This window comes from Zea mays, chromosome 7 (assembly GCF_902167145.1).
Source record: "Zea mays cultivar B73 chromosome 7, Zm-B73-REFERENCE-NAM-5.0, whole genome shotgun sequence".
In the NCBI taxonomy this organism is placed as follows: Eukaryota; Viridiplantae; Streptophyta; class Magnoliopsida; order Poales; family Poaceae; genus Zea; species Zea mays.
This window is the reverse complement of record NC_050102.1, coordinates 145,886,759-145,956,486: the sequence shown is the minus strand read 5'-3', so window position 1 is coordinate 145,956,486 and position 69,728 is coordinate 145,886,759. Positions and strand designations below refer to the sequence as shown.

The following is a 69,728-nucleotide window of genomic DNA, read 5'->3' as shown; positions in this document are numbered from 1 at the left end:
GAAAAGGCACGAAAGTCGTTATGGCAAAAAAGTTTTCGAGCGTTAGGACTTGTTCGGTAGCAAAATCGCTTATCCGAGCGCGAGTTACTTTTCGCGGAAGGTGATGAGTGAGGTATCCGTATCCCGGAGGCGTAGAAGTCCCTCGGCTCGGTCGGCCTTACCGTTCAAGGTCTCTCTCGCTCGTCTTTATGATTTTGTTATCGACGCAGTCGAAAAGCGCGAAAGACGTTCTGGCAAAAGACCTTTCCAAGGAAAATTTTGACGCAGAGGGGGTTCCCCCCTTCTAGCCCCCCGAGGGAGGGTCGGGCTTTGCCGAGGCAAGGCTGATCCTTCCTTGATGGTTAGACTTTATTTATGCATGTAAAGAAAGCGAGATACATGAACGACTTGAAACATTTTAAGGGTAAAAGCGACGTAGCTGTTGGATGTTCCAAGCGTTGTTGTAGACCTCACCTTGATCGTTGGCCAGCTTGTATGTCCCGGGCTTCAAAATCTTGGCGATGATGAAGGGCCCTTCCCAGGGAGGAGTAAGCTTGTGGCGCCCTCGGGCGTCTTGTCGCAGCCGAAGTACCAAGTCTCCCACTTGGAAGCCTTGGGGCCGAACCCTTCGGGCGTGGTAGCGTCGCAGAGACTGCTGATATCGCGCCGAGTGTAGTAAGGCCACATCCCGAGCCTCTTCCAGCTGGTCCAACGAATCTTCTCGGTTGGTCTGGTTGCTTTGGTCGTCGTAAGCCTTTGTCCTCGGGGAACCGTATTCTAAGTCCGTGGGTAGGATGGCCTCGGCCCCATAGACTAGAAAGAACGGCGAGAAACCCGTGGCCCGGCTCGGCGTCGTCCTCAGACTCCAAACCACCGAGGGTAGCTCTTTTATCCACCGCTTGCCGAACTTATTGAGGTCGTTGTAGATCCTCGGCTTTAGTCCCTGCAAAATCATACCGTTGGCGCGCTCCACCTGTCCATTTGTCATTGGGTGAGCTACGGCGGCCCAGTCCACACGGATGTGGTGGCCTTTGCAGAAGTCTAGGAACTTTTTCCCAGTGAACTGTGTGCCATTGTCGGTGATGATGGAGTTTGGGACCCCAAAGCGATGGATGATATTTGTGAAGAACGCCACCGCCTGCTCGGACCCGATGCTGGTTAAGGGTCGGACCTCGATCCACTTGGAGAATTTGTCGATGGCGACCAGCAGGTGCTTGAAGCCCCCGGGTGCCTTCTGCAGGGGACCGACGAGGTCCAGACCCTATACGGCAAACGACCAAGTGATGGGTATTGTTTGCAGGGTCTGAGCGGGCAGGTGTGTCTGTCTCGCATAGAATTGACACCCTCGGCAGGATCGTACAATCCTAGTGGCGTCGGCCAGTAGAAACCTTGTCGGAAAGCGTTTCCCACAAGGGTCCGAGGTGCTGCATGGTGACCGCAAACCCCCGAGTGTATTTCTTGTAACAGCTCTTGTCCTTGGGCGACGGATATGCATCGTTGGAGAATGCTTGAGGGGCTGCGGTGGTACAACTCTTTTTCATCACCCAGTAAAACGAACGACTTGGCGCACCGAGCCAGTCGCCGAGCTTCGGCCTTGTCGAGGGGTAGCTCTCCTCGGAGGAGATATTGCAGGTACGGGGTCTGCCAGTTTTGGTTTGGCGCAACCCCATTCTGCTCTCCCTCGATGCGCAAAGCCTCACCCTCAGCGGCCGAGGTCTCGTCGGGTTCGGGCGCGTCGTCGAGTTTCACGGATGGTTGATATATGTCCCTGGAGAAGACGTTCGGGGAAACCGTCGTTCGCCCCGAGGCTATTTTAGCCAGCTCATTTGTGGTCTCGTTGTACCATCGAGCAACATGGTTGAGTTCCAGCCTGTGGAACTTATCCTCTAGGCGCCGAACTTCATCGCAATAGGCCTCCATTTTTTTATCGCGGCAGTGGGAGTTCTTCATGACTTGGTCAATGACAAGCTGCGAGTCGCCCCGAGTGTCGAGGCGCCGAACCCCTAGCCCGACGACGATGCGCAACCCATTAACCAAAGCCTCGTACTCGACCACGTTGTTTGACGCCGGAAAATGGAGGCGCAGCACGTAGCGTACATGTTTCCCGAGGGGTGAGATGAAGAGCAAGCCAGCACCTGCTCCTATTTTCATCAGCGACCCATCGAAGTACATGGTCCAAAGTTCGGCCTCGATTGGAGCTGTCGGCAATTGGGTGTCGACCCATTCAGCCAGGAAGTCCACCAAGACTTGGGATTTTATGGCCTTCCGAGGGGCAAATGAAATTGTTTCGCCCATGAGTTCCACTGCCCATTTTGCTATCCTACCCGAGGCCTCTCGGCACTGGATGATCTCTCCCAAGGGGAAGGATGACACCACAGTCACCGGATGAGACTCGAAGTAGTGTCGCAACTTTCGCCGCGTCAGAATTACTGCGTACAGTAGCTTCTAGATTTGTGGGTAGCGGATCTTGGTCTCAGATAGCACCTCACTGATGAAGTAGACCGGCCTCTGGACGAGCAGTGCATGCCCCTCTTCTCGTATCTCGACTACGATAGCGGCGCTGACCACCTGAGTGGTTGCGGCTACGTAGATCAAGAGGGCTTCTCCCGCAGCGGGGGCACCAAGATGGGCGCATTAGTAAGGAGTGCTTTAAGTTTCTGAGGGCTTCCTCGGCCTCGGGAGTCCAAGTGAAGCGCTCGGCCTTCCTTAAGAGGCGGTACAAGGGTAACCCTTTCTCACCAAGGCGCGAGATGAAGCGGCTCAGAGCCGCAAGGCATCCCATGACCCTTTATACTCCTTTCAAATCTTTGATGGGTCCCATGTTGGTGATGGCTGCGATTTTCTCCGGGTTGGCCTCGATGCCTCTTTCGGAGACGATGAACCCAGGAGCATGCCTCGGGGGACTCCGAAGACACACTTCTCGGGATTGAGTTTTATGCCTTTTGCACGCAGGCACCCGAAAGTCACTTCGAGGTCGGAGAGGAGGTCGGAGGCTTTTCTTGTCTTGACAACGATGTCATCGACGTAAGCCTCGACTGTTCTACCGATGTGCTCCCCGAACACATGGTTCATGCACCTTTGGTAGGTTGCACCTGCATTCCTCAAGCTAATGGCATAGTAATATAACAATACATGCCAAAGGGTGTGATGAAAGAAGTCGCGAGCTGGTCGGATTCTTTCATCTTGATTTGGTGATAACCTGAATAGGCGTCAAGGAATGATAGGGTTTCGCACCCAGCAGTGGAGTCCACAATTTGATCGATGCGAGGCAGAGGGTAGGGAACCTTTGGACATGCTTTGTTTAAACCAGTGTAGTCTACGCACATCCTCCATTTCCCACTTTTTTTCTTTACAAGCACAGGGTTAGCTAACCATTCGGGATGGAATACCTCTTTGATGAACCCTGCAGCCATCAGCTTGTGGACCTCCTCGCCTATGGCCCTGTGCTTCTCTTCATCAAAACGGCGTAGGTGCTGCTTCACGGGTCGGGCACCAGTTCGGATATCCAGCGAGTGCTCGGCGACATCCCTTGGTATGCCTGGCATGTCCGAGGGACTCCACACAAAAATTTCGGCATTTGCGTGGAGAAAGTCGACGAGCACTGCTTCCTATTTGGGGTCGAGCTCGGAGCCGATCCTGACTTTCTTGCCGGTGTCGTTGCTGGGGTCGAGGGCAACGGCCTTAACCGCCTCGGCTGGTTCGAAGTTGCCGGCGTGGTGCTTCTGAGAGCACCTAGAGGGGGGGTGAATAGGTGATCTCGTGAAACTTAAACTTATAGCCACAAAAACTTGTTAAGTGTTAGCACAATAATCGCCAAGTGGCTAGAGAGAAGGTCTTGCACAATACGATAATCACAAAGAATTCAACGCAGAGAAGACACAGTGATTTATCCCGTGGTTCGGCCAAGTACAAAACTTGCCTACTCCACGTTGTGGCGTCCCAACGGACGAGAGTTGCACTCAACTCCTCTCAAGTGATCCAATGATCAACTTGAATACCACAGTGTTATGCTTTTCTTTTCTTATCCCGTTCGCGAGGAATCTCCACAACTTGGAGCCTCTCGCCCTTACACTTTTGATGTTCACAAAGAATCACGGAGTAAGGAAGGGAAGCAACACACACAAATCCACAGCAAAATGCGCACACACACAGCCAAGAATCGAGCTCAAAGACTATCTCAAAGTTCTCACTAGAACGGAGCTCGAATCACTTAGAATGACAAACGAATGCGCAAAGAATGAGTGTGGATGATCAACAATGCTCTAAGGTTGCTTGGTGTACTCCTCCATGCGCCTAGGGGTCCCTTTTATAGCCCCAAGGCAGCTAGGAGCCGTTGAGAACAAATCTGGAAGGCCATCCTTGCCTTCTGTCGTCGGGCGCACCGGACAGTCCGGTGCACACCGGACACTGTCCGGTGCCCGATTTCCTTCCTTAAACAGCGCAGTCGACCGTTGCAGATGCGGGAGCCGTTGGCGCACTGGACATGTCCGGTGCACACCGGACAGTCCGGTGCCCCCTTTCGACCGTTGGCTTGGCCACGTGTCCCGCGCAGATCGCGCGGCCGACCGTTGGCCCGGCCGACCGTTGGCTCACCGGACAGTCCGGTGCACACCGGACAGTCCGGTGAATTTTAGCCGTACGCCGTCGGCAAATTCTCGAGAGCGACCACTTCGCTCGAGGCAGCCTGGCGCACCGGACACTGTCCGGTGCACCACCGGACAGTCCGGTGCCCCAGACCGAAACAGCCTCTTGGCTGTACACAGCCAACTCTTCTCTTTTCTTCTTCTTTCTGTTTCTGATACTTAGACAAGTATATTAGTACACAAAACCAATGTACTAAGACTTAGAAACATACCTTTGCTCTTGATTTGCACTTTGTTCACCCATAGGCATAAATTCACATTTAAGCACTTGTGTTGGCACTCAATCACCAAAATACTTAGAAATGGCCCAAGGGCACATTTCCCTTTCAATCTCCCCCTTTTTGGTGATTTATGCCAACACAACATAAAGCAACTAGAACAAGTGCAATATCACTTCAAATAAAACTCAAATTTATTTTGATTCAATTTTGGCATATATGGATCATCCTTTGCCACCACTTGGTTTGTTTTTGCAAATCAAACTCAAATCTCTATCTCTAAGTCAAACACACATGTTGAAGCATAAAGAGAGTCATTCCAAAAGAGATTGATCAAAGATTTCAAAAACTCCCCCTATTTCCCATAATCAGCTCTTCTCCCCACAAGAAGCCAACTTTTGACAAGAGAGACAATAAAAGAGTTTGACAAAACAAAAACTCTATTCTACTATTTTCAAAATCTCTCAAGTGGTAGCTGATCCATTTATCGCTTTGGCCTTTATTTTCTCCCCCTTTGGCATCAAGCACCAAAACGGGATCAATCTTGGCCCTTTAACCCCATTGCCTCACCAAAATCTTCAATTAAGAGCAAATGGCAATAAGAGTTCATGAGATGAACTTGGAATAAGTTACCCTCTCATCGGAGTGCAGTGGAAGTCTTTCATGGTCCAAGTCCACCTTTTCCCTTTCAATCCTCCTTCGAGACTAAATCATCAAACTCAAGCGCATGGTTAGTCTCAAAGGGTCAAGTTGTAACACATCTCCCCCTAAACATGTGCATCACTTTGCAACGGACTTGTGAGGTCCAGAGAGTGTTTGTACAACTTGAGCACCATAATAAGCAACAAAATGCAAAAAGGAACATGATCAAAAGCATAAATACATGTATGCTACAATTCAATCCAGGTTCCGCGAATCTAAGACATTTAGCTCACTACGCAACCTGCAAAAGGTCTTCTCATCTAGAGGCTTAGTGAAGATATCGGCTAGCTGGTTCTCGGTGCTAACATGAAAAACTTCGATATCTCCCTTTTGCTGGTGGTCTCTCAAAAAGTGATGCCGGATGTCTATGTGCTTTGTGCGGCTGTGCTCAACAGGATTCTCCGCCATGCGGATAGCACTCTCATTATCACATAGGAGTGGGACTTTGCTCAGATTGTAGCCAAAGTCCCGGAGGGTTTGCCTCATCCAAAGTAGTTGCGCGCAACACTGTCCTGCGGCAACGTACTCGGCCTCAGCGGTGGATAGGGCAACGGAAGTTTGTTTCTTAGAGTTCCATGACACCAGGGACCTTCCTAAGAATTGGCACGTCCCCGATGTACTCTTCCTATCGACCTTACATCCAGCATAGTCGGAGTCTGAGTATCCAACCAAGTCAAAGGTAGACCCCTTTGGATACCAGAGCCCGAAGCAAGGCGTAGCAACCAAATATCTAAGAATTCGCTTCACCGCCACTAAGTGACACTCCTTAGGATCGGATTGAAATCTAGCACACATGCATACGCTAAGCATAATATCCGGTCTACTAGCACATAAGTAAAGCAAAGAACCTATCATTGACCGGTATGCTTTTTGATCAACGGACTTACCTCCTTTGTTGAGGTCGGTGTGTCCGTCGGTCCCCATCGGAGTCTTTGCGGGCTTGGCGTCCTTCATCCCAAATCGCTTCAGCAAGTCTTGCGTGTACTTTGTTTGGGAGATGAAGGTACCGTCCTTGAGTTGCTTCACTTGAAACCCAAGGAAGTAGTTCAACTCGCCCATCATCGACATCTCGAATTTCTGCGTCATCACCCTGCTAAACTCTTCACAAGACTTTTGGTTAGTAGAACCAAATATTATGTCATCGACATAAATTTGGCACACAAACAAATTACCATCACATGTCTTTGTAAAAAGAGTTGGATCGGCTTTCCCAACCTTGAAAGCATTAACAATTAGAAAGTCTCTAAGGCATTCATACCATGCTCTTGGGGCTTGCTTAAGTCCATAGAGCGCCTTAGAGAGCTTACACACGTGGTCGGGGTGCCGTTCATCCTCGAAGCCACGGGGTTGCTCCACGTACACCTCCTCCTTGATCGGCCCATTGAGGAAAGCGCTCTTCACATCCATTTGGTACAACCTGAAAGAATGGTGAGCGGCATATGCTAGCAAGATACGAATTGATTCTAGCCTAGCCACAGGAGCAAACGTCTCCTCAAAGTCCAAACCTGCGACTTGGGCATAACCTTTTGCCACAAGTCGAGCCTTGTTCCTCGTCACCACCCCGTGCTCGTCTTGTTTGTTGCGGAACACCCACTTGGTTCCCACAACATTTTGCTTGGGACGAGGCACCAGTGTCCAAACTTCATTGCGCTTGAAGTTGTTGAGTTCCTCCTGCATGGCCAATACCCAATCCGGATCTAGCAAGGCCTCCTCTACCCTGAAAGGCTCAATAGAAGAGACAAAGGAGTAATACTCACAAAAATTAACTAATCGAGATCGAGTAGTTACTCCCTTGCTAATGTCACCCAGAATTTGGTCGACGGGATGATCCCTTTGAATCATCGCTCGAACTTGGGTTGGAGGTGCCGGTTGCGCTTCTTCCTCCATCACGTGAACATCTTGTGCTCCCCCTTGATCACACGCCTCCTCTTGATGAACCTGTTCATCATCTTGAGGTGGGGGATGCACCATTGTTGAGGAAGAAGGTTGATCTCGTTCATCTTGTTCCTGTGGCCGCACTTCTCCAATCGCCATGGTTCGTATAGCGGCTGTCGGAACATCTTCTTCATCTACATCATCACAATCAACAACTTGCTCTCTTGGAGAGCCATTAGTCTCATCAAATACAACGTCGCTAGAGACTTCAACCAAACCCGATGATTTGTTGAAGACTCTGTACGCCTTTGTATTTGAGTCATAACCTAACAAAAACCCTTCTACAGCTTTGGGAGCAAATTTAGAATTTCTACCCTTCTTCACTAGAATGTAGCACTTGCTCCCAAATACACGAAAGTAAGATACATTGGGTTTGTTACCGGTTAGTAGCTCATACGAAGTCTTCTTGAGGAGGCGATGAAGGTAGACCCTGTTGATGGCGTGGCAAGCCGTGTTCACGGCTTCCGACCAAAAACGCTCGGGGGTCTTGAATTCTCCAAGCATCGTCCTCGCCATGTCGATTAGCGTCCTGTTCTTCCTCTCTACCACACCATTTTGCTGTGGTGTGTAGGGAGCGGAGAACTCATGCTTGATCCCTTCCTCCTCAAGGAACTCCTCCACTTGAAGGTTCTTGAACTCGGACCCGTTGTCGCTCCTTATCTTTTTCACCTTGAGCTCAAACTCATTTTGAGCTCTCCTGAGGAAACGCTTCAGGGTCCCTTGGGTTTCAGACTTATCCTGCAAGAAGAACACCCAAGTGAAGCGGGAAAAGTCATCAACAATAACTAAACCATACTTACTTCCTCCTATGCTTAGATAGGCGACGGGTCCGAAGAGGTCCATATGTAGCAGCTCCAGGGGTCTTGATGTTGTCATCACATTTTTGGTGTGATGAGAGCCTCCCACCTGTTTCCCTGCTTGACAAGCTGCACACGGTCTATCTTTTTCGAAATGAACATTGGTTAGACCTATCACGTGTTCTCCCTTTAGAAGCTTGTGGAGGTTCTTCATCCCCACATGTGCTAAGCGGCGATGCCACAGCCAGCCCATGCAAGTCTTAGCCATTAAGCATGCATCTAGATCGGCCTCTTCTTTTGCAAAATCAACTAAGTAAAGCTTGTCGTCTAGAACACCCTTGAAAGCTAGTGAACCATCACATCTTCTAAAGACAGACACATCTATATTTGTAAACAAACAGTTATATCCCATATTGCATAATTGACTAACAGATAGCAAATTATATCCAAGAGACTCTACTAAAAACACATTAGATATAGAGTGCTCATTTGAGATTGCAATTTTACCTAACCCTTTTACCTTGCCTTGATTCCCATCACCGAATATTATTGAATCTTGGGAATCCTTATTCTTGACGTAGGAGGTGAACATCTTCTTCTCTCCCGTCATATGGTTTGTGCATCCGCTGTCGATAATCCAGCTTGAACCCCCGGATGCATAAACCTGCAAGGCAAATTTAGGCTTGGGTCTTAGGTACCCAACTCATGTTGGGTCCTACAAGGTTAGTGCAAATATCCTTAGGGACCCAAATGCAAGTTTTGTCTCCCTTGCATTTTGCCCCTAACTTCCTAGCAACTATTTTCCTATCCTTTCTACAAATAGCAAAGGAAGCATTTAACGTACAATAAATTGTAGAAGGATCATTCACTACTTTCCTAGGAGTATGAATAATATTCTTTCTAGGCACATGATGAATAGCATTTCTCCTAGACATATTTCTACCATGCATATAGGAAGAACTAGAAGCAAACATGGCATGAGAGTTAAAATCATCATAAGCATTATAATTCCTATAAGCATTTCTAGTTTGTCTCTTATCATGGTACATAAACGCATGGTTCTTTTGCACACTACTAGCCATAGGGGCCTTCCCTTTCTCTTTGGCGGAGATGGGAGCCTTATGGCTTGTTAAGTTCTTGGCTTCCCTCTTGAAGCCAAGTCCATCCTTAATTGAGGGGTGTCTACCAATCGTGTAGGCATCCCTTGCAAATTTTAGCTTATCGAAATCATTCTTGCTAGTCTTAAGTTGAGCATTAAGACTGGCCAACTCATCATTAAGCTTGGAAATTGAAACTAGGTGTTCACTACAAGCATCAATGTCAAAATCTTTACACCTAGTACAAATTACAACATGTTCTACACAAGAATTAGATTTATTTGCTACTTCTAATTTAGCATTTAAATCATTGTTGACACCTTTTAAAGTAGAAATGGTTTCATGACTAGTAGATAGTTCAAAAGAAAGCATTTCATTTCTCTTAATCTCTAATGCCAGTGATTTTTGTGCTTCTACAAATTTGTCATGTTCTTCATACAACAAATCCTCTTGCTTTTCTAAAAGCCTATTCTTATCATTCAAGGCATCAATCAATTCATTAATTTTATCTATCTTAGATCTATCTAAACCCTTGAATAAGCATGAATAATCTATGTCATCATCATCACTAGACTCATTATCACTAGAAGAAGCATAAGTGGAGTCTCGAGTACTCACCTTCTTCTCCCTTGCCATAAGGCATGTGTGACGCTCGTTGGGGAAGAGGGATGACTTGTTGAAGGCGGTGGCGGCGAGTCCTTCATCGTCGGAGTCGGAAGAGGAGCAGTCCGAGTCCCACTCCTTGCCTAGATGCGCCTCGCCCTTTGCCTTCTTATAGTTCTTCTTCTTCTCCCTCTTGTTCCCTTGATCCTGATCACTATCATTGTCGGGACAGTTAGCAATAAAATGACCAAGCTTACCACATTTGAAGCATGATCGTTTCCCCTTTGTCTTGGTCTTGCTTGGTTGCCCCTTGCGGCCTTTTAGTGCTGTCTTGAATCTTTTGATGATGAGAGCCATCTCTTCATCATTAAGTCCGGCCGCCTCAATTTGTGCCACCTTGCTAGGTAGCATTTCCTTGCTTCTTGTTGCTTTGAGAGCAAGAGGTTGAGGCTCATTGATTGGACCGTTTAGAGCGTCGTCGACGTATCTCGCCTCCTTGATCATCATACGCCCGCTTACGAATTTTCCGAGTACCTCCTCGGGCGTCATCATCGTGTACCTGGGATTCTCACGAATATTGTTTACAAGATGAGGATCAAGAACGGTAAAGGACCTTAGCATTAGGCGAACGACGTCGTGGTCCGTCCATCGAGTGCTTCCGTAGCTCCTTATTTTGTTGATAAGGGTCTTGAGCCGGTTGTAAGTTTGGGTTGGCTCCTCTCCCCTTATCATTGCGAATCGTCCAAGCTCGCCCTCCACCAACTCCATTTTAGTGAGCATGGTGATGTCGTTTCCCTCGTGAGAGATTTTGAGGGTGTCCCATATCTGCTTGGCGTTGTCCAAGCCGCTCACCTTATTGTACTCTTCCATGCACAAAGATGCTAATAGAACAGTAGTAGCTTGTGCATTTCTATGGATTTGTTCATTTATAAGCATAGGGCTATCCGAGCTATCAAATTTCATTCCATTCTCTACAATCTCCCATATGCTTGGATGGAGAGAGAATAAGTGACTACGCATTTTGTGACTCCAAAATCCGTAGTCTTCCCCATCGAAGTGTGGAGGTTTGCCGAGAGGAATGGAAAGCAAATGCGAATTCGAACTATGTGGAATACGAGAATAATCAAATGAAAAGTTCGAATTGACCGTCTTCCTGTAGTTGTTGTCGTCGTCCTTTTGGGAAGAAGTAGACTCATCGCTATCGTCGTAGTAGACGATCTCCTTGATGCGCCTTGTCTTCTTCTTCTTCCCATCTTTGCGCTTGTGGCCCGAGCCCGAGTCAGTAGGCTTGTCATCCTTCGGCTCGTTGACGAAGGACTCCTTCTCCTTGTCGTTGATCACGATTCCCTTCCCCTTAGGATCCATCTCTTCGGGCGATTAGTCCCTTTTTGAAGAGAACGGCTTTGATACCAATTGAGAGCACCTAGAGGGGGGTAAATAGGTGATCTCGTGAAACTTAAACTTATAGCCACAAAAACTTGTTAAGTGTTAGCACAATAATGACCAAGTGGCTAGAGAGAAGGTCTTGCACAATACGATAATCACAAAGAATTCAACGCAGAGAAGACACAGTGATTTATCCCGTGGTTCGGCCAAGTACAAAACTTGCCTACTCCACGTTGTGGCGTCCCAACGGACGAGAGTTGCACTCAACTCCTCTCAAGTGATCCAATGATCAACTTGACTACCACAGTGTTATGCTTTTCTTTTCTTATCCCGTTCGCGAGGAATCTCCACAACTTGGAGCCTCTCGCCCTTACACTTTTGATGTTCACAAAGAATCACGGAGTAAGGAAGGGAAGCAACACACACAAATCCACAGCAAAATGCGCACACACACACAGCCAAGAATCGAGCTCAAATACTATCTCAAAGTTCTCACTAGAACGGAGCTCGAATCACTTAGAATGACAAACGAATGCGCAAAGAATGAGTGTGGATGATCAACAATGCTCTAAGGTTGCTTGGTGTACTCCTCCATGCGCCTAGGGGTCCCTTTTATAGCCCCAAGGCAGCTAGGAGCCGTTGAGAACAAATCTGGAAGGCCATCCTTGCCTTCTGTCGTCGGGCGCACCGGACAGTCTGGTGCACACCGGACACTGTCCGGTGCCCGATTTCCTTCCTTAAACAGCGCAGTCGACCGTTGCAGATGCGGGAGCCGTTGGCGCACCGGACATGTCCGGTGCACACCGGACAGTCCGGTGCCCCCTTTCGACCGTTGGCTTGGCCACGTGTCCCGCGCAGATCGCGCGGCCGACCGTTGGCTCGGCCGACTGTTGGCTCACCGGACAGTCCAGTGCACACCGGACAGTCCGGTGAATTTTAGTCGTACGCCGTCGGCAAATTCCCGAGAGCGGCCACTTCGCTCGAGGCAGCCTGGCGCACCGGACACTGTCCGGTGCATCACCGGACAGTCCGGTGCCCCAGACCGAAACAGCCTCTTGGCTGTACACAGCCAACTCTTCTCTTTTCTTCTTCTTTCTGTTTCTGATACTTAGACAAGTATATTAGTACACAAAACCAATGTACTAAGACTTAGAAACATACCTTTGCTCTTGATTTGCACTTTGTTCACCCATAGGCATAAATTCACATTTAAGCACTTGTGTTGGCACTCAATCACCAAAATACTTAGAAATGGCCCAAGGGCACATTTCCCTTTCAGCTTCGCATCAGGCGCCTCTTTGGAGAGGCAATCCAGGTCGGCGATGAGGGCCTCGGACTCGGCGATGGCCTCAGCGTACTCCACGCATTCCACGTCGCACTCATAAGCATGGCGGTACGTGGATCCGACGGTGATGATTCCATTGGGGCCCGGCATCTTGAGCTTGAGGTACGTGTAGTTGGGGACGGCCATAAACTTGGTGTAACACGGTCTTCCCAGCACTGCGTGATAGGTTCCTCGGAACCTGACCACCTCGAACGTGAGGGTTTCCCTGCGGAAGTTGGAGGGAGTTCCGAAGCAGACGGGCAAATCAAGTTGCCCAAGGGGCAGGACGCGCTTACCGGGGACGATCCCGTGAAAGGGTGCTACACCGGCCCAGATCGTGGACAGATCTATCCCCAAGAGGCCTAGGGTCTCGGTGTAGATGATGTTGAGGTTGCTGCCTCCGTTCATGAGGACCTTGGTGAGCCTAGCGTTACCGATGACGGGGTCGATGACGAGCAGGTACCTTCCTGGGCTCGGCACATAGTCGGGGTGGTCGCCTTGGTCGAAGGTGATGGGCTTGTCGGACCAGTCTAGATAGACTGGCGCCGCTACCTTTACCGAGTAGACCTCCCGGCACTCCTGCTTGCGGTGCCAAGCCGAGGCGTTCACCACCTGTCCGTCGTAGATCATGAAGCAGTCGCGGACCTCCGGGAACTCCTCTTCCTTGTCGCCCCCCTTCTTGTTGTTGCCTTGGTCCTTGCCACCTTCTGCCGAGGGTCCCGCCTTGATGAAGTAACGCTGGAGCATGTCGCACTCCTCAAGGGTGTGCTTGACGGGACCCCTGTGATAAGGGCATGACTCCTTGAGCATCTTGTCAAACGTGTTGACTCCTCCGGGAGGCTTCCAAGGATTCCTGTGCTCGGCAGCAGCGACGAGATCCGCGTCAACGGCGTCGCGCTTTGCTTGCGCCTTCTTCTTGGCCTTCTTTTTCGAGCCACGCTGGACGGACACCTCGGGGGCGTCTTCCTTCTGTCTTTCCTGAGGCTGCTTGTCCTTCCAGAAGATGGCTTCGACCGCCTCCTGACCAGAGGCGAACTTGGTGGCGATGTCCATCAATTCGCTTGCCTTGGTGGGAGTCTTGCGCCCCAGTTTGCTCACCAGGTCCCGACACGTGGTGCTGGCGAGGAACGCCCCGATGACGTCCGAGTCGGTGATGTTGGGCAACTCGGTGCGCTGCTTTGAAAACCGTCGGATGTACTCTCGCAGGGATTCCCCTGGCTGCTGGCGGCAGCTTCGGAGGTCCCATGAGTTCCCAGGGCGCACGTACGTACCTTGGAAGTTTCCCGCGAAGGCCTTGACCAGGTCGTCCCAGTCGGAGATCTGCGCAGGAAGCAGATGCTACAGCCATGCCTGGGCAGCGTCGGAGAGGTAAAGGGGGAGGTTGCGGATGATGAGGTTGTCGTCATTCGTCCCTCCCAACTGGCATGCCAGTCGGTAATCCGCAAGCCACAACTCCGGCCTTGTCTCCCCTGAGTACTTGGTGATGGTAGTCGGGGCTCGAAACCGGGCCGGGAACGGCGCCCATCGTATGGCCCGACTGAAGACCCTCGAACCTAGCGGTTCGGGCGAGGGGCTCTGGTCCTCCTCACTGTCGTAGCGTCCTCCGCGCCTGGGGTGGTAGCCTCGGCGCACCTTCTCTTCGAGGCGGGCTCGACGGTCGCGGCGGTGCTGCTCGTTGCCGAGGCGATCCGGGGCTGCGGGCGTCCCGTCCCGTGTGCGCTCGGTGCGGACCAAGGCCTCCTGCACGTGTCAGGAGGACGTTGCGCGATGCTCCGAGGGGCACCCTTGCCTTCGGGAGGCAGAGCTCTCGGCTTGTCGAACCGCTGCGTCTTCCAGGAGACCCTTGAGTTCGCCCTAGATACGTCGCCCCTCGGTGGTGGATGGCTCCAGCATTGCTCGGAGTAGCATCGCCGCTGCAGCTAGATTCTGGCCGACCCCGCAGAAGGCCGGGGGCACCCTGCCCTAGCATCGTCAACGATACGGCGCTGGACGTCTCGGGCCCGACAACGCGCTCCTCCGGCAAGTGCTTGGCCTGCCCACTCCTGCTCGATGTTTTGTCAGAGCTGCACAAGCCGCCCCGCTTCTTCGTCAAGCTTGGCCTGTATCTCGCGGAATTGCTCGAGCTGTGTGTCCTGACCCCCCGCAGGGACTGGGACCACAGCTAGCTCCCGCGGGATGTCAACGCGAGACGCAGGCACAAGGGCGTTGTCATCTTGCGGCATGCCGAGGTGGTTGTCTTCGCCGTGATCCCCCTGATCGATGTGGAGACACTCGCGGCTTGGGTCGTAACCCTCGTCGTTGAGGCTGTGGCCATCGTCAGAGCAGCCGGAGAGGTAGTAGTCACACGTGGACATGAAGTCTCGCATGGCACTGGGATCACTGAGTCTGGAGAAATCTCAATCGAAGTCGGAGTAGTCGTCTTCCTCAGAACCCGCAGGTCCGGAGGTTGAGACGGTCGTCAGTCGGTCCCAAGATGACCACATATGATACCCTGGAAGGTCAGGGTATGCCCTTGCGAAAGCGCTCACCGAAGCGGGGTCGCTTGGTGGATCGAAGCTGAATCTAAAAGGGACAGGGTGGAAAACGGATGGTACCTTTTGGTCGATGGGCGGTGGTGAAGTCGCGTCGGGGACGGAATGTACCATTATCTCAGGTACGAGGCTAACGCCTAGCAAGTCCTTCGCGAGGGTGCTGGCGTCATCAGTCCGCTTGGGGTTGGCACGTAGCGGGGAAGCGACACCCGTCGTTGTCTCAGGTGCGAGGACAATACCCGACATGTCCCTCGCAGGGGTGCCGGCGTCGTTGACTCGCTCTGGTCCGACAACCGATGAGGTGCCGCCTCCTGCCTAGCCACGGTTGCCCTGTCTCCTCCTCCTCCGGTGAGGAGGGTGGCGGGGCAAACCCGGGTGTTCCACTTCTGCCACGGTGGGAAGTTGTCGTCGAGTTCGCCGCCGCCGGGCGAGCCGACGACTGTTGTTGCTGTCGCGCTGCGAGGGGAGGAGTACCATATCGTAGCTGTCGTCAAGGGATATGAACTCGAGACTCCCGAAGTGGAGCATCGTCCCCGGCTGAAGAGGCTACTGGAGGCTACCCATCTGGAACTCAACGGGAAAGTGTTCGTTAACACGCAGCGAGCCCCTACCTGGCGCGCCAACTGTCGGCGTTTCGGACCCGCGAGGACCATCAACCGACCAGTAAATTTTTTGCTACGTGTCCCTGCCCAGATGGGTTGATGCAAGATGGAACACAAGAGGGAAATGAGGCTTATGTTATCTCGCATCGGGGTGCTCGTAGTAGGGGTTACAAGCGTCGCGAGAGAGCGAGGGCGAGAGCGAGAGAGAGAGAGAGAGAGAGTCCCTGCGTGCGCTCGTCTCTGCCTGTCTCGTCTGCCCCGCCTCCCTCTATGTCAATGTCTCTGTGTGCGTCCACGTATGTCCACCTGAACGTGTGTGTCAACGTGAACGTGCCTTAGGAAGGCCCTGGACATCCCCTTTTATAGATACAAGGAGATGCCCAGCTGTACAATGGGGTGTAGCTACGTGTTAACGTGGCTGTCGGAGAAGTGCCTTGAGCCCTGTAGAAGCATAGCTGGCGGTGCAGCATGGATCCTGCTGACGTTCGCTTGCTTCCGTAGGGGGTTTGAGAGCAACCGACATCACGGGCGCACGCGGGAAACCATCATTACATGTTGCCGGAGTAACCTTAGATGGGACACCGGTCTTGTTCCTTCATAGCCTGAGGCAGCTAGCTAGGAGTAGGGTAATGATGCATCCCATGTAGCGTAGTTGGTCCGAGGCTGAGGTCGGGCGAGGCGGAGACTTCTCTTGAGGCCGAGGCCGAGGCTGAGGCCGAGGCCGAGGCTGAGGCCGAGGCCTGGGGTCGGGCGAGGCGGAGACCTCCTCCCGAGGCCGGGGCTGAGGCCGAGGCCTGAGGTCCGGTGAGGTGGAGCTCCCTGTTGCGCCCGAGGCCGAACTCGTGGGAGATCGTGACTCGGTTTTACCCTGGTGGTTGGCACAGTAGCCGGAGCGGGGCGAACAATGCTGTTTTTCTGTCAGAACGGTCAGTACAGGGGCGAAGTGACTGCGGTCACTTCGACCTTGCCGACTGAGGCACGCGTGTCAGGATAAGGTGCCAGACGATCCCCGCATTAAATGCGCATGCAATACGGTCGGTTGGTAGGACGATCCGGTCGAGGTCGCTGCACGACGAAGCCTGTCCGAGCTAGGCTTCGGGTGAGCCGAGGGTGCGTCTGCTGACTGAGGGGACCCTCGGGCGAGGCGTGAACCCGTCCAGGACTAGTGTTCCTGTCCGAGGCTGGGCTCGGATGAGGTCGCGTCCCTTGGTAGACGTGGCCTTGACTTGAACCGCGCTTTATCAGCTGTGTATGATTTGTTCTGAAGTTGTTTTTCAGTCGTGCTTAGGAGCATCAGGGGTACCCCTAATTACGGTACCCGACACATGCTGACCTCGGTTGGAGCCCCGGTCACACGTCGCTATATAAGGAATTAAGGGATCGCAGGAAAGACTGATGCTAGTACCTCGACCTGAAACCCTAATCCCCACAAAGGTTCCATCGCCTAAGCGTTACAGTGTCTGGAAGAGCGACAACCCACAGCAGCTGGGATCCCGATGCCTGTTGTTCCTCTGCAGGACAACGGAGGTGACGTCAGCGACAGCGACAACTCTCCACCACCACCTCGCATGACACATCAACAACAACAACGAAGATATGTCCCCTATTCCTTTCAGTAGAACAGATCTACTCGTCATCGAGGATTTATCCAGTTTACAGATTGATATTTCAGAGACTTAGGAATCAATCTAGACACCATAGAATCTAACAAAAAAAATAGTCGACATTCTCACGTAGCAACAGCAATCCTCCGTTCTATATCCGTGTTTATCATGTTTATTGCCGATCAACGTCTCAACTGCATATCTATACAAGCTAGGATGAAACCCCCACGGCACCGGTGTCTTGGGTGTTTAAATTCTTGTAATCCAATTCACATCTAGTTTATTGGCTTTAGAAATCTTCATGCCAGAATAAGCATAAATTATTCTTCTATCGAGCTTTGAAAGTGGTGACGATGGAAGTCTTTGCGATTGATAGATGACACTCAAATGCAAGAATTGAAGATGGCTAGTGTTATCCATAGTCATGACATTTTATTTCTTTAAAATAGTTTAATTATTCAAGCAACTGTTCTCTGGTGCAATACTAATTGTCATGTATTGGTTATACGCATCTTTATACTAAAGCCGGAACTTTTGTTTCCATAATAAAAAAACATAAATTCTCCTTCTGATTATTAGTTCTCAATGTCTGGCCAAGTACTCGTAACTTGCTTCTTCGCTGGAGTATGCTTCAACAAGATTATAGTTATGCGCTTTGTTCAGCAAGATTAAAGTATGCTTCAACAAGATTATAGTTATACATCTTTTGGTAGGCTACACTTTGCTTTGGAGTGTCTGGATACCTTGAACCTCGTCATATATACTGACAAGTGGCGATCTCACGCACGTTTTGGGAAGTCGCAAAGATCAATTAAGATTGTTGTTCTTCATGGACATTATGATCACTATGTGCTGGTCCATCTAGGCAGTTAGGAATGGTGTTAGTTTCAGAAATATATCTGCATCAGTACGTCGCTGCAAGTTAATCTTCACAGCGGAGTTTCCTCTAGTTATTCTAAGGGCAAAGGAAAAAATATGAACCCGACCTAAATTGATTCTTGACTTGAAGCTACTGTGCAATGTTTCGCATTTTTTAACTTTTTTTTGTTTCTTTAGCTTTGTACCTGGTTTTATTTCCTTTTATCGACAAAGCACATTAAGCTGATTTTTCATAAGCAGTTGCTTCTGTTTAGTACAGTTTTCGCAACATCTTAACTGTCTGCTTTGGCTTTCAGCAGGGGCAATTCCAGTAGGGGCAGAGGGGGGCAATGTCCCTCCGAATCCTCCCCAAATTCTATAGAAACTACTAATTTTGTTAGCTAATTAACACATAAATAATGTAAAATACATCCTAACAGTTCCCATAATCTGATTTGTCCCCCTCAATTTTAAATCCTGGTTTCACCCCTGGCTTTCAGCTCTGTGCTTTGACAAACGGGTGAAAATAGAGAGATGTTTATGGTTGTTTGAAGGGAGATAAACTAAATGGAGGTGTTTTATAGTTGTTTCAATGTAATATCCAAAATCCAGTGAATAAAGCGAGGAGTAAATTATGTTTTTTTCTATTTTTCTTTAGCATATATGACACATTATGTTTAAGTGCTTAAATTATTGAATAATATGCATCTCATGCTCGAACTTCTTCTGTTGTGCATTTACAATTTAGTTGAAATTTGAACTTAGTTGAAGTTTAAAAAAAGAAAGAAATTTAAAAGAAAATCGAAATAGGAAAATGGAAAATAAAAAGGGAAAAGAAATGAGGGGCAGTCCTCAGCGACTCAGCGTGGGCCGGTTTCCCCCTCCTCGGCCCATTCCACCACACTGACTCAATCCACCTCATGGCGCCGACACCTGGGCCCGCGCACCAGCCTTTCCCCGCCGCATTTGGTCACCTACAGGTGGGCCCACTCCCTCAGCCGTTCAACCTCACCGCGCCCGTCCCTATCGCTGCCCGGTGGACCCCACCCTCTAGAAATCTCCCCAAACGAACTTCTCCCAGAATCATGCGCTGGCTCGACAGTGTAAACCGTGGCTCGTTCGCCGACCCCATCTCGCTCCTAGCCTAGTAGTTTAAAGTCGCAGCACCACGACCCCCTTGTCCATCTCTCCTATACCAAACTGAGGGTTGCCATAGACAGAGGAAGGTCGTCACCGTGTTGCCACCGACGTGAGATCGCAGAGGAAGACACGGTGATCGCCACCGATTCAATCGGTGTCGCGGCGCTAATGGAGCCGTCGTTGGAAGGCATCAGTGGGTGCTCTAGGAGTTGCCGAGGCTATCAGTGCCTAGTCATCCGCAAAGGAGAAGCAGGGCCCCGGGAATCGCTCGACGAAACAGCAGCACCGCCGCGATGCTGCTACTCTCTGCAGGCAAGGATCTCCACACCAAAGATCTAGGTGAGAACCCTTCCTTCTCTTTCGCTGTCTTCCCCGTAGCATGTAGCACCTTTCGCATCGAAGTTTGAGCCTGAGAGCGGGGAATTCGGGGTTGCCGACCATGGTGCCGTCGTCCATGCTCGGGCGCCGCCGTGCGTGGCCGGTGTGATGGGGGAAACGCTTTAGCCGTTGATCTGAGGAGATGCGGCTGGGATTAGAATTGCATACTCGTTCGTCTGGGTTCGATCTAGACCGTCGATTGGGTGATGTGGGAGTGATATTAGATTTCTTTTATTTTAAATCGCGTTCGTCGATCTCTCATCGGATGGCAGGCGTATAGTACCAGTTCACTAAATATTTGATCTAATCTGGACCCTCCATGTTGAATCCAGCGGCTATTATTATACATTTTCGGCCATACCGTTTTACTAAAGAGCCTCTACACTTTTAGGAATTGAACTCACCGTCCATCTAAGTTTAAAGAACATAGCAGATAGGTCCTAGTTTTTACAGTTTGGACCCGACTTCTCTACAAATAAAACATGGCGTCCTCTCTCCTAGTAAAATAAATAAAATGAATGAAGAAATACATGAAACCCTTATATAATGATTTTTCAGTGTGAAATTAATATTAAAATGCCTAGAAACTCAGATAATTCATAGCTAATTCGTTTTAACTCCGATTTTAATGGTTCTCGAACCTAGAGTTCCATCTCGATTTACAGAATATTATTATGAAGTTGTTCCCATGTTTGGTGTGATGTTAATTTTTGTCTCTACATTTTTTGTTTGATTTGTTGCGAGTAGACGACCAAGTGGCCGGGAGACCCGAAGCACATGAGGTTGAAGATCCTGAGCAAGAGCTCGCAGAAGGCAAGTTGTGCCCTTGATCACTTTTTTACCCAATAATATTTTCTATAATCACTATGACATGCTCAAGTTAATTTGATGGAACCTAATAGGTTACCCTAGTTTGGTCTACCCTATACCTTGCTTATAAATGAACTTTTGGGTAGTATTTGTTATTGCTTTATGTGGTTTTGAGTGTTATGAATCATGATCATGCTTATTATTGTCAAATGGATTATTTACTGTTCATGATAAGATTATTTGGTTAATTAGATCATGGAGCGACCACCGAGAAAATTGTGCTACCGCAAGGGTGGAATGGGACACCCTTGTCTAAGTAATTAGGAAAGCTAGTAGGGGTTAATCCTTTCCCGAAAGGGGCAAGCGAGGTCTGGGGAGCTGTCGGTATAGGGAGGTTCTCGGGTCGATCTATCTGTGATAGCTTTTCGGGCGAGGGATTCCTGTATCACCCCGTCCTACCTGAATCCATAGTGGTTTCTCTCTTGCTAGTGGAACTTTGGAAAAGGCCTCGTAGTGCTATCATGCCTTGCCTCCTCGGTAGAGGTGTATTGGAACCATGACCCCGTGGCAGATGAGTATCCCGGCTTGTGGGTAAAGATACGCAACATCTGAGAGTGTAAAACTGGTATATCAGTTGTGCTCACGATCATGAGAGGCTCGAACCATTACATGAGTAACTTATGGAATTAAACTTAATCTATCATTTGCATTATACTGTGGAATTTATTATTAACTGTGATATCTTATTATACACTTATACTTAATAACTACTAATAAAATTTTGACCAACTTATTAAAAGCAATGTTCAGTCTTAACCATTATTTGTTGATAAGCCTTACACTACACATGAGCCTCCACCGTAAGTGAGCTCATACACATTATTTCTCACACTTGTTGAGCGATGACCGTATGAGAGCTCATCCTTGCTATAATCACACCAGGAGAAGAACATGTACCGCCAGATGAGGACTTTTATGATGAGTTTGACGAGATCTAGGTGTTGTCTCCTAGTCAAGTGTTGGCGCCGAGAAAATAATTATCTTAGTTAGATTTATTTATTATCATTTATTTTGTAAGATATTTTCGCTATGTAATAAAGATTATGACATTCGTATTTATAAACTGAGCCATTGTATATGTGAATCTTTACTTGGCGCACATATGAGACACACAGGTTGTAATTCAAACATATAGTTTTTTTCGCATGACATATCTTACAACAATTTAATTACAATTTATAGTGGAACCAAATAGACCCTAAATTTGACCATATTAGCATCGACGGGCAGAAGACTTGGAGAACATGAATTCAAATTTTAAAAGGGATATTTTTTTAGCATGTATAATTGGTTGAACCCTTTAAATTTCATTGATTCGCAAATAGATGAATACGCCCTGAAGTCGTCCTGACCATATACATATAAAGCAAATGTCATTAGGGTTGGTATAAGATATTTTGTATAGCATATCTATTTAGTATTGTAAATATTAATCATATAAATATAGTACAATGTTGCATAATTTAACTAAAAACGGGAGTATGTGGCTAGAACTGTACTTTTTTTCTTCTGGACTTGGCATGTTTGGTTCAACTTTTTTCTGACCAGCTTTTCCGAGAATCTGGCTGTGGGGAGAATCTGGCTGTGTAGAGAATCTGAGTATCATTAGGATTACGTGCGGAGGAATATAAAGTTGTCCATGGGGCTCAGAATCTATAAAGTGACGAATTACTACAATTGCGACGACTCAACCGATTATATGTTTATGTTGATTTTGAATGGTTTTTACCCAAATGAATTTTATAGAAGCTGTCTGAAAAGCTGAGTGTTTGGCAGTCCGCAGCAGCTTTTGGTGGCCATAAGCTACGAAAAGCTGAAACAAACAGGGACACTCGATCGGATCCAATCCCACCACCAATAATTGCAGGAGAAGCAGAAAGATCAGACACTGTCCACCGCGTAACTCGAGGTTCAACCGGAGGTGTATGCCCGAGGCTAGGTCATCTCTAGTAACAACACGTGTATAACATTGTTTTATATTATAAATATAGTAGAGTGAAATTTAAAATGAGTAGTGGGATAGAGAGATGCTCCTCCTAGCCTTAAGAGATGGACGCCAAAAAGGCGTCGAGGAAAGGGAGAAACAGTGAGTGGGTGGCGGAAGGCTGGGACTACGAGATGGGCCAGACGCAGATGGAGGAGGCCTGCCAAGTTTGGGCGGATCCATGGGTGGGTGGGCCAGGCGCAGATGGAGGCCTGCCAAGTTTGGACTACGAGGTGCAGAAGTTGGGCCGAAATAGAAAAGGCCCATAAGTAGCAGTGAACTCTTCTCCAATTTGTATATCTTTTCAAAGTTCGTTATGCTGCTCCTCAGCTACTGCAACGTGGATTATGACGTGCACTGTTTTTGTTTTCCCAAAAGGAACAAAACTGTGGACCGATGTTTTGTAGCCTTGCGCCCGGCGATTCAACGGAGTGGGCAGGTCAACTTGGCCTTGGCAGGCAGGCAGCCTCGGCTTGAGCGAGAGGCGCTTGGCTTGACCGACCAAACGAGCCAAACGCCGCATCTGTGGTTTGCTCCGTCCAACAATAAATGCAGATCTCACCGTTCCGGGAATCAATCATTTTTAAGTTTTTTAAAAGGATGCCAATATCTATATTTTATTATAAAAAAATATACTATAAATTTATCGGACAATGTGTCTAAGGATTATAAACATTCATATATTATTTCATTTTAATCAAGTCTAGAATTTATTATTATTATTTTGAAGTGTGCGACACATATTTATTTGGGAATTGGGAGGGAAGGATGAAAGTAAAAAAAAACGGTGGGTGGTGGTGGAGGAGCCATTGTCAATTTTACCATTACCATTTATGGGTTTCGCTAATATACTATCGAACCCACGAATCATAGACACAGTTGATTCCACCAGTCATATACACGGGATAACATAATAATAAGAAAGTCAAAATTGAGAGTGACAAAATTATAAATTTCTCCAGAGTGGGGGTGGTGTTTGAATTTTCACCTCGTCAATCATCATGCACGCACCACACCTTGTCCAGGAAGTCAAATCGTCTGTACATATTTGTGCGGTTCTTCTTGGGCTGACGTAAAAATCCCGTCGTCCTCCTGCGGCAGAGATACTATGATGATTGTGTTGGCTGGCGTAGCAGCCAGTGCACTATACTACCACACCTGATCGGGGAATCATATTAATAAAGCAAAGTGAGCGCGTGCGTTATGGGCACTTTAATCGTGCCGAGTTGACCATTTGACTTCGTGTCACCGCCTGCGGGTCGTCTGCTGCATGATGATGCTCTCTCTGTTTCACTACGCGGTGACCAAAACTCTTTCGGTTCCTGGGCAGATCGACGTGCACCTGCGCCTGGATTCGAATGAATGTCGATAGAGACACGTGCAGAAAAACAAAAAGACCAGACGCAGAGACAAGCTAGTGCTCGATCGATCTGTGCCTTGGTGGTTAGCCTGTGACTGCGGAGAAAGGGTGCCCTTTTTGTTTTGATGCGTGATTGATCGATCGCAAAGCAGCTTTTAAGCTCAACCTGATCTACTTACTTACTACTACTAGCTACTACCACTACCACTGATGCAGTGCTGTGACACTGTATGCATGGGGGCTGCCAAAGCCAAAGCAGTGTGCACCACCATCGTTGCCTGCCGATCTCCTGCTGCACTTGCTCATGCATCCAGTGGGACTGGGACCAGACCACCACCAGAGTACCAAACGGACTTGGACTGGGTGCGGCCGTGCGGTCTACAGTTAGTCGTGCTGCGGGTAGTGGCAGTGGTAGCTCCCCATATGCGTGGGCCCTCCATATGCCGGGGCCAAAGCCCAAACATCGGCGTCAGAAATTTAACGTGTGGGGTTCTTTTGCTTTTGCTTGCTCACACCAGTGACGCTGAGAGCCATACGGGCCCGCCAGCCGTCTTCATCTCTCCTCCTCAAAAGACAAAAAGGGGGGGAAAACCACTTGCATGAGCGACTGGTTCCTCATGCATGTTATGTCACCACCAGACGGATATAATTCTATAAATAAATAAATAAACAAATAAATAAAATCCATCGCGACTACAAAATAACAATATTTTAGGTCACTCCGTCCAAACATTAGTGATATTGACAAGCATAGACAAATATGCTCCAACGTGCAGGTTCACATGATCGATATGTCACCTGTTAACTTTGCTATAAATATATGAGGCACCAAATTCATAGATTGGATCTATTTGCTTAGAATCATATCTTACAGATACAGTTAGCTCTTATATAGATTCTACCACATAATGCACGTATTGGATTAGCATCGGTCGACGATGCATCATCATCATAGGTGCCGTTTGGTTCACGAAAATGTAACATAAATGGTAATAATTTACACTCAAATACCGGCGGTAATAAATTTGAATAAGACAATATTCATTTATAATATGATATCGATTACGGTTAGACTTAAACAAACATGATTTAACGTTATAGGTTATCCATCACGTATTAATATGTGAACCAAACGACACCCTATTTCTTATAAGTTATTACGTCCGTTCTTTTTTATTTATTATGTTTTAGTTTAAATATAAACTTGCGGGAGATAAATATTTGAGAACAGTTAGTACTAAATACGGACCAGGAGACAAAAAAAATTGTCGAACGGGGTAGTTACTCCGTCCGTTTTTTTATTTGTCGCGTTTCAGGAGCATATACACGCTACGTGGTGTGACGCTTAACAGCACGGTATACGTGGAGGAAACGGTTACTATATGGCCGGGAAAAAGTTTTATCTTTCTTTAACGCAAGAAAGAAGGCAGCAAAGTCACACAATTATTCCCCCACGGGTGAAAAATAGAAAAATCAGGAGCCGGAGACCACCCGCGTGCTCTGCTCACACATCCTTCAGCAGTCGTCGTCCTCGTTGATAAGCAGGGGAGGTGGATCACTCGAACGAACCTAATAATAAGTGAGCTTCCAGGTCGGGGAGAGGGACCGCCGGTGGAAAAACTTTGGAGGCGCCCAACTTCCAAGATACCCACTAGCTCCCTCCCAGCCTCCCACCTTGCCCTTTCCACCCTTCGCTGATGCTAGAATGATGGGATTTTTGGAGCTCTAAGACAAGTACTACTGATCCTTGCGCTTCACTCGCCCTCTTGCTCCCTGCGTGTTCTTGATTTGGCCTCAAAATTTGTTGCTTGTTTTCTCGTGGTGAGGAACTATCTTACCTACTTGTTAGGGGATGAGACGTTTTTTTTAGTTCTCCTTGAAATTTATGTGCATGCTAATTTGTTTGATTCTTTTTGCAGTTTGAGGTGACATCTCGGTTCTAAAAATCTGCCAGATTTCTTCTCCCTGTTTGTATGGACAAATTTGGGAACGAACCCTAGTCTGTGTGTGAAGCAGCCAAAGTAGTGTTCTTGCGGAGCAAAGCAAAGCTAAAGCGGCAGCAGTTGGTGAGGATACAAGAGATACAGAAGGGCTTGTTAGATTCTGTAAAGACATTCTTATTAGCTGATATTTTTTTTCCATCAACTGGGGCCGGTTTTTCGGAAGTACGCCCATCTTGGATTAAAGCCTCTCAATTTCAGGATTCGGCACAAGCACAATACCATCAGGTGAACAAGAGCCATTTGGTCTTGGGCATGGAGAAGCAATCCAGCACCCGGCATGGTGCCCTAGAGAAATTGAAGAGCTTCCGGGGGATAGAGAAGCAGAGAAGCTTCAAGTTCTTGTCCATGGAGAAGCAGCAGAGCTTCAAAAGGAACAAGGACAGCCCGGGGAAGCGGGGTGACACCGCACTCCACCTTGCGGCGAGGGCTGGCAGTGTTGCACATGTCCAGAGGATCCTTGCGGAGTGTGATCCAGAGCTGCTGGTGGAGTTAGCTGCCCGCCAGAATCAGGACGGTGAGACTGCTTTGTATGTGTCTGCTGAGAAGGGCCATGTCGAAGTTGTGTGTGAGATTTTGAAGGCTTCTGATGTGCAGTCAGCTGGACTCAAGGCCAGTAACAGCTTCGACGCATTCCATATTGCGGCAAAGCAGGGCCATTTGGGTGAGTTTTCATTCCTCGTCATTAATTAGTTGAGGATTAGGTAGTGTGAATCGGAATTCTTTAATATACGGATTCATTTGTTTTGTACCGGCAGTTCTATGTGATCTTTTGTATTGGTCATTGTTCCTGCAGTTCGCATGTTTATAAAAATTGACTTTTATCTCATTGACTTATGCAAATCTCTATGATCATGAAGGATCTGTTCCCCACATTTTCCCCCTAGGAACATGTAGTGTGAAAACAGTAACACTGAGTCCCTGATTTCCTTTTGCTCAGATAGCTTATAAATTTACTTGGCTGATCTGGTCTAGATTAAAACCTACCATGTTTGTCTTTCTTGGTTTTACAGACAAATTCTTGATTTCTGAGAGTTGGCAATTTTCTACAATCTTACCATGTTGTTGCGTCTAAATCAAAGAACTGGCAATCCTATATCTAGTGACAAGATATGATGGTCCTTGTCTGCTCATCCAGGAACCTTCACCAGACCAATTAGGCTATGTAATTTCTGATATTTGAGTTAGTATGCAGTGTTGAAGAGCAAACTATTGCACAGTTGTTATTTAATCTTATTTTTCAAAGCGTGTATATTCTGTTCTTTCAGAAAAAAGAGATCATATTAGTTCAATTTTGGTCTTTGCAGATGTCTTGAAGGAGCTGTTACATGCCTTCCCCTCACTAGCAATGACAACAAATTCTGTAAATGCCACAGCTTTGGACACTGCTGCAACTCAGGGCCACATTGACATTGTTAATCTTCTGCTAGAAACAGATGCAAGCCTTGCTAGGATTGCAAAAAATAATGGAAAGACAGTTTTGCATTCAGCAGCAAGAATGGGTCATGTGGAGGTGGTAACTGCTCTATTAAATAAGGATCCAGGGCTTGGTTTCAGAACAGATAAGAAGGGACAAACAGCTCTACACATGGCTTCAAAAGGCCTGGCTTCAAAAGGCCAGAATGCAGAAATTCTGCTCGAGTTGTTGAAGCCTGATGTCTCAGTTATCCATGTAGAAGACGGCAAGGGGAATAGACCATTGCATGTTGCAACTCGGAAGGGAAACACCATTGTAAGTGATATTATCTCATAATGTTCTGATTTCTGCCACAGTTTGAGTCTTCCCGTTTTACATTTTAACAATCAGATTTATTGCTGTATTTATGGTTGAAACTATGTTGCTCAGGAGAATTACTAAAATAGAGTTACTCACATTCCTGAGGTATTACTTACTTAATACTCAAGTCTCCAATGTTTTATAAAATAATTCTAAGAAGAATTTGCAAGGAATACTTTCTTCCTTTTAAAAAAGCAAGGAATTTCTAAGAGGTTTTGGATTGAATATTGCTCACTCTTAAGAATAGCATGCAACATTTGAAAGAATTGATTACTTGTGCTTTTATCTAAAGTTCTTATGTTCTTTACAGATGGTTCAGACCCTAATATCAGTTGAGGGGATTGAAATCAACGCGGTTAATAGAGCTGGAGAGACTGCTTTTGCTATTGCAGAGAAACAAGGTAATGAAGAGCTCGTTAACATCCTGAGAGAGGCTGGTGGAGTAACTGCAAAAGAGCAAGTAAATCCTCCTAATCCAGCAAAGCAGCTTAAGCAGACAGTCAGCGATATCAGGCACGATGTTCAATCACAGATCAAGCAAACACGGCAGACCAAGATGCAATTCCAGAAAATCAAGAAGAGAATCGAAAAGCTCCACATCGGTGGGCTAAACAACGCCATCAACTCCAACACCGTTGTCGCGGTGCTTATCGCCACCGTTGCCTTTGCCGCCATATTCCAGCTCCCTGGTAATTTTCTGGAGGATATGAGTCAGGCACATGGCCCAGACATGACCTTGGGGCAAGCATGGATAGCCAGTGAGCCAGCCTTCATAATCTTCTTGGTTTTCGACGCTCTGGCTCTCTTCATCTCGCTCGCGGTCGTCGTGGTCCAGACGTCTCTGATCGTCGTCGAACAGAAGGCCAAGAAGAAGATGGTCTTCGTGATAAACAAGCTGATGTGGCTCGCGTGCCTCTGCATCTCGGCGGCCTTCATAGCGCTGACCTACGTCGTCGTGGGCCGAGACGACGAGTGGCTGGCCTGGTGTACGATGGCGATCGGCACCGTCATCATGGTGGCCACTCTGGGTTCAATGTGCTACTGCATTGTCGCTCACAGGATGGAGGAGAAGAGCATGAGGAGGATCAGGAGGACCTCCACGAGCCAGTCGTGGTCCATATCGATCGACTCCGAAACGGAGCTGATGAACAGCGAGTACAAGAAGATGTACGCCATTTAGGATAGGCAACGGCCATGCTTGCCATCTGAGTCCTGTATATACTGGTACCCAAAGTCCATGGCATTGGATTGACTGAGCTATATTTTAGTCCGTAGACATGGCACCTGTATGTAACTGCAGACAGTCTGCAGCCTCCGCCCACGAACGTAGATAGGGTGTAGCCACCTTTTTGTTGGCAAAATATGAACATTTGCCAAGCACGATGCCCCTATCTTATGCTGTATTTTTGTGGGTGCGGCAATGAAAACCATGGGATTGTATCTGTATAGTAGAATAGTATGGAATAAGTTGACCTTGTGTCAAAGGTTATGTGGTCGTGCGTGGATGCTCTTTTGATGCGACATTAGGCTGGATGGAGTAGGCTGAGGGAAAAGAAAAGAAAAATAACAATGGTCACAGATGACATTTTGGACTTGGACTGGAGCAGACTTTGTTGACCGTTGTGGTTATGCGGCATTTGCAGCCGTTCTGTAAAAATGAAAATGCGGAGATGCCTATGGGCTGACCGAAAATTTGACAAAATTTCCGCTCTTTCCCTGGAGGGAAATAAGCAGATATTTTCGAACGCAGTCCATCCTTTTTCACCTCTGAAGCAGATATTGGCAGCACTCTCACAGATTCAGATCCCTCAAGTCTGCCAGCTGTTTGGTAGTCACGTAGAGCGACTGAACACTGCGCACGCACGCACAGGACGACTCGTGGAGTTGGCGATTGGACCAGATCACTTCGGCCCCAGGCATCATTCAGTTAGAAGTCTGCAGACAGAAGTCCGCAGACAGCAGGCGGCAACTTGGTGGTCATGAAGAACAGAGGGAGAACATTCAACACAGCTTAGTTGTGTAACAGCCTTTACCCTGCACTAGTGGTATCATGGTCAATCTTTTGTGCTTCTCCGGCCGTCTTACTCATCATATCTGCTATTTCAAATTTCACTCTATTAAACAGTACAATCTAAAGTGTTTTGTACGGTTATATACATGATGCCAAAGCGATGCTTGGACAAACTTGTACGGAAAGTGAAGTGTCTGGTCTGATTAAGATAGAGAATGAAACCATGGGTTGACAATCCGAAGAATTTGTGCAGTCGGGTACACGTCGCTATCTTCTTTTCCTGCTAAAAGCGCGAGAGTCTATTCCTTGGAGTCCAAACGAACTGCTTCTAATAATTTCACTGACTTGCTATCGTGTGAACGAGTTCATTGTCTGTGCGACAAAAATATTTTGTGTTAAAATATATCCTTCCCAACCTGTGACTGTGCATGCAGCGCATGGTGCAAGGTCTCTCTCTGTCAAGAAACCGCAGTGATTCAGGACAGTGAAAAAAGTCCCCGTCAAGAAGCGAAGCTACATGCATGGCGAACATCGTCACTAACATAAAACATGAAACTGCAAAGAACTTTCAAGTCACTTGTATTTTCACATATTAGGGCGACTAAGATCATTCCAATGACTCGACCAATAGGTTCCTTCCTGAAAAAGTGATAGCGTCCCATCCCATCCCATCTACTCGTCAGCCTGAAACCGCCATGTTTCAATCACTTCTTCGCATGGCTTCCAAGCTTCGGCCTCTGCTCCTTCTCTCCAGCCCTCCTCCGCCCCTTCAGCACCGCATCGGTGGCAGCGTCGCCGGCACCGGCACCGGCACCCTTACGGGCAGTAGCCACAGGAGCGCCGGTGGCCGCAGCTCTGCTGCTCCTTCCTTTCATCGTTGCTGTAACCTGCGCGTCGTCGCCTGTCGTCGCAGCGCGTGGGCACGACGACAGTCTCCTGGCGGCGGCGCCAGCGTCCACCTTCCGATCCTTGGCGGCGCCAGCTGAAGAACCATTCGGCCGAGGCTTCGCCGTGGTCGTGGTCGCTGTCGTAACGTTCTTCGGCGCCTTGCCCGGTCTGGCCGCGTTATTCTTGGCGCCTGCGTTTGGTGGCTGGGATTTGCTGCCCGGAGCTGCTTTCTTGGACGCTTTGGTGGCAGTAGCTGTTGGGGTTGGGGCTGCAGGGATCGAGTTGTGCTGCCTGTTGGCCAGTGCTGTGTAGCTGGACTTCTTCTCTATCCGGTATGCTGAGTCCTGCTGTTTAGATGGAGTGGGAGCTTCTATGCTGAGTTTTTTCTTCGATGGTGGAGAGCTGGGCCTCGCTGTCGGAGTCACAGAAATGGAGGAGCTGGAGGTAGGCGATTCGGACGTTGTCGATGCGGTTGCAGAGTCGGGCTTGCTTGAGAACTGCACCAGTTTCACAATAGCACAGAAAGATCAAGGAAAGATTAAACCCAGTTTCACAATACCAGTTTCAGAAAATGGAATCATTTGCACTCCTAACAGAGAATTCTAGCTTGGTACAGTACAGGAACAAAGGGCAAGGTCGTACAAGTGCAAACATTCACCATACCCTTGAAGTCCTGAGTGGCTGAAGCATAGGCAGCAGCTCCTTCTGAAAGATCATCTGGGATGAGTTGGCTTCCATCTCGAGGGAAGGGAACAGTGGGGTCGCTGGGGGAGTCTTGAGCCTGAAAACGAGCTGCTATGCTTTACAAGGCAACTTAAAAACAGTCGGGTGCATCTGGGTTACAGTTAAAACTAGGGATCTATACGCTTTCTAATTACCAGTCGTAATCATGCTTCTCGCCATCTGGGAGGAGGTACTCCCTCTTTCCTGAAGGAAGCTTGTACATGCGACCGTCTCCTACGAGTCATCAGAGGCACGCACTCGCATCAGACGATCTATTCTGGAAATCTAATAATACTAAAACAACAACAATAACAGAAGGGAAAATGGGTGCCGTTTGATTGGTATTGGTACCAACAAGAACAGGTGAGTAATGGCTAAAGCAGAAGTAAACCCTCACCTTGAATAGCTTCGAACTCCACCGAGAACATTGGCTCCAGGAGGTTCATGTCCCTCTCTTTCTCATGCTGATACATCTCCCCAAACAGAGCCAAGCTCTCGTCCTCGTCTCTCCGGGCTGGGACCACCGCGGGCGTGCCCTTGGCCATGCCAGTGAACTTCCTCACGCGGTCCATCTGCAAGGCGCAGCAATTCCACAAAAAAGGCCCCCGAGACGGCGGGACAGCAGAGGAGCATATATCGCCGTGTCCTGCCACACAGGTAGGTAGTGAGAATACTCTTGAGGACCAAAACCTGTGCCGGCAATGCTGAAACCATCCCTGGAGAACAAATGTAAGAGATGTGTTGATGGAGTGGGCATGTTGTCAGATTCGATGATCATTCGATGTGTTGTCCTGTTCTCCTTGGCCTCCATATGGCACAAATGTGTTTTCTTCTTCAGTTCTATTTGTCCTTTGCCTGCAGGCCATGGCCACCCATCCGTGGAAGCTTTCCTTATGGCGTTTTGGTAGAGGCACAGGCACGTTGCGTCAGATTCAGAAAACGAAAACCATGCCATCAGGGAATTGACGACGCCTTCCCGGGTTGACCTCCAGCTCTGTATCGAGGTGAACGCCGTCAGGGATGCCAATGCCACTGTGCCCCTTGGCACTTGTCCACGCATGGTTGGTGACATGACATGGGATTGCTGTCTCTGTCTGGACCAGGTCACAACATCCAGCCCCAGGCACAGCGGAATCTCCGTCCAGGGCGTGGCCGGCGGCGCGTAGGTTGCCATGGCGGCGGGCCCACGCCGGGAAGAGGGGAGTAGAAGCGCCGCACGCCGTGAGCGTGAGACGTTGCACCGCCCGGTCGCCGGCTGGATTGTGAAACCAGCAGCTAGCGCTAGCAGTTTCCACAAGGGCGCGCAGATTCACATGGAACCGACACGGTGACAGAATACACCACGGCGACGAGATCGACAGCTAAACATGGCGGATTGTTGTTAATTATTATTCCGCTCCCGATTTCGCTTATTCCCACAGCTACAGCCGAACATTACTCCGAGTCTGCTCCAGAACCATTACAACCACTGCGGCTCTCCTCTCTCTGCTGCGCTCCACTCCACGTAGATTCACTTATTCGGGAAGAGCCTTGACACCTTATTAACCCTGGGCATTCGCATTCCCGCGCGTCGACTCGTACGCCTGCCTGACCGCGTCCCAGAACGCAGGCACCGCCTCCGAGTCGGGAACCTCTTTGAACGACGGCAGGTAGTTCAGGTCCACTATGACATGGTCTCCGGTGCCTTCTTGGACCTGCACATATCCACCAATTAACACTCACTAAGCCGCTATCCTTGTTATAGTGCTGATTTTCTTTTCTTTTTCTTTAGAGAGCAGGAGCAACCATAGTTGCTTGCAGTTGCACTGAACTCCACGAGCATCATAAAATTTGCAGGGCCAGAAAATATACTCACGACGACATCGAATCCAAATACTGTAAGCCCAAGCAGCCCCTTCAGGAATTTTGCGGCCTCTTCTACCAGATCGGCATCTAACAGCTTGCCATCTTCCGCGCCGGTCTGCGGTCGCTGCTCATTCGTAGCCACCGGAAGAGTCTTCAAACTGACACAGGACAGATTCAAGAGTACCTCAGTGTTACAGTACCGAGCTCTCGCGTCCAATGGGAAGAATGGTAATGAAGCAATCCAGCACTTCTGCCTGTAACGTGTATAGTTCTCGAAGATTTACCTATTAAATGTAAGAGCTTCACCTCCTGACGACGGCTTCAGGAAGCGCGCGTTGGGCATTGAGTCTCTAACGGCGTAGAAAACCTTGTCTCCGATCACATAGAACTTGAAAATCTTGGATCCGTGATCCACGTATTCCTGTAAAATGTTCCTTGGCTGGTGAGTTACCGAGACCTATACAGGGAAAGGTATAACGAGAAGAAAAGAAACTCAAGGAAAGGCACTATTACGAGCAGTAATGGATCACGATCCAAATGTTCCTTTACTATTTGTTTGATCCCTTAAATAATTTTAGTTCAAAAATGAATAGAAATAGAGCTCGATCCTTAAATTTTGTAGTGTAAAATTTAGAACCCTTTACCACCCTTAGGCATACCTGTAGCACAGCAGGAAGGGGCACACTGAGGTTGCTAAATTCTTCAATCTGAAAAACCAGTGCCTGCACACAGCAAGAACTGTGATTCAGCTGCAAGTGGAAAAGACAAGGCAAACTCTGAACTTAAAAGGTTGGGTTTGCAGTGGTGGACTGGTGGGAGAATATGGATGCTTAATTTCTTTATGTAAAGGTGATGATTCGGAAAACTGACTTAACATGTGGTCCTGCATGTAAAGCAATACAAAAGCAAAGACAAGAATCAGACCATATTGTGGGCATCAGCGACTCCACAAGCGACTTGTGGCTTCACAATGAGTGGGAAGGATAAATTAGCTTCTACTAGATGCTTATCCAATTCACCATTATGAAAACTGTCAACCTGTTTGACAAAATAGCTAGTCAAATGGTATGCGTGAACTCTCGAAAAGGGACCAATAGCTGAAAGGGCATCCATATTGAAATTACCTTGCAAGAATACGGTGCTCGAAGTTTTGGCTTTCCTTCAGTGCCAAGTTCTTGCAACCGGACAAGGATTTTTTGGATTTGAAGACGGTCAAGCAATGGGTAAATGTTTTTAAATGGGTCCATGATACAAAAATCAGGGTGCTCTTCCACAAATCTGATTAACATAAGGGCTGCGGTGAGAGAGAATAATGAAGTCCAACATAGCAGATAATATGTTCAAAGCAACAAATATGTTTGAGAAAATCTTCAATTCTCTATGCTCATGTAGCTACAGAACACATGCCTACATTTGCTTGTTACTTGTTGTCTCAGCATCACCAGTCTCCACAACCGGAAACGGATAGCAAACTAAAACAAGTCTCCATATATGTTTTGAAACAATAAGTTATTAGAAAGGCAAAGGCTCCATAAATTGATCAACGCACAAACAGTTGGGTTGATAGAGTTCAAGCTTCTTTATGACAATTCCGATAAGCTGGGTGTAACATTGTCATAGAAAACAGCATCAAAGGTAGTGAGTTTACTGACTTGCTCTGATAGTCAAATATCAGGCTATTAATACAGAAAGTTGGTAGGCATACCGCATAACTGCATTAGGTAGCTTGCCAGAAATTATGTATAAATAGTTCCCAGAGACAATAAGAGATTGTTTCAAACTGATACCATAACATAACTATTTGAGTAAGCTTTAGAAAAATATTCACATGCACACCCAAGAAATAACTCCCTTATTATCTAAGTTGGTTAGTGCTTTATACCTTATAATTTCAGACATTCCTGCAGAAAATGAAATCCCTTTTGGAAAATCAATGGAGCAGTTTGGATCGATCTTGACAATCTCATCAGTTATTTTGTGGAGGACCATATCAACTTCTTGCAGTTGCAAACTTAATGGAATTTCGAAAGAGAGGGGAACAAAGATAAGACTGCCCTTACTAGGATATATGGGAAATGCTCCTCTCTGTAAGCAAGATGAAAAAGCATGATGTTCATGCTGGAATCCACTACATAAGTAGTTGTTAATATTCATTTACACTCTAAAGAAGCTTGCCTTTGCGAAGTCTTCCTCACGGGATTTTTTCATTATATATCCAATCACCAGAACAGATGAGCCACAAAGTTCCTACATCGAAGAGGGAGACACTCCAAATTAGTGCACTCTGTAATCACAGAAAGTGTTTAACTACAAGACAAGAACAAACTTACCTTTTTCATTAGAGTAGCCAAGGTGAGAAGCAACTCCTGAAGCCTTTGAACATTTAAAACACCAGGAACCTCTATGCTACATTCATTAGCTGGACCAGTGAAGTGTATCAGTTCCCATCATCCCTCACGAGGAAAAATGTTCCATTATGTAATACAGGCTATACAGCATTTGCCACATTCTATCTTGAGCAAAGTTCTAATACATAAATGACTTGCTAAAAATAGCCTGAAAATAAAACCTGGCTTTTCGATCCCAGTATAGGCTTACCTACAGAAAGAACTCTCCAGTTCTGATTCTGGAGCTCAGAAATTAAACCTTTGTCAACTCTTGAAGTCGCATAAAAACAAAAACTTGTTCGGCTCCATTCTATCATTAATTCAATTGGAGAAAGATTCCCACTTTTTGCAAGAAGTACTATAGATCCAAACAAGTGTGAGCTTGCGACCTTTTCAAGAAAGTCTGACTAATAAAAGGAAAATAGGGGGAACTTGTAAGCATATTTATTTACTTTGGGGTGTCTGTTGTGATCTCTTTTTTTCCCTAAAATATACAGCTGTTAAATATTAAAACAACATTATTTTCACAGCAAAATCATAAGGGCACATTGGGTTGGTATGGAAGTTTTGCCAGTTAAGGGCTTGTTCGGTTATTTTCAATCCATATGGATTGAAGGGGATTGATACGGATTGGAAGGGATTTTGATTTACTATGGATTGAAACCCCCTCAATCCCCCTCAATCCATATGGATTGGGGTAGAACCGAACAAGCCATTTAAGACATTTTGTACTGAAGGCTGAAGCAAATAGCCAACACATGTCTTAAATGTTCAAAACTCAAAGGCAGTGACAAAAAAATCCATTATTTCTGATATGAAGGATAATAATAGCATACGCTCAATTCAAAATTCAATGGTCCAATATTTCATGATGAACTTGACATGATTCATCATGCACTTGATTATATCAGGATTCCGGACATATGCTACAAACATTTGATCAAGTCTAAGGGGTTGTTTGTTTTAGGATTATAATCTACTCAGATTATATAATCTAACTTATTTTGAATTAAGGGGGTGTTTGTTTGAGATTATAATCTGCCCAAATTATATAATCCAACAAATTTTGAACCAAACAAACAGCCCCTAAAGATTATTGAAATATATGCCAGTAATCAGAACTTTAACAGGACATTGCTACCAGATCAGCAGTAATAATTAATAAACTCTCTTTCCATTAGAAGTGACTGGTTTCTCATTCATCCTTGTTAACACAATGCCATTCTTTTAAGACAGGATGATAACCCCATGGGCCATGATAGCTAAGTATGGAAAGACGAAGTAAATACTGTCGATGTGAACTTCTGAAGAGACAACCTCAGAGGGATGTAATGATAATATAGATCAGTAGAGCACCTCATTAGTTGGCATGCCCTCTGCATAGCAGATTGCCTGAAAAAGGATACAGGAGGATACAGTCAGATGCCCATCGCTTGCTCAGTTTATGAACTCTTGTAAGCTCTACTGATCCACTGGCAGCAAGCATTTGAACTATATTGGACTAAAACTTGAACACGGGGAACCCGTCAACCACAAGATGGTGTAGCCCTAAACGGGATCCTAAGTCCAGATGTCTAGGATTACTAATAGGAGTACATTGTAAGAAACATTCCAGCGTATGGCATTAATAACAGGAGAGAGAAACGGAAAAGTTGAGCTTTTAGCCAAGTTCCTGGGACAATCTATCCGCGAGAACATTTCCTCGAACAGTACGGCACTAGTAAACAGTAAGATCTCAGCCAACTCATCTAGCAAAACAACGACGAATCGCGCCGATAGACAGAAAACCAAGCCACTCATACCACGCTCAGGTTGGAGTAGCGCAACCGCCGCAGCAACTCCTCTACCCCGGGCCGCAGCGCCACCGCCGCCGCCTCCCTGGTGGAGGAGGGGTCGAGGAGGAGGGAGGCATCCAGCACGAGTCGTACGGGCCGCCCGGTAGCCATGGCTTAGGGGAGGGAGATGCCAATCGCCAACGCCTGAGTTCTGTTCCTGACTTTCTGCTCGGCGATGGGACTTGGGGGCTGCCGGGCCGAACGCCTGCTGAACCTGGTCACCTGGAGCCGGGCATAGCATAGGAAAGGGGAAGCTCCTGATCTGTGGGCCCAGGTGTCAGTAGCAGGCGTGGCCCCCACGGGCGCATGGGCGGCACCTGGCGGGAGGAAGGCGAACAGATGTGCAGGTGCAGCGCAGCAGGTCAGAATAATTCCCCTTTTCCTTAGCAGAAAAAAAAAATCTCAGCCTAGCTTTTCAACTTTCAGGGAATCAGATCCGTTGCCTTCATCATCATATTAAAAAAAATATATCCTTTTGTCTTCCCAGTCGAAAAAAAGTTCACTGGTTTATGTCATGGTGATGCAACAAGTTAACAGTGATTTGAACAAATGCGTCCGTTGTGTATTTCATTTGCATCAGCGAGAACGCAAGATTGTGCTTTGCAGTCGCAGCTCGCAGCAAGCGCTACATTTCACTCGATTTATTTACTCGTCAAATCGTTTCTTCTGTACAGAGCTGTGCTCGCGGCACACGATACCAGACATCCAAACAGATTCTTCTCTTCCTACGCGCCACTGACGCATCCAAACAAGCGCATGCTACTGAACCTCCGGGACTTGGACAGACCACGCCACCCGTCGCCGCCCGGCGGAGACGGCTCGTCCCGGACACCCTCGTCACGGGAGAAACCGCGCTCGTCGGGCGACGAGCGCGCGGCGAACCGGCAGCTCTGGCTCCGAGGATGGTCGTAGGCGCCGCCGGGGAGGCGCTCGTGTCCCCATCCCCGCGTTGGCGGAGCGCCGGCGGAGGAGAGGCGCTCGTAGTCCACAGCCCTTTTCGCCGCCCTCCGCTTGCTGATCGCGCCGCAAACGAACGGGATGAGCCCCTCCATGCTCATGTTGCGACGATCTGCGCCGCCGACCTCAGCAACAGCAGCGACCGAGATGGAGATTTCCCTGGAGTGGCAGAAAGAACATGGCATGAGATTATTATGTACATGGGTCGATTCGATATTTCAGCGACAGCTCTTACAGGAAACCAGCAGATACAGATCATGCATGATGTCAACAAATGGTTCGCTGGAGAGCATGCAACTGAGGCATCCCTCAGATTTTATTTTATAATCCTTGGCTGACTACCGCTGTCGGATATGATTGCATCTGCACGCATGTGAAAGTTCCAGTTTGCATGTTTCCCCAACGACCACCGGTTGAGAAAAAGAAAAGATAAACTCAATCAGAGGCTTCAGGCTTCACATGCACTTGCGATAATCTCGGGTGGTAAATTGGTAATCAACATGGCTTTGCCCAACGGCGAGTCCAACTAAGATTACAGATACTTTGCTTTAGTTTAGTCTCTCCTTATATATAGAGAGAGAGGTGCAAAAAAAATGTACAATAAAGCTTTCCATATAATCACTGAATCATCGTCAAAAGGTATGAAAATTTCTTTATAAACTATATATGTATATTGTTACTGTATCAATATATCAAACTGCAAATCCTAATTCACCATACGTTAATAGATGTAAAAAAAAGCGAAAGGGCCTCTAGCGTAATGGTTAAGGCTTTCGAGTAGCACCTCCAGGTCCTGGGTTCGATCCCCCTCGGGGGCGAATTTATGGCTTGGTTAAAAAAATCCCCTCGTTGTGCCCCACCCGCTCCCGGGTTACGTCCTGCGCGCCACCCTCCGGCTGGGCCGTTGCAGAGTGGGCGGTGACGGCCCGCTAGTGATGGGGGGCCAAGGTTTGGGGATTTTCTCGGCCGGGACCATGAGGGCGGTCTTTCCCTCCCCGGCCGAGTTTTTTTTTTAATAGATGTAAAAAGTAAAAATTGTCATTCTTTAATTCTTCATATTAATAGAGCTTTCTCTTTTTTACACTTTTTAACATATGATGAATTAAAATTTTAAATTTAATATGTAGTGCTATGACATAATGACACTATGATAACGTAGCCCTTAATCGAGAAAAAACGTACAGTTAAGGATATATATAGAGCGAGAAGATGTAGGCTCAATATATGCTCATCCTAGGTACCACTATGGCTAACAGCACACATGTTAGTTATAGAGGTTCAAATCTATAAGGTTCCGTTTATTTCCTTTCATTTTGATGAATTGAAATCTTACTAATGGAATAAGCTATTTTTTTAGAATGTGACATTCCACCACTTTCCAAAAATATCATATAACTCTATCTCAAATTCATGGGGTGAGAAATAGAAATTGATTCTATAGATTTACACGCTATTTTTTCGATGTACAACTTATAGCATACTCTTCTACTTGCTTCGCTATAACATAAATGTAATATATAAATATCTCTCATATATTTAGAATAATATACAAATATATTATATATATAAATATATATATATGAACTTAAATATACAAATATATTACATATACAAATATATGAACTTAATTACTTTTGTCTAAATATAATTATTAAAATGGAATTCAATTATAACGAAACAAACGGGGCCTAAGAAAAATAGACTGAGGCCCATTGATAATAGAGTTTTGGTGTTTGGTAATTAACATAACCATTTAGACTAACAATATTTGCTATTAGTGTATCTAAATATAGTTCAAAAGGTATATCATGGACTTGACCAAAAGAAAAGTGGTGGTGATCAAATTGATGAACATCTCAAGAAAACATTAAAAGACTCATTGAAAATCTACAACAATATGTAAGAGTTCAAGACATAGATAGAACTAAGGCGAACGTGAAGATCACGAATAACAGAAGACTCGCCGCCCGCGTAGGGGGCTCTCGCCGCCGAAGAGCTTGTCGAGCAGAGTCTGCACGACGGTGTCGTCGGGCACCGGCTCCCCGCACTCCTCCTTGAACTGGAACAGGTCGTGCGGAGGCGGACGTGGGTAGGTCGACCTTGACGCAGCCGCGTCGTTCTCGTTCCTCGCCGCGTAGGCGGTGTCGGTGAGGTGCGCGGTCGTACGATCGTCGTCTGCAGTGGCGGAGACATGATTTCTCTAAATGTAGAGCACTAACAAATATTTATATCAGCTAGAAAATCTTAAATCATGCAAATATATAAATGATAGTACATATAACCATGAACGGATTATACAAATTCTCTCAATCCTTTAAAACATACTTCACCCTCTAATAATTATTTGGTCCAAGAGTAGGGCCTGAGCTCTAGTGGCTCCATACCTGTCTCCGCCACTGCGTCTGGGACGGTCTCGGTGACGGCCGGGTGGACGACGACAGGAGGCCGAGCGAGTAGCCCACGGCGAAGACGAGCAGGAAGGATCTAAACATGTCTGATGCAGGCAAGATCGTCTAACTAAACATGTCAGTGCAATGCGTGTGTCCTGCCATGAACTTGGACCTCGACACCGCAAGGCGTGAAGCTTTCTGGTGCTCACTCAGCCTTTGCTTAGATTCACAACAACCGGGACCGCGACGATACACCCTTTCCACGGTCAAACCTTACGTTGACAAGGTAGGTGTGGTGAGACGGGAAGGAGGGCGATGGCATCAGCAATTCGCGCGGCATGGTTGATGACGATCAGCGAGTCAGTACGCATCAGCAGTCGCTGCTTCGGCTGGTCCGCTGGTGCAAGTAGGCAGGAGGCAGCGATCAATGCGCGGATCGCTGATTTGCCGGGGCTGGGTCGGGTGCTTGGCGCTGGAGGAACCAGATCAGACGCATGCCGCGCGCTCGGCCCAGGCCCAGCTGTGCTTGTTTGTGGCGCGTCCATGGACTGGCCCAGAAACAACGGTTTTGGTTTACGCACGGGAACTGGGACCAGTCACGCTCACTCCGGCCTATCAGTTCTAGGTGGGCCTTTACTCTTACCCTTCTCTCTTTTTGACTCCATCTATGTCTGGCCTTTGAGACCAAGGGGACGTGTCTATTTTTTTTATTTTTACTAGCATATAGACCATGCTAACACTACGATACTAAAAAGAGAAGGAGTTGACGACAGCAATGCAAGTGAAGAGTTGGCGGCGGCGGCGACGACGTGAGTGAGGGGGAGGGGCGGCAGAGACAGAGGGGAGGGAGAGGGAAAGGGATGAGGCATTGAGAAATGATCCAAATAATATTATTCATTGGATTTGGGGTAAGGGAGAGAGGGTTATCCAGCGATTTGAACCCTTGGTTTTGATTGTGTGTTAAATGTTGGTGCAAATTGTTTCGTCGATTAGTGAATGTTATAAGTGTGGGGTGATTTGGTTGGGTGGACCTTGCAAAGTTTAAACTGGTGGATTATATAGTGGTATAGATTTGAGAAAATAGCTTTTCCTTAAATAAAAATAACTAGGCCCTTTTCTAAACTAGAATTTATTTTAATTTTTGAGGGACAAAACACCTAAAGTCTAATCAAATTTAGATAATAAAATAACAACAAATAATGTACCAAATAAGCATTAGTTCCATCATTAATTATACTAATTTGATGTTATAATATATGTATTTTTTATAACTTTGGTCAAATTTAAGATGTTTTGGCTCTCAAAAAAATATTAAAATGGCTTATAATTTAGGACACATGTAGTAAGTTAAATACGCATAAATTTGACTACTTTTGTATGCGTAGTATACATAATATGTATGCACATGTATGGTGGCAACGTGGTGCGTAGAATATTAGCAACCCATGATGGGAAAATGGCAATCGAAAACACTTTCTCAACAAAGGTTTGAACTGTTAAGTAACCCTAGGTAGGGTTATGTAGACAATACCGACTTTGCCCCTGTGGGTCTCACATCTAGAGATGGCCAAACGGGCCGCCCGGCCTGGGCCCGGTGAAGCACGACCCGTTTTGGGCCCGGCCCGCCAGGCACGGTTAGGAAACCGGGCCGGGCCTTCTAAGCCCACGGGCTCGATTCCCTGTCCAAGCCTGGCCCGCAGCGAACCTAAACAGGCCGGACCGACCCGTTTAGCACGAAAAAGCAGGCCGAAAGCGGGCTAAGCGGGCCGAAAAGCATGTTTTAGTGCAAAAAAGCGGGCTCAACGTGCTTAGAGGTAAACGGGCCGTGCCGGGCTATCCCACCGAGCCTAGTTTCCTGTTCGAGCCCGACCCGCTTATTCGTGTCGGGCCGGCCCCGGCCCGCAGAGAACCGGGTCGTACCGGGCTCAGACCGGGCCCAAACAGCGGGCTTCGTGCCGGGCTCGCGGGCCTCGTGCTTATTGGCCATCTATACTCACATTTCTATATAAGAAACTTGTACACCCCTTCATATGATGAGCCATTGGCAATTGTGCCATTATCATTTGTAGGCTTCGCCAGTATGCCATCGGACCCACAAATCATAGACACAGACGGTCCCACCAGTCATAGACACGGGATGGCATAATAACATGCAGCCAAAATTGAGGGTGGCAAAATAGCAAATTTCTGTTCATATGATGGAGATCATAAAGATGCCAGAGGTCCAACTCTATATCATGTGTCTCGTGTGTTTCCTCTGTCGTGCTTATGGGAAGGGAGACGGGGAAGGGAGACGGGTTCTCTACAGCTTCTTGCACCTCTACTGCTGACGAGAGGGAAGGGAGCGGATCTGGTGATCCGTGGTAACATAATTCTCAACACGTTATCAGCACGCTCCTCTGCAACATTGCTGCAGATCAGATCTGCATCAACTCTACATCGAGCCGGCAGGTCTTTCGGCCTAGCCAATCTGTCCTACGCGCGACAGGCTTTGATTTTTCCTCAACGTAATGGAACGGTATGTTTACTGTTCTTAATTGTTGTTGTGCACGAGCTGTGATCCATGCGCGATGAACTGCCATCGCCGATGTGCTTCTACGCACGTACGTGGCAGCTAGCCAACATCGCACATGTGCCTGTGCCGGGCTGGGCCACGCACCAGCGGTCGTGCCAGCAGTCTGCATCGCGTCACCACCGCTGCAGGTGGCGTCCAGCGTACCCACGCCGCGCGTCAGTAGCCGCGCATCGCCTGTGTCGGGGCCGTGTCACGCCGCTCGCTGGAGCCACGCCACGCCTGATCCGTGCCACGCCGGAAGCGCAAGAGTCGTGTCGCGCCGGGGCCACGTCACACCGGCTGCGCCGCCAGAGCCACGCCGTGGGTGCTCGTTGAGAGTTGAGACGCGGTGCGTGCAGAACGCGACACCCTCTCTACGATCCGCTCCTCCATAAATCCCGCTAACGTGACGGCGATATGACGGAGCTATGGACCAGTTCGCCCCTGTTTTTTCGTGTCCAGAAGATAAGGACGCGAGGGAAAGAGCTCCGTCAAGACGGCTAGGCAGTTGGCGAGTCCTCCGCTGGCGAATCAACAGGCGGGTGAGCCCTCTGGTAGTAGTGACAGGCTGCAATGGCGGGGCCCACGAGCCCAATCTCTACACGTATTGATGGATGGTGGTGCATTTGTGCATGCAATATATTACCAAACCTGCCATCTTTTTCCAATCTGTAAGGCACCTTTATACTATAGTTTGCGCTTGGTACAAATGTTACGATTTTTGTCATGCATTAATTCCCATATTATTTTCTACATTATTTCCCCTGGCAAATAATTAGCAGAAAATTTTCAAAATGTATATGAAGCTATAATACGCATACTTCAATCGCTCTAAATATTTGTGTTGCGTTGAGTTTTCATACTCACGGCGAGCAATTAAATTGTATAGTGGGTACTTGGACACGTCGATCAGACTACGTTATTAATCGGATGAGTTATGACATTAGCTGAGCATTGGCTGCACCCTGGCAACACGACACAAAATTTTGTATCGTACGAACTTGGATGCGTCATTTGATTGTTATGTCGCACTCTCATTTATCGGACCACTCCCGTTGAGTCGAATCGCCATCGCCGAGTCACGTATTTTTCGCATGTCCTGTAGGCACTGTCCGTCTGTCGTGATCATCGAGCCACAATTGCGCCTGTTGCGCACGTTGCGTGGACTTATCGTGTACCCCGATTACCGAGTCATAATTGTGTCTGTTACGCTTATTGCGAAGGCTTCCTGTGTTGTCGTAGCCCTGATGGCCGCACACGCGTTGACACCAAACGCTAGAGCTTGTACTCGCGTGGATTGTGGTGGGTTGTTCAAGGTCTGGTAGTCACATTATGCGTAACCTTCGTAAACAATTTTGTTTTCGCTCTATATTTTGTTTGATTGTGTTGTGTGGCATCATATATTTATATATATCGCCAAGTGGCCATAACAACTATATCAAATCTAGGAAATTAAATCAAAATACAATAAAACACAGATAAGTTAATTCTCTGCTCTCTCTTCATGTATAAAGTTTTACTCGAAGTAACCCGAAGGTATATAATATGATGCATGAAAGCCTTTTTGGCACAGAAGACATCACAAATTGGGATTCTATTAGTAAGCAATATGACCTTGCCAAATGAATAAAGGCTAGAAATTTCAGTCATATATTGCTCAACTAGTTGTTGACACATTGCTCTCTTTGTCACTGAACGACATGAAGCAAATTCTAAGATAAAAGGGCATGTAACCCCTAGCAACACAGAGATTGCGAGCATATGTTATTCTGAGAAAATTTTCACTATGTTGGTGTGAAAAAATATTGTGTGTTCTCGTCGAACCACTTTACTCGGCCTATCCAGGACCACTATGCTTGTGTTGCATACATCTCTCAGAATTTAAATACTTATAGTTGCTGAATTGACTTGGGATAGTCCTTTGACTGGTATGGTGTATACTATAAACCAAATGGTAAAGGTTGATTCTGAATAGACATATATCTGGGGTTTATGTAGCAGAACTACATTGTATTCCACCCCTTGGCATACTTACCATAATCTATATCTGATCTACCAGAAGTAAGAAGAGTACAAAAATAGCCATGGAATCCCACATCACCACAGAGCTTGAAGCTACATTAGGCATTAATTTGTCCTTGGTTCTTGGTGTTGGAAGAGCCACAATTCTCGATCGCAATACTGTCAGTGATGGTAATTTATGATAGAAATATAAAGATCTTATGGAGACCTATTGTATTCTCCCTAGTCCCGATGACTCCTTCGTATGAGAGTAGTATTATCTGTTGTTGAAGACAAGTCCCAGACGGATATTGGTATTTCTTTTACTCTTGCCAATCAGTTATCTCCATTTGCTTTGTCGAAAGGTTACGAATCAAATGATTTTTCCCAGATAAAAGGAATTCTTGGCCTTGTCTGTTATATTACAAAACTTCTCTTTTTGCTGAACAATGAAGAGATCGAAATAATGCTATATAAAACAATTTGGTATATAATAAGAGGAGAAACGTTTGCCTTGCTGGCAACACCACAAATAATTAATTATTGTTATAAGTTCTCTCTCAAAATTATTATACCTACAAATGTTGTATAAATCGATATCCAATTTCAGAACGATATGAGTAATTGTGTAAACCATGGGCAATGATAAAACGAGCTGGACTATACATTTCTGCACATAAAAATCTCTGCTTAGCAGCATTGGCCTGATGTCGTGCACTTTACTACCAATATAAACACACACATTTTTCCTATGTGCCTCAAAGCACAATACAACCAGTGAATGTCCTTGTGAGCGCTAGACCCTGATGGTCATTTTACTTGTTGATCTGAAGTCAACTAATGGCTCCAAACGACGAATGATATACATGAGCCCCTGAAGGATCCTTATGGATAAAATAGTGTTGTGCATATTTGTCTAAATCTTAATGATTGACTGTGCATTTGGTAATAATAACAATAAGTTGGTAGAATTGCAACCACGAAGCAACTTGTTGTTGTGTGTCTCGCTGGATGTTGAGACTAACCCTTCATGTTGAAGGACAAATATGTAGTATTCATGCCACTACATTAATATAAGTTCAAAGCTCACTGCATAAAACCCCTATTTGTAATGTGCGTAAGATTTCCCAAATAAATCACCACAATAGCATACATTGGCCACAACTGGATGATTGTGGTTGAGGATTTTATCTGTATGCTTTTTAGAACATCTCGACATTAGGAGGAGGAATGCCCATATAGTATAGTGCCTCAATATTCCATTAAACGCATGTCAGAGAGGGAATTCTCCGGCCGGGTGGTGGAACACGCCCGCCCTAAATCCTAAGATGAGGAGGGGCCTAAGCGTTTTGCATGTTAGATGGAGTCGGGATGAACACAAGAACACACAAGGGTTTAGAGTGGTTCAGCTCGCCAGAGCGTAATACCCTACTCCACTGTGTGCTGTATTGAGCTTGAGAGCTTGTATGAACTTGTGAGTGTGAGAGTCTAAGTGAGCTTGAGCCTGAGTTGGGTCTAAGTGTGTCTGCCTTGTAGCACCGTGTGCCCTCCCTTTTATAGCTCAAGGGGGGCACGTACAAGGATGCTGAGCCCCGACATATGGGCCCAGGGGCAAAACGGAGGGAATACACATTGAAGTATCCAATGCCAGTTGAAAGTCGCCTAGAGGGGTGGGTGAATAGGCAAATCTGAAATTTATAAAGTTTAAGCACAACTACAAGCCGGGCTTAGCGTTAGAAATATAATCGAGTCTGAAAGAGAGGGCAAAAACAAATCACAAGCGAATAAGAGCGGATGACACAGTGATTTGTTTTACCGAGGTTCGGTTCTTGCAAACCTACTCCCCATTGAGGTGGTCACAAAGACCGGGTCTCTTTCAACCCTTTCCCTCTCTCAAACGGTCACTTAGACCGAGTGAGCTTCTCTTCTCAATCAAACGAGACACTTAGTCCCCACAAGGACCACCACACAATTGGTGTCTCTTGCTTTGATTACAATGATCTTGGGAACAAGAAATGGGGAAGAAGAAAAGCGACCCAAGCGCAAGAGCTCAAAAGAACACGACAAAACTCTCTCTTCTAGTCACTATTGCTTTGAGTGAAATTGGGACTTGGAGAGATTTTGATTCACTCTATTTGTGTCTTGTATTGAATGCACTAGCTCTTGTATTGAATGAGTTGGCTGAAAACTTGGATGCCTTGAAGTGTTGGTGGTTGGGGGTATTTATAGCCCCAACCACCAAAGTGGCCGTTGGGGAAGGCTGCTGTCGAAGGGCGCACCGGACAGTCTGGTGCGCCAGCCACGTCACCCAACCGTTAGGGTTCGACCGTTGGAGCTTCTAACATGTGGGCCATCGGACAGTCCGGTGGTGCACCAGACAGGTCCTGTTCACTGTCCGGTGCACCATCTGGCGCCTGCTCTGACTCTGCGCGCGCAGTCGGCACTGTTCACTGTTCACTTTTGCAGTCGACCGTTGGTGCTATAGCCGTTACTCCGCTTGGCACACCGGACAGTCCGGTGCTACATCGGACAGTCCGGTGAATTATAGCGGAGGGCAATTCCAGATACCCAAAGGTGGCAAGTTCGGAGTGATTCTCCATGGTGCACCGGACAGTCCGGTGCGCCAGACCAGGGCACCCTTCGGTTGTCTATTGCTCTTTTTATTTGAACCCTTTCTTGGACTTTTTATTGGTTTGTGTTGAACCTTTGGCACCTGTAGAACATATAATCTAGAGCAAACTAGTTAGTCCAATTATTTGTGTTGGGCAATTCAACCACCAAAATCATTTAGGAAAAGGTGTGAGCCTATTTCCCTTTCAATCTCCCCTTTTTGGTGATTGATGCCAACACAAACCAAAGCAAATATATATGTGCAGAATTGAACTAGTTTGCAAAAGATAAGTGCAAAGGTTACTTGGAATTAAACCAATTTACATTTCATAAGATATGTATGGATTGCTTTCTTCATATTTAAGATTTTGGACCACGCTTGCACCACTTGTTTTGTTTTTGCAAACTCTTTTGAAAATTCTTTCAAAGTCTTTTTGCAAATAGTCAAAGGTAAATGAATAAGATTTCGAGAAGCATTTTCAGGATTTGAAATTTTCTCCCCCTGTTTCAAATGTTTTTCATTTGGCTAAACAAAACTCCCCCTCAATGAAATTCTCCTCTTAGTGTTCAAGAGGGTTTTAGATATTTATTTTGAAAGAGGTTATACCAATTTGAAATTATATAAAAAATAAGATACCCATTTGAAAAACTTCTTTAATACAAATTGAAAGAACATATTTTTTGAAATTGGTGGTGGTGCGGTCCTTTTGCTTTGGGCTAATACTTTCTCCCCCTTTGGCATGAATCGCCAAAAATGGACACTTGTGAGTGAAATATAAGCCCTTTTTATTTCTCTCCCTCTTTGGCAAACAATATATGAGTGAAGGATTATACCAAAGTGGAGAATTACACAGAGTGACGACGAAGGATGAATAACATGTTGGAGTGGAGTGGAAGCCTTGTCTTCGCCGAAGACTCCATTTCCCTTTCAATCTATGACTTAGCATGAAGTACACTCGAAAACCACATTAGTCATAGCACATGAAAGAGAGATGATCAAAGGTATAGAAATGAGCTATGTGTGCAAAATATCAATCAAAATTTCTAGAATCAAGAATGTTTAGCTCATGCCTAAGTTTGGTAAAAGTTTTCTCATCTAATGGCTTGGTAAAGATATCAGCTAATTGTTCTTTGGTGTTAATATAAGCAATCTCGATATCCCCCCTTTGTTGGTGATCCCTCAAAAAGTGATACCGAATGGCTATGTGCTTAGTGCGGCTGTGCTCAACGGGATTATCCGCCATGCGGATTGCACTCTCATTATCACATAGGAGAGGAACTTTGGTTAATTTGTAACCATAGTCTCTAAGGGTTTGCCTCATCCAAAGCAATTGCACGCAACAATGGCCTGCGGCAATGTACTCGGCTTCGGCGGTAGAAAGAGCTACAGAATTTTGTTTCTTTGAAGCCCAAGACACCAGGGATCTTCCCAAGAACTGACAAGTCCCTGATGTGCTCTTTCTACCAATTTTACACCCTGCCCAATCAGCATCTGAATATCCTATTAAATCAAAAGTGGATCCCTTGGGGTACCAATGGCCAAACTTAGGAGTATAAACTAAATAACTAAAGATTCGTTTCACGGCCCTAAGGTGAACTTCCTTAGGATCAGCTTGGAATCTTGCACACATGCATACTGAAAGCATAATATCCGATCGATATGCACATAATTAGAGTAAAGATCCTATCATCGATCGGTATTCCTTTTGATCTACGGATTTACCTCCCATGTCGAGGTCGAGATGCCCATTGGTTCCCATGGGTGTCTTGATGGGCTTGGCATCCTTCATCCCAAACTTGGTGAGTATGTCTTGAATGTACTTCGTTTGGCTGATGAAGGTGCCCTCTTGGAGTTATTTGACTTGAAATCCTAAGAAATACTTCAGCTCCCCCATCATAGACATCTCGAATTTTTGAATCATTATCCTACTAAACTCTTCACAAGTAGATTTGTTAGTAGTCCCAAATATGATATCATCAACATAAATTTGGCATACAAACAAATTATTTGCAATTGTTTTAGTAAAGAGAGTAGGATCGGCTTTTTCCGACTTTGAATCCATTAGCGATAAGAAAATCTCTTAGGCATTCATACCATGCTCTTGGGGCTTGCTTGAGCCCATAAAGCGCCTTAGAGAGTTTATAGACATGGTTAGGGTACTCACTATCTTCAAAGCCGGGAGGTTGCTCAACATAGACTTCTTCCTTGATTGGTCCATTGAGGAAGGCACTTTTCACGTCCATTTGATAAATCTTAAAGCCATGGTAAGTAGCATAGGCAAGTAATATACGAATTGACTCAAGCCTAGCTACGGGTGCATAGGTTTCACAGAAATCCAAACCTTCGACTTGTGAATATTCCTTGGCCACAAGTCGGGCTTTGTTCCTTGTCACCACACCATGCTCATCTTGTTTGTTGCGGAAGACCCACTTGGTTCCTACAACATTTTGGTTAGGACGTGGAACAAGATGCCATACCTCATTCCTCGTGAAGTTGTTGAGTTCCTCTTGCATCGCCAACACCTAATCCGAATCCCTTAATGCGTCTTCCACCCTGTATGGCTTAATAGAAGACACAAAGGAGTAATGTTCACAAAAATGAGCAACACGAGATCGAGTGGTTACCATTTTATGAATATCGCCGAGGATGGAGTTCACGGGGTGATCTCGTTGTATTGCTTGGTGGACTCTTGGGTGTGGCGGTCTTGGACCCTCATCATCTTCCTTGTCTTGATCATTGGCATCTCCCCCTTGATCATTGTCCTCCTCTTGAGGTGGTTTTTCTTGATCTTCATTTTCATCATCTTGAGCTTGATCCTCATCTTGAGTTGTTGGAGATGCTTGTATGGAAGATGATGGTTGATCTTGTGCATGTGGGGGCTCTTCAGATTCCTTAGGACACACATCCCCAATGGACATGTTCCTTAGCGCGACGCACGGAGCCTCTTCATCATTTAGCTCATCAAGATCAACTTGCTCTACTTGAGAGCCGTTAGTCTCATCAAACACAATGTCACAAGAAACTTCAACTAGTCCAGTGGACTTGTTAAAGACTCTATATGCCCTTGTGTTTGAATCATAACCAAGTAAAAAGCCTTCTACAGCCTTAGGAGCAAATTTAGATTTTCTACCTCTTTTAACAAGAATAAAGCATTTGCTACCAAAGACTCTAAAATATGAAACATTGGGCTTTTTACCGGTGAGGAGTTCATACGATGTCTTCTTGAGGATTCGGTGAAGGTAGAGACTGTTGATGGCGTAGCAAGCGGTGTTGATTGCTTCCGCCCAAAACTGGTCCGAAGTCTTGTACTCATCAAGCATGGTCCTCGCCATGTCAAGTAGAGTTCTATTCTTCCTCTCCACTACACCATTTTGTTGTGGTGTGTAGGGAGAAGATAACTCATGCTTGATGCCCTCATCCTCAAGGAAGCCTTCTATTTGTGAGTTCTTGAACTCCGTCCCGTTGTCGCTTCTAATCTTTTTTATCCTTAAACCGAACTCGGTTTGAGCCTGTCTTAAGAATCCCTTTAATGTTTCTTGGGTTTGAGATTTATCCTGCAAAAAGAACACTCAAGTGAAGTGAGAATAATCATCCACAATAACTAGACAATACTTACTCCCGCCGATGCTTATGTAAGCTATCGGGCCGAATAGGTCCATGTGGAGTAACTCGAGTGGCCTGTCAGTCGTCATGATGTTCTTGTGTGGATGATGAACACCAACTTGCTTCCCTGCTTGACATGCGCTACAAATCCTGTCTTTCTCAAAATGAACATTGGTTAGTCCCAAAATGTGCTCTCCCTTTAGAAGCTTATGAAGATTCTTCATCCCAACGTGGGCTAGTCGACGATGCCAGAGCCAACCCATGTTAGTCTTAGCAATTAAGCAAGTGTCGAGTTCAGCTCTATTAAAATCAACTAAGTATAGCTAACCCTTTAATACTCCCTTAAATGCTACTGAATCATCACTTCTTCTAAATACAGTAACACATATATCAGTAAAAAGACAATTGTAGCCCATTTTGCATAATTGAGAAACCGAAATCAAGTTATAATATAAAGAATCTACAAGAAAAACATTTGAAATAGAATGGTCAGGAGATATAGCAATTTTACCAAGTCCTTTGACCAAACCTTGATTTCCATCCCCGAATGTGATAGTTCTTTGGGGATCATGGTTTTTCTCATAGGAGGAGAACATCCTTTTCTCTCCAGTCATGTGGTTTGTGCACCCGCTATCAATGATCCAACTTGAGCCCCCGGATGCATAAACCTACAAAACAAGTTTAGGCCTTGTTCTTAGGTACCCAAACGGTCTTGGGTCCTTTGACATTAGAAACAAGCACCTTGGGTACCCAAACACAAGTCTTTGACCCCTTGTGTTTGCCCCCAACATATTTGGCAACTACTTTGCCTGATTTGTTAGTTAAAACATATGAAGCATCAAAAGTCTTAAATGAAATATTAGGTTCATTTGATGCTATAGGAGATTTCTTTTTAGGCAATTTAACATGGGTTGATTGCCTAGAGCTAGATGCCTCACTCTTATACATAAAAGCATGATGAGACCCAAAGTGAGACTTCCTAAAGTGAATTCTCCTAATTTTGTGCTCGGGATAACCGGCAGGGTATAAAATGTAACCCTCGTTATCCTGAGCCATGGGAGCCTTACCCTTAACAAAATTAGACAATCTTTTAGGGGCATTGAGTTCGACATTGCGTCCCTGTTGGAAGCCAATGCCATCCTTAATGCCAGGGCGTCTCCCACTATAAAGCATACTACGAGCAAATTTAAATTTTTCATTCTCTAATTCATGCTCGGCAATTTTGGCATCTAATTTTGCTATATGATCATTTTGTTGTTTAATCATAGCAATGTGATCATGAATAGCATTGTCGGCGTTTCGACCCCGGGGGGTCCCTGGACCGACGAGTGAATTGTCGCCGCGTGTCCCAGCCCAGATGGGTCGGCGCGAGACGGAACACAAAGGGGGGAGAAACAGCAAAGGGGAAACCCGCGGCCTTCGTGTTGCCCTGCGCCCAGGTCGGGTGCGCTTGCATTAGGGGGTTACAAGCGTCCGCGAGGGAGAGTGAGAGTGAGAGAGACTGTCCGCCAGCCCGTTCTCCCGCATGGCCAACCTTCCCGTACGAGAGCCCTGGACCTTCCTTTTATAGACGTAAGGAGAGGGCCCAGGTGTACAATGGGGGGTGTAGCAATGTGCTAACGTGTCTAGCTGAGAGGAGCCAGAGCCCTAAGTACATGTCGTCGTGGCAGTCGGAGAGGTTTTGGCGCCCTGTTCATGTGATGTCGTGGCCGTCGGAGGAGTGCTTGAGCCCTGTGGAAGTACAGCTGTCGGGGCTGTCGGATCCTTGCTGACGTCTCCTTGCTTCCGTAAGGGGCTGAGAGCCGCCGTCGTCATGGAGCACGCGGGGTGCCATCATTACTTGTTTACCAGGGCGAGCCAGATGGGACGCCGGTCTTGTTCCTCGTAGCCTGAGCTAGCTAGGGGTAGGGTAATGATGGCCCCACTGTGACGTGGTCGGTCCGAGCTCGAGGTCGAGCAAGGCGGAGGCTCCTCCGAGGTCGAGGTCGAGTCTGGACCCGAGGATCGGGCGAGGCGGAGACCGTCGTCCGAGGTCGAGGCTGAGTCTGAGCCCTAGGGTCGGGCGAGGCGGAGTCCGTCTTCCGAGGTCGAGGCTGAGTCCGAGCCCTGGGGTCGGGCGAGGCGGAGTCCGTCGTCCGGCGTCGAGGTTGAGCCCGAGCCCTGGGGTCGGGCGAGGCGGAGCTTCCTATGGCGCCCGAGGCTAGACTTAGCTGCTGTCAGCCTCACTCTGTCGAGTGGCACAGCAGTCGGAGCGGGGCAGGCGGCGCTGTTTTCCCGTCAGGTCGGTCAGTGGAGCGGCGAAGTGACTGCGGTCACTTTGGCTCTGTCGACTGAGGAGCGCGCGTCAGGATAAGGTGTCAGTCGATCCTTGCATTAAATGCTCCTGCGATACGGTCGGTCGGCGTGGCGATCTGGCCAAGGTTGCTTCTCCGCGAAGCCTGTCCGAGCTGGGCCTCGGGCAAGTCGAAGGTGCGTCCGTTGCTTGAGGGGACCCTCGGGCGAGACGTGAATCCTCCTGGGTCGGCTGCCTTTGCTCGAGGCTGGGCTCGGGCGTGGCGAGATCGTGTCTCTTGAGTGGACGGAGCCTTGATCAGAATCGCGCCCATCAGGCCTTTGCAGCTTTGTGCTGACGGGGGTTACCATCTGAGATTTAGGTGTCTTGGGGGTACCCCTAATTATGGTCCCCAACAGTAGCCCCCGAGCCTCGAAGGGAGTGTTAGTACTCGCTTGGAGGCTTTTGTCGCACTTTTTTGCAAGGGGACCGGCCTTTCTCGGTTGCATTTCATTCCGGTGGGTGCGCGCGAGTGCACCCGCCGGGTATAGCCCCCGAGGCCTCGGAGGAGTGTTTGACTCCTTCGAGGTCTTAATGCCTTTCGTGATGCTTCGGCCGGTCTGGTTGTTCCCTCATCCGAACTGGCCGTAGCCCGGGTGCATAGTCAGGTTCCAAGTTCTCAGGCTGGTATGTTGACGCTGTCAACGGTTTGGCCGGAGCCGGGTTTGCGAGAGCAGCCCCCGAGCCTCCGCACAGAGCGAGAGGACGGTCAAGGACAGACTCGACTTTTTTCATACGCCCCTGCGTCGCCTTTCCGCAAGGAGGAGGGGGGGGGGGAAGCGCCATGTTGCCTTCGGAGGGCGCCGAACATGGTGTCTCCAGTGAGTTGCTATCGGGTGATCCGAGTGGACGCCCGTGCCCCGTTCGATAAGGGTCGGCTAGTGGCCCAGAGGCGCGCTCCAAAAGTACCTGCAGGTGATTTGCCGGACCCGGTCCCGTTTGATAGGGTCCGAGGGCTCGATGCCTCCCTCTGATGCTGGTCTCGGAAATGTCCTAGGGTACCTCGGGAGCGTAGCCCGAGCCTCGGCCATGTATCGGACGTACCCAGAGTCATCCCTCGCTCTGCGTGCTCTGAGGCGGCTGTCGAACCCTTCGGGGGCCAGCCTACGAACCCCTGATCAGTAGTGGGCGCGGAGCCTGAGTGGCCTGAGGCGGCTGTCGAACCCCTATGAGGGGCCAACCTTCGAACCTCTGACCAGCAGTGGGCGCGGAGCCCGAGTGCTCTGAGGCGGCTGTCGAACCCTTCCGAGGGGCCAGCCTTCGAACCTCTCATCAGTAGGAGGGCTCGGGGCCCGAGTGCTCTGAGACGGCTGTCGAACCCTTCCGAGGGGCCAGCCTTCGAACCTCTGATCAGTAGGGAGCTCGGGGCTCGCTTCCTTCGCAGAGAAGGATCCCTTTCGGAGTATCCCCTTTCCCGGTCCCTGTAGCAAGAGAGAGAAAGGGGAAGATAAAAAGGGATATGAATTTGAACGACGGGGCATACCTTTTTGACACGGTCATCATGGCGGAGGTGAAGTGTCGCCTGCTTCGCCTGCCAAAGGTGTCGCCTGTCTTGCCGCAGAGTTAATGCGACGGGACGAGTGGTTCGCGGGGCAGCCGTTGTGTGTGCGCGAGCCGTTCGAGGAACGGAACACGGGCGCGTCGTCTTCACGCCGTGGGAGAGGGCTCTCTCGCTGTCCCGGGAGGGGACGTGAGCCTGCAGACGACTTGACCGCTGCTTCCGCCCGCCTGCCGCCGCCATTACTGCCGACCCACTTTTGGCCATATTGACCGTCGCGCCTTCTCCCGCGGCTGACTGACCCATGATCGATGTGCTTGATTGGCACTATTGGGCCATGCGCAGTGTCGCCTCGAGTCGCGGCACTGGTTCCACAGTCGAGAAGGCGTGGTACTGGCACAAGTGGCGGTGCAGCTTCTCGCACGTAGCAATCGGCGCGCCGGTTATATGACGTGTGGGCCTGGGCCCCCATGCTGGATGCGTCGGAGTCGAAAGGGTGCGCCCCTTGGTACGGTTGCATGCCGCCTGCATGGCGGTCCGCCTTTTCACCCGCTGGTTTGGGCGAAAGTGGAGGAGTGCTTGTACCCGCTGGGCAGTTGTGCGCTCTGTGCGCGGCGGTTTGGCTTCTTCTGCCCTGGGCCAGCTTGCATGACGCGTGGGACCTAGCCCCCGTGTCGTAGGGGGAAGACCTTGGAGCGTGTTGGCGAAGACTCAGTTCGCGACGGCTGAGGACGCGAGTGGGGAGAGTCGCCTTTAAAAGGAGGGTGACCCCCTTGGATGGCAACCATGTCTTCGCACTCCCTTCATGCATCACGTCCTTCCACCTTCCGAGCCCCGGATGGGGAGCGCCCGCGGTTCTTCTGTCTTGTCGTCGTTGGAGGAACGCAACTTCGCGGAAGCTGGTACCTTTCAGCCATCGCTCGGCTTCAAGGATTTTCATCAGGCAGCCCGGCTGCATCCCCTCGCCGGTGGTCACCCAAGACGGTGACCACCAGTTTGATGGTGGGGAGAAGCGAGCCGGGCTGCGGCCTCTGCCCCTCCCTCAGCTTCAAGGATCTTCATCATCAGTGCTGGGGAGGGGAGTGCGCCGAGTTGGGGCATGTCTCCGCGCGGGCAGTGGCCCGCTCCTTCCCTCAGTGATCGGGGGGGGGGGGGGGGGGGAAGGGCGTTCGTCGTCCGTGGTGCTGGCAGCTGCCGCGTGTCTGGCTCTCCGGCCTGAGTGGCTTCGGTGCTGCTTCCGGTGTCACCTCCCACCGAGGCAGCCGGAAGAGGTTTCTCTGCCGACAAGGTAGTCGGTGCCACCCGCAGACTGACCTCTGGCTCTACGGCCTTGGTAGCTTGTCCTCGCCCCTCGAGTGGGGACGTGGGCGAGGGCCTTGTCGCAGCAGCGTCTGCCCTAAGGTCATCGCTGCTGCTGTTTGGCCGCCCGGAGCGGAGGTCGTTGTCGCTGCTGCCGGAGCGGGCGTCGGCGAGCCACCCGGGGTTTTGTCGCCCCGCAGGCCCTCTAATGTGGGGGGTTGTTCGTACCTGCGGGGGCGGAACTGGAGTTCCGTTTGTAATGGCACCTTGAGTGCCGGTGTCTGTTCATTGTGGCTGTCGGGGCCTGAACATCTAGGTATTTTTGGTGTAATACCATGTTTTTTCCACATTTCGAGCACTAGGACTCTCCTGTCGGCTAACTGAACCACTTAACCAAGTGTGAGTTGCCTCATGCGAAGGTGACGAGTGAGGTATCCGTATCCCGGAGGAGTAGGAGTCCCTCGGCTCGGTCGGCCTTGCCGCCCAAGGCTTCTCTTGCTTAGTTAAAGAAACCCTCGGCCGCTCTGCGATAAGCCGGAGCCGGAGGCAGAGGTGTCAGCATGGACGGAGGCAGAGTTGGCTCGAAAAGAAGCTTCGTCGGCCGGAGCCTGGCCGGGCTGTACACTGGCGGGACCGACGCCGGAGTCGGGCTGCCGAGGCCATGAGTCGGGCTGACGTCCTCGGGGGACAGCTGGCTGAGGCTACGGAGCAGCCGGTTGAGCCGTCTGCTCGGGCCGGGTTCCCGGAGGAGACCCTAGCGGCGATGGCCCAGGCGTGGTGCCAACAGGTTCCTTCGAGGTGGAGATCCTCTGACCGTGTTGCCGTCCGATGCCGGGTCGGATTCCGCCGAAGGTGGAGTCGACGCCGAGGGTGCTGCTGCTCCCCCACTGATGTCTGATCCTGCAGGAACATTTTATCTGTAGTGTGCGTATGTTTCTTGGCGGCCGCCGAGGCCCAAACATATCGTCGTCGTGTAGTAAAGCTGCGTTTCTTTTCCCCTTGTTTCGAGTATCTGGACTTATTTGTCGGTAACAGAATTGTTTGTCCGAGCGAGAGTTACTTTTCACGGAAGGTGATGAGTGAGGTATCCGTATCCCGGAGGCGTAGGAGTCCCTCGGCTCGGTCAGCCTTGCCGCTTACGTGTACTCTTACTCGTCCGTAGGATCCTGTTATCAATATAGTCGAGAAGGCACGAAAAATCGTTTCGGCAGAAAAGTTTTCGAGCATCAAGACTTGTTCGGTCAGCGGAATCGCTTATCCGAGCGTGAGTTACTTATCGCAGAAGGTGATGAGTGAGGTATCCGTATCCCGGAGGCGTAGGAGTCCCTCGGCTCGGTCGGCCTTGCCTGCTTACGTGTACTCCATCATTTTCAGGATCCCACTTTCGAAGTAGTCGAAAAGCACGAAAGATGTTCTGGCAGAAAGACTTTTTCCGAGGAAAATTTTGACACAGAGGGGGTTCGCCCCTTCTAGCCCCCGAGGGAGAGTCGGGCTTTGCCGAGGCAAGGCTGACCCTTCCTTGATGGTTAGACTTTGTTTGCGTTTGTGAACGAGGTGTATGAACGACTTGAAAACATCTTAAGGGTAGAAGCGACGTAGCTATCGGATGTTCCAAGCGTTGTTGTAGACCTCGCCTTGACTGTTGGCCAGCTTGTATGTTCCGGGCTTCAAAATCTTGGCGATGATGAATGGCCCTTCCCAGGGAGGCGTGAGCTTGTGACGCCCTCGAGCGTCTTGTCGTAGCCGAAGCACCAAGTCGCCCACCTGGAGGTCTCGGGACCGAACCCCTCGGGCGTGGTAGCGTCGCAGGGACTGCTGATACCGCGCCGAGTGTAGCAAGGCCATGTCCCGAGCCTCTTCCAGCTGGTCCAGTGAGTCTTCTCGGTTGGTTCAGTTGCTTCGGTCGTCGTACGCCTTCGTCCTCGGGGATCCGTATTCTAAGTCTGTGGGCAAGATAGCCTCGGCCCCATAGACTAGAAAAAACGGCGTGAAGCCCGTAGCTCGGCTCGGCGTTGTCCTCAGACTCCAGACCACCGAGGGGAGTTCCTTCATCCATCGCCTGCCGAACTTGTTGAGGTCGTTGTAGATTCGCGGCTTGAGTCCTTGCAGAATCATGCCGTTGGCACGCTCTACTTGCCCATTCGTCATGGGGTGAGCTACGGCGGCCCAGTCCACCCGGATATGGTGATCCTCGCAGAAGTCCAGGAACTTTCTGCCGATGAACTAGGTGCTGTTGTCGGTGATGATGGAGTTCGGGACCCCAAAGCGATGGATGATGTTGGTGAAGAACGCCACCGCCTTCGGCGATGGATATGCATCGCTGGAGGATGCCTGAGGGGTTGCGGTGGTAGAGCTCCTTCCCGTCACCTAGCAAGACGAACGACTTGGCGCGCCGTGCCAGTCGCCGAGCTTCGGCTCGGTCGAGGGGTAGCTCTCCTCAGTGGAGATATTGTAGGTACGGGGTCTGCCAGTCTCGATTAGGCGGGACCCCAATCCGCTCTTCCTCGACGCGCAGTGCCTCACCCTCGGGGGCCGAGGGTGCCTCGTGCCGAGCCGAGGGCGCTTCGGGCAGGGCCGAGACCTTCTCGGGCTCGGGCGTGTCGTCGGTCTTGACTGAGGGTTGATGTAGGTCTCGGGAGAAGACGTCCGGGGGAACCGTTGTCCGCCCCGGGGCTATCTTAGCCAGCTCATCCGCAGTCTTGTTGTATCGTCGGGCGATGTGGTTGAGCTCGAGCCCGAAGAACTTGTCCTCCAGGCGCCGAACCTCATCGCAGTAGGCTTCCATCTTCGAGTCGCGACAGTGGGAGTTCTTCATGACTTGGTCGATGGCAAGCTGCGAGTCACCACGAGCGTCGAGGCATCGGACCCCTAGCTCGATGGCGATGCGCAACCCGTTAACCAGAGCCTCGTACTCGGCCACATTGTTGGACGCTGGGAAATGGAGGCGCAACACGTAGTGGAGGTGCTTCCCGAGGGGTGAGATGAAGAGCAGGCCCGCGCCCACTCCTGTTTTCATCAACGACCCGTCGAAAAACATGGTCCAGAGTTCCGGTCGGATCGGAGCTGCTGGAAGCTGGGTGTCGACCCATTCAGCCACAAAGTCCGCCAAGACTTGGGACTTGATGGCCTTCCGAGGGGCAAACGAGATAGTCTCGCCCATGATCTCCACCGCCCACTTTGCAATCCTACCCGAGGCCTCTCGGCACTAGATGATCTCCCCCAGGGGGAAGGATGACACCACAGTCACCGGATGAGACTCGAAGTAGTGTCGCAACTTTTGCCGCATCAGAATTACCGCATACAGTAGCTTCTGGATTTGCGGGTAGCGGATTTTGGTCTCGGACAGTACTTCACTGATGAAGTAGACCGGCCTCTGGACGGGCAATGTGTGCCCCTCTTCTCGTCTCTCGACCATGATCGCGGCGCTGACCACCTGAGTAGTAGCGGCGACGTAGATCAAGAGGGCTTCTCCGGCAGCGGGGGGCACCAAGATGGGCGCGCTTGTGAGGAGCGCCTTTAGGTTCCCGAGGGCTTCCTCGGCCTCGGGGGTCCAAGTAAAGCGCTCGGTCTTCCTCAAGAGGCGGTACAGAGGTAGGCCTCTTTCGCCGAGGCGTGAGATGAAACGGCTCAGAGCCGCAAGGCATCCCATGACCCTCTGTACTCCTTTCAAGTCCTTGATGGGCCCCATGTTGGTGATGGCCGCGATTTTCTCCGGGTTGGCCTCGATGCCCCGCTCGAAGACGATAAACCCTAGGAGCATGCCTCGGGGGACACCGAAGACACACTTCTCGGGATTGAGTTTTACGCCTTTCGCCTTGAGACACCGGAATGTCGTTTCAAGGTCGGAAAGGAGGTCGGAGGCTTTCCTTGTCTTGACTACGATGTCATCAATGTAAGCCTCGACCGTTCGACCAATGTGTTCTCCGAACACGTGGTTCATGCACCTTTGGTATGTCGCACCCGCATTCCTCAAACCGAATGGCATAGTAACGTAGCAGTACATGCCAAAGGGTGTGATGAAAGAAGTCGTGAGCTGGTCGGACTCTTTCATCCTGATTTGGTGATACCCTGAGTAGGCATCGCAGAACGACGGGGTTTCGCACCCAGCAGTGGAATCCACGATTTGATCGATGCGAGGCAGAGGGTAGGGAACCTTCGGACATGCTTTGTTTAGACCAGTGTAGTCTACACACATCCGCCATTTCCCTCCTTTCTTTCTCACAAGCACAGGGTTGGCAAGCCATTCGGGATGGAATACCTCTTTGATGAACCCTGCAGCCATCAGCTTGTGGATCTCCTCGCCTATGGCTTTGCACTTTTCTTCGTCGAATCGGCGCAGAGGCTGCTTCATGGGTCGGGCTCCAGCTCGGATATCCAGCGAGTGCTCGGCGACATCCCTCGGTATGCCAAGCATGTCCGAGGGGCTCCACGCAAAAACTTCAGCGTTTGCGCGGAGAAAGTCGACGAGCACTGCTTCCTATTTGGGGTCGAGCTCGGAGCCGATCCGGATCTACTTGGAGGCGTCGTTGCTGGGGTCGAGAGGGACGAACTTAACCGTCTCAGCTGGCTTGAAGTTGCCGGCGTGGCGCTTCGCATCTGGCGCCTCCGTGGAGAGGCTCTCCAGGTCGGCGATGAGGGCCTCGGATTCGGCGAGGGCCTCGGCGCACTCCACGCACTCCACGTCGCATTCGTACGCGTGTCGGTACGTGGAGCCGACAGTGATGACCCCATTGGGGCCCGACATCTTGAGCTTGAGGTAGGTGTAGTTGGGGACAGCCATGAACTTGGTCTAGCATGGTATCCCCAGCACTGCGTGGTAGGTTCCTAGGAACCCGACCACCTCGAACGTGAGGGTTTCCTTCGGAAGTTGGAGGGAGTCCTGCAGCAGACGGGCAGATCGAGTTGCCCGAGGGGTTGGACGCGCTTCCCGGGGATGATCCCGTGAAAGGGCGCCGCGCCGGCCCGGATCGAGAACAGATCGATCTGCAGGAGCCCGAGGGTCTCGGCGTAGATGATGTTGAGGCTGCTGCCTCCGTCCATGAGGACCTTGGTGAGCCTGACGTTGCCGATGACGGGATCGACAACGAGCGGGTACTTTCCTGGGCTCGGCACGCGGTCGGGGTGGCCACTATGGTCGAAGGTGATGGGCTTGTCGGACTAGTCTAGGAAGACTAGCGCCACCACCTTTACCGAGCAGACCTCCCGACGCTCTTGCTTGCGGTGCCGAGCCGAGGCGTAGATCATGAAGCAGTCGCCACATGCCCACCATAGATCATGAAGCAGTCATGGACCTCGGGGAACTCCTCTGCCTTGTGATCCTCCTTCTTGTCGTTGTTGTGGGCTCTGCCACCTTCCGCCGGTGGCCCGGCCTTGTGGAAGTAGCACCGAAGCATGGCGCATTCCTCAAGGGTGTGCTTGACGGGACCCTGATGATAGGGGCACGACTCCTTTAGCATCTTGTCGAACAGGTTGGCGCCTCCGGGAGGCTTCCGAGGGTTCCTGTGCTCGGCGGCGGCGACAAGGTCTACGTCGGCGGCGTCGTGTTTTGCTTGCGACTTCTTCTTGCCCTTGTTCCTCGCGCCACGCTGAGCGGACGCCTTGGGGACGTCTTCCGGCTGGCGCCCTGAGGCTGCTTGTCCTTCCGGAAAATGGCCTCGACCGCCTCCTGACCAGAGGCGAACTTGGTGGCGATGTCCATCAGCTCGCTCGCCAGGTCGCGACAAGTGGTGCCGGCGAGGAAAGCGCCGATGACATCTAAGTCGGTGATGTTGGGTAGCTCGGTGCGCTGCTTCGAAAATCGCCGGATGTAGTCCCGGAGGGATTCTCCTTGCTGCTGGCGGCAGATTCGAAGATCCCTGGAAGTTGCCGGCGAAGGCTTTGACCAAGTTGTCCCAGTTGGAGATCTGCGCAGGGGGCAGATGCTCCAGCCAGGCTCGGGCGGCGTCGGAGAGGAACAGGGGAAGGTTGCGGATGATGAGGTTGTCATCGTCCGTTCCACCCAGCTGGCAGGCCAGCCGGTAGTCCGCGAGCCACAGTTTCGGCTTTGACTCCCCCGAGTACTTGGTGATGGTAGTCGGGGTTCAGAACCAGGTCGGGAACGGCGCCCGTCGCATGGCCCGGCTGAAAGCTCGCAGACCGGGTGGTTCGGGCGAGGGGCTCCGATCCTCCCCACTGTCGTAGCGTCCCCCACGCCTGGGGTGATAGCCTCGGCGCACCTTCTCGTCGAGGTGGGCTCGACGGTCGCGACGGTGGTGCTCATTGCTGAGGCGACCCGAGGCCACGGGCACGGTGTTCCCCGTGTGCCCGGTGTGGACCGAGGCTTCCCGCATGAACCGGGAAGTCGCGGCGCGATGCTCCGGGGGTACCCCTGCCTTCGGGAGGCAGAGCTCTCGGCCCGTTGGACCGCGACATCTTCCAGGAGATTCTTGAGCTCTCCCTGGATACGCCGCCCCTCGGTGGTGGATGGTTCCGGCATCGCTCGGAGTAGTATTGCTGCTGCGGCCAGGTTCTGGCCGACCCCACTGGAAGCCGGGGGTAGCCTCGACCTGGCATCGTCGGCGATGCAGTGCTGGACGTCCTGGGCCAGATGACGCGCTTCTCCGGCTGGTGCTCGGCCTGCCCACTCCTGCCCGATATTTTGCCGAAGCTGCACAAGTTGTCCTGCTTCCTCGTCGAGCCTGGCCTGTACCTCGCGGATTTGCTCGAGTTGTGCGTCCTGACCCCCCGCAGGGACTGGGACCACAGCTAGCTCCCGAAGGATGTCAACGCGAGGCGCAGGCCTAGGGGGATCACCATCCTCCGGCATACCAAGATGGTTGCCTTCGTCAAGACCCCCTAGATTGACATGAAAGCATTCGCGACTTGGGCCACAGTCCTCGTCGCCGAGGCTGTGGCTGCTACCGGAGCAATCGGAGAGGCAGTAGTCACATGCGGTCAAGAAGTCCCGCATGGCACTGGGGTTATCGAGCCCGGAGAAATCCCAACCAGAGTCGGACTCGTCATCTTCCTCGGAACCTAGAGGCCCGTAGGTCGAGACGGCCGTCAACCGGTCCCAGGGTGATCGCATATGATACCCCGGAGGGTTTGGACATGTCTTTATGAAAGCATCCACCGAAGCGAGATCGCTTGGTGGGTCGCAGCTGAATCTGAAAGGCATGGGATGGGAAACGGACGGTACCTCTCGATCGACGGGCGGTGACGAAGCCGCGTCAGGGACGGACTGCACCGTTGTCTCAGGTACGAGGCTAACGCCCAGCAAGTCCTTCGCGAGCATGCTGGCGTCGTCCGTCTGCTTGGGGTTGGCGTGTTGCGGGGAGACGACGCTCGTCTTCGTCTCAGACGTGAGGTCAACGCCCGACGTGTCCCGCGCTGGGGCGCCGGCGCCGTCGACTCGCTCGACAGCCGACGAGGTGCCGCCTCCTACTTGGCCATGCCTGCCCCGCCTCCTCCTCCGTCGGTGGGGAAGGTGACGGGACAGACCCGGATGTTGCTCTTCCGTTACGTGGGGAAGACGTCATCGATTCCGCCGCCGGCGGACGGGCTGACGGCCGCCATTGTCATTGTCGTGCGGCGGAGGAAGGAGTATCATGTCGTAGCTGCCGTCGAGGGACATGAACTCAAGACTCCCGAAACGAAGCATCGTCCCGGGTTGGAAAGGTTGCTGGAGACTACCCATCTGGAGCTTGACGGGAAGCTGTTCGTCAACACGCAGCAGGCCCCTACCTGGCGCGCCAACTGTCGATGTTTCGACCCGGGGGGTCCCTGGACCGACGAGTGAATTGTCGCCGTGTGTCCTAGCCCAGATGGGTCGGTGCGAGACGGAACACAAAGGGGGGAGAAACAGCAAAGGGGAAACCCGCGGCCTTCGTGTTGCCCTGTGCCCAGGTCGGGTGCGCTTGCAGTAGGGGGTTACAAGCGTCCGCGAGGGAGAGTGAGAGAGAGAGAGAGACTGTCCGCCAGCCCGTTCTCCCGCGCGGCCAACCTTCCCGTACGAGAGCCCTGGACCTTCCTTTTTAGACGTAAGGAGAGGGCCTAGGTGTACAATGGGGGGTGTAGCAATGCGCTAACGTGTCTAGCTGAGAGGAGCCAGAGCCCTAAGTACATGCCGTCGTGGCAGTCGGAGAGGTTTTGGCGCCCTGTTCATGTGATGTCGTGGCCGTCGGAGGAGTGCTTGAGCCCTATGGAAGTACAGCTGTCGGGGCTGCCGGATCCTTGTTGACGTCTCCTTGCTTCCGTAAGGGGCTGAGAGCCGTCGTCGTCATGGAGCACGCAGGGTGCCATCATTACTTGTTTACCGGGGCGAGCCAGATGGGACGCCGATCTTGTTCCCCGTAGCCTGAGCTAGCTAGGGGTAGGGTAATGATGACCCCCCCTTGTGACGTGGTCGGTCCGAGCCCGAGGTCGGGCGAGGCGGAGGCTCCTCCGAGGTCGAGTCTAGGCCCGAGGGTCGGGCGAGGCGGAGACCGTCGTCCGAGGTCGAGGCTGAGTCCGAGCCCTAGGGTCGGGCGAGGCGGAGTCCGTCTTCCTAGGTCGAGGCTGAGTCTGAGCCCTAGGGTCGGGCGAGGCGGAGTCCGTCGTCTGGCGTCGAGGTTGAGCCCGAGCCCTGGGGTCGGGCGAGGCGGAGCTTCCTATGGCGCCCGAGGCTGGACTTAGCTGCTATCAGCCTCACTCTGTCGAGTGGCACAGCAGTCGGAGCGGGGCAGGCGGCGCTGTTTTCCCGTCAGGTCGGTCAATGGAGCGACGAAGTGACTGCGGTCACTTCGGCTCTGTCGACTGAGGAGCGCGCGTCAGGATAAGGTGTCAGTCGATCCTTGCATTAAATGCTCCTGCGATATGGTCGGTCGGCATGGCGATCTGGCCAAGGTTGCTTCTCCGCGAAGCCTGTCCGAGCTGGGCCTCGGGCGAGTCGAAGGTGCGTCCGTTGCTTGAGGGGACCCTCGGGCGAGACATGAATCCTCCTGGGTCGGCTGCCTTTGCCCGAGGCTGGGCTCGGGCGTGGCGAGATCGTGTCTCTTGAGTGGACGGAGCTTTGACCGGAATCGCGCCCATCAGGCCTTTGCAGCTTTGTGCTGACGGGGGTTACTAGCTGAGATTTAGGAGTCTTAGGGGTACCCCTAATTATGTTCCCCGACAAGCATCAATATTAACATCTCTACATCTAATGCAAATAGTAACATGCTCAACGGTAGATGTAGAGGGTTTGCAAGTATTTAATTCAACAATCTTAGCATGTAAAATAGCATTCTTATCTCTAAGATTGGAAATAGAAACATTGCAAACATTTAAATCTTTAGCCTTAGCAATTAATTTTTCATTCTCAATTTAAAGGCTAGAGAGAGATGCATTCAATTTGTTAATCTTAGCAATCAAATTAGCATTATCATTTCTAAGGTTGACAAGAGAATCATCACTAACATTTAATTTCTCAACCTTAGCAATCAATTTATCATTTTAAAATCTAAGGTTGGAAATAGTGTCATAGCAAGTGCTTAGCTCACTAGTTAATTTTTCACATTTTTTTATCTCCTGAGCATAAGCATTTTTAACTTTAACATGCTTCTTATTTTCTTTAATAAGGAAGTCCTCTTGGCTATCCAAGAGTTCATCCTTCTCATGAATAGCACTAATCAATTCATTCAATTTTTCTTTTTGTTGCATGTTTAAGTTGGCAAAAAGGGTGAGCAAATCATCCTCATCATCACTAGAGCTAGCCTCATCACTAGATGTTGCATATTTAGTGGAAGCTCTAGATTTTACATTCTTCTTTTTGCCGTCCTTTGCCATGAGGCACTTGTGGCCGACGTTGGGGAAGAGAAGGCCCTTGTTGACGGCGATGTTTGCGGCGTCCTCGTCGTCGGAGGAGTCGGTGGAGCTCTTATCGGAGTCCCACTCCCGGCAAACATGGGCATCGCCGCCCTTATTCTTGTAGTATTTCTTCTTTTCTCTTCTCTTTCCCATCTTGTCGTCGCCCCTATCACTATCACTAGATAATGGACATTTAGCAATGAAATGACCGGGCTTACCACACTTGTAGCACACCTTCTTGGAACGGGGCTTGTAATCTTTCCCCTTCCTTTGCTTGAGGATTTGGCAAAAGCTTTTAATGATTAAAGCAATCTCCTCATTGTCGAGCTTGAAGGCGTCGATGGGAAGCCTACTCGATGTAGACTCTTCCTTCTTCTCCTCCGTCGCTTTGAAGGCGACGAGTTGCACCTCGGGTGTGGAGGTGGCGCCTCGCTCGATGATTTGTTTAGAGCCTTTGATCATTAGCTCAAAGCTCACAAACTTTCCTATCACTTCCTCGGGAGACATTAGTTTATATCTTGGATCACCACGAATTAATTGAACTTGAGTAGGGTTAAGAAAAACAAGTGATCTAAGAATAACCTTGACCATTTCATGGTCATCCCATTTGGTGCTCCCGAGGTTGCGCACTTGGTTCACCAAGGTTTTGAGCCGATTGTACATGGCTTGTGGCTCCTCCCCTTGGTTGAGCATAAATCGACCGAGCCCCCCTCAATCGTTTCCATCTTGGTGATCTTGGTCACCTCGTCTCCTTCGTGCGCGGTCTTTAGTACGTCCCAAATCTCTTTTGCACTTTTCAACCCTTGCACCTTATTATACTCCTCTCGACAAGTGTTGGATTTGGGCGACTTCGTCCGCATCATAATCTTCATCCCCCACGAATGGTACCTGTGCTCCAAATTCAACAATATCCCATATGCTTGTGTGGAGTGAGGTTAGGTGATATTTCATCATTTCACTCCACCTAGAATAATCTTCACCGTTAAAAGCCGGTGGTTTGCCTAACGGAACGGAAAGTAATGGAGTATGTTTGGAAATGCGAGGATAGCGTAAGGGGATCTTACTAAACTTCTTGTGCTCATGGCGCTTAGAAGTGCGGACGGAGCGTCGGAGCCGAAGGTGGATGGCAATGAAGAGTCGGTCTCATACTAGACCACTTTCTTCATCTTCTTTTTCTTCTCGCCACTCCGATGTGTCATGTTGTGTGAAGGGGATCCCTTCATCTTGTTGCTGGACTCTCTCGATGAAGCCTTCCTGTGGCTTGTGGCGGGCTTCTCGCCGGTCACCATCTCCTTTTTGGCGTGATCTCCCGACATCACTTCAAGCGGTTAGGCTCTAATGAAGTACGAGGGGGTGAATAGGCAAATCTGAAATTTATAAAGTTTAAGCACAACTACAAGTCGGGGTTAGCGTTAGAAATATAATCGAGTCCGAAAGAGAGGGCGAAAACAAATCACAAGCGAATAAGAGCGGATGACACAGTGATTTGTTTTACCGAGGTTCGGTTCTTGCAAACCTACTCCCCGTTGAGGTGGTCACAAAGACTGGGTCTCTTTCAACCCTTTCCCTCTCTCAAACGGTCACTTAGACCGAGTGAGCTTCTCTTCTCAATCAAACGGGACACTTAGTCCCCACAAGGACCACCACACAATTGGTGTCTCTTGCTTTGATTACAATGATCTTGGGAACAAGAAATGGGAAAGAAGAAAAGCGATCCAAGCACAAGAGCTCAAAAGAACACGACAAAACTCTCTCTTCTAGTCACTATTGCTTTGAGTGGAATTGGGACTTGGAGAGATTTTGATTCACTCTATTTGTGTCTTGTATTGAATGCACTAGCTCTTGTATTTAATGAGTTGGCTGAAAACTTGGATGCCTTGAAGTGTTGGTGGTTGGGGGTATTTATAGCCCCAACCACCAAAGTGGCCGTTGGGGAAGGCTGCTGTCGAAGGGCGCACCGGACAGTCGGCACTGTTCACTGTTCAGTTTTGCAGTCGACCGTTGGCGCTGTAGCCATTACTCCGCTTGGCACACCGGACAATCCGGAGAATTATAGCGGAGGGCAATTCCAGAAACCCGAAGGTGGCAAGTTCGGAGTGATTCTCCCTGGTGCACCGGACACTATCTGGTGGCACACCGGACAGTCCGGTGCGCCAGACCAGGGCACCCTTTGGTTGTCTTTTGCTCTTTTTATTTGAACCCTTTCTTGGACTTTTTATTAGTTTGTGTTGAACCTTTGGCACCTGTAGAACTTATAAAGTAGAGCAAACTAGTTAGTCCAATTATTTTTGTTGGGCAATTCAACCACCAAAATCATTTAGGAAAAGGTGTGAGCCTATTTCCCTTTCACCAGTGTCGCCCAGAAGATCTCCGAGCGCCATAATGTCCGTAGTCCATATAGAATTAATATCTCATGGCTGCTTCCTCGGTAACGCGCGAGCCATGATGGGCACAGTGTATGCCGCAGCACTGGCGTACTGCCTTCCAACGGAACGGACATGTACGCCACCTCCAGGATCGTTTGGTCGTCGCCCGTCAGCGGATTGGATAGGGCACATTAAATGCTGAGGCGGCACATCGCCTGCCAGCGGAGTGGCAGGGCTCATTAAATGCTGAGGCGACACATCACCTGCCAGTGGAATAGACAGGCGGCGCGCCTTATCCGCAATAAATGCAGCGCCGCGCGGCCGAGAGGCCTTACGTCAAGCTCTGCCCGCTGCCTTACGTCACGGGCAGTAGGCCATGTGGCAGCATTGGTTCTCTGCCTGGGCGGGGAGCAGAAGCATACATGGTATGGTCCGGACACGTGTCGGCTCCAGACCCCCGCCTGGCCTTGATGAAGGCCTGGGTATTCTTTGTCCCAGAATCCCGGAACCTTGCTGAGAGTGGCCCGGACCCCACACAGAGAGGTCCTTAGCTGTCCCGGGGGTCCGGTCTGTACCAGTGGAGGTCCTGGACCCTGCCCGGAGGTCCGGTCCGTATATGCAGGGGTCCGACACTTTCCCATGGGGGTCTGAACCCATCGATGATACCTTGGAGTGTATCATTTTCTCCGGCCACGTGGCGGCCCCGGAGCCGTCCATGTGGTGGGGTCGGGAGCTGTTTACCACGCGACTAGAGATAGCCGTGTGGGCACCGTGCTTTCTTACTGTAGTAAGGGGTACCCCTGTTTCAGGGTACCGACAGTGGCCCCCGGGCGCAC

General features: G+C 49.3%; 3 protein-coding genes, 1 long non-coding RNA gene and 1 pseudogene across 9 annotated transcripts; 1 reads left to right on the top strand and 4 right to left on the bottom strand.

Annotated features, from left to right (window-relative positions):
• The first annotated feature begins 25,456 nt into the window (after positions 1-25,456).
• LOC100381797 (uncharacterized) lies at positions 25,457-29,380 on the top strand. Of its 3 annotated transcripts, none has more exons than XM_008653406.4 (5): positions 25,457-25,832; positions 25,931-26,077; positions 26,213-26,675; positions 27,319-27,743; positions 28,099-29,380. In XM_008653406.4, the coding sequence occupies exons 3-5, from the start codon at positions 26,267-26,269 to the stop codon at positions 28,966-28,968; spliced, it is 1,704 nt and encodes a 567-aa protein (XP_008651628.1). In that variant the 5' UTR covers positions 25,457-25,832; positions 25,931-26,077; positions 26,213-26,266; the 3' UTR covers positions 28,969-29,380. The 3 variants fall into 3 exon arrangements, with proteins under 3 accessions (XP_008651628.1, XP_008651627.1, NP_001348244.1); XM_008653405.4 differs by having other exon boundaries at positions 25,931-26,116; NM_001361315.1 differs by having other exon boundaries at positions 25,591-25,832; positions 26,199-26,675; positions 28,099-29,230.
• A 905-nt stretch (positions 29,381-30,285) lies between these two features.
• On the bottom strand, positions 30,286-32,932 carry LOC100193066 (LOC103650352-like pseudogene; annotated as a pseudogene). Its single transcript, NR_160900.1, has 4 exons — positions 31,808-32,932; positions 31,566-31,644; positions 31,351-31,468; positions 30,286-31,184 (listed from the first exon to the last, which is right to left on the bottom strand). The product of NR_160900.1 is annotated as a protein-like pseudogene (transcript).
• On the bottom strand, positions 32,744-37,881 carry LOC100279891 (inositol 1, 3, 4-trisphosphate 5/6-kinase family protein). 3 transcript variants are annotated; one of them, XM_035960537.1, is made up of 12 exons: positions 37,445-37,881; positions 36,960-37,034; positions 35,854-36,049; positions 35,586-35,674; positions 35,431-35,502; positions 35,138-35,340; positions 34,380-34,533; positions 34,180-34,293; positions 33,915-33,977; positions 33,540-33,676; positions 33,266-33,413; positions 32,744-33,104 (listed from the first exon to the last, which is right to left on the bottom strand). In XM_035960537.1, exons 3-12 carry the CDS (start codon positions 35,957-35,959, stop codon positions 32,952-32,954), a joined length of 1,239 nt encoding a protein of 412 aa, XP_035816430.1. In that variant the 5' UTR covers positions 35,960-36,049; positions 36,960-37,034; positions 37,445-37,881; the 3' UTR covers positions 32,744-32,951. The 3 variants fall into 3 exon arrangements, with proteins under 3 accessions (XP_035816430.1, XP_035816431.1, NP_001146315.1); XM_035960538.1 differs by having other exon boundaries at positions 35,854-36,045; positions 37,445-37,810; NM_001152843.2 differs by having other exon boundaries at positions 32,794-33,104; positions 36,999-37,034; positions 37,445-37,813.
• Positions 37,882-38,017: 136 nt separating this feature from the next.
• Positions 38,018-38,762, bottom strand: LOC100303858 (uncharacterized). Its single transcript, NM_001366623.1, has 2 exons — positions 38,670-38,762; positions 38,018-38,593 (listed from the first exon to the last, which is right to left on the bottom strand). The coding sequence occupies exon 2, from the start codon at positions 38,533-38,535 to the stop codon at positions 38,203-38,205; it is 333 nt and encodes a 110-aa protein (NP_001353552.1). The 5' UTR covers positions 38,536-38,593; positions 38,670-38,762; the 3' UTR covers positions 38,018-38,202.
• A 1,502-nt stretch (positions 38,763-40,264) lies between these two features.
• LOC109940939 (uncharacterized) lies at positions 40,265-41,088 on the bottom strand. The gene is made up of 2 exons (XR_002263718.2): positions 40,819-41,088; positions 40,265-40,609 (listed from the first exon to the last, which is right to left on the bottom strand). It is a non-coding gene; the product is annotated as an uncharacterized lncRNA (long non-coding RNA).
• Positions 41,089-69,728: the final 28,640 nt, after the last annotated feature.

Bases quoted from the DNA above. Each gene is read 5' to 3' on its own strand.
- LOC100381797 (XM_008653406.4), top strand. From the start codon at position 26,267: ATGGAGAAGCAATCCAGCACCCGGCATGGTGCCCTAGAGAAATTGAAG. The intron at 26,676-27,318 runs GTGAGTTTTCAT...TGGTCTTTGCAG, and splicing joins GGCAAAGCAGGGCCATTTGG to ATGTCTTGAAGGAGCTGTTA. The intron at 27,744-28,098 runs GTAAGTGATATT...TGTTCTTTACAG, and splicing joins CTCGGAAGGGAAACACCATT to ATGGTTCAGACCCTAATATC.
- LOC100279891 (NM_001152843.2), bottom strand. From the start codon at position 37,588: ATGGCTACCGGGCGGCCCGTACGACTCGTGCTGGATGCCTCCCTCCTC. The intron at 33,978-34,179 runs GTCTGATTCTTG...TGCTGTGTGCAG, and splicing joins TCGCTGATGCCCACAATATG to GCACTGGTTTTTCAGATTGA. The intron at 33,105-33,265 runs GTGAGTATATTT...GGATATGTGCAG, and splicing joins TATTTGGATTCGATGTCGTC to GTCCAAGAAGGCACCGGAGA.
- LOC100303858 (NM_001366623.1), bottom strand. From the start codon at position 38,535: ATGAGCATGGAGGGGCTCATCCCGTTCGTTTGCGGCGCGATCAGCAAG.